This window comes from Lathamus discolor, chromosome 1, assembly GCF_037157495.1.
Source record: "Lathamus discolor isolate bLatDis1 chromosome 1, bLatDis1.hap1, whole genome shotgun sequence".
NCBI lineage: Eukaryota > Metazoa > Chordata > Aves > Psittaciformes > Psittacidae > Lathamus > Lathamus discolor.
Genome location: NC_088884.1, coordinates 73,982,734 through 74,052,349, shown reverse-complemented (window position 1 = coordinate 74,052,349; position 69,616 = coordinate 73,982,734). Strand labels below are relative to the sequence as shown.

Sequence of the window (69,616 nt, the reverse complement as noted above, 5' to 3'; positions counted from 1 at the left end):
TGCAAAGTGGAAGACAAGGTATCTTCCTCTTGGCCTAGACATACTCTCATACAGAAGCCAGATAGCATAGAATATGCTTCCTGAGAGATTCTCTGGATGTAAAATTGCTAGAACATGTGAGATTGAGAAAGAATCATAGAATGGTTTGAGTCAGAAAGGACCTTAAAGACCACCTAGTTCCAAACCCCCTGCCACGGGCAGGGACACCTTTCCAGCATACAAAAAATACTTGTGCACACACAAAACAATACTTGAAAAAGAAACAGAGAAAAAAGGTGCTCACAGTACTAGTGAACGCTCAAGATATGCCAGAAAGGATAGTTTTAGAACCATGTATGTAATAAAAAACATTTTCTGAAGTAATAATTTGTCAATACATGGGGTAAATACTTTCAGATGTAAATTTAAACACATATTTACAGAGTATTCTTATCTTGGATACATTGTGTTAGCTAAATGTGATTATATGGATGCATTCTAGGAAGCTAACCTTGATAATGGTGATTGTAGCTCCTTAATTAACACTGTTACTTGAAAAGCAAATATCCAGCTGCATAAAGAAGACCTGAGAGTCTGAGGAAATTAAGAATCTATTGTTAGGAGGCAGTGAAGAATCTTACTCTTCTCAAACATCAGCAAGAGAATGTGTTGGGTTTTGCATTAAATAAGTGAATAGAAAAAAGGAAGAAATAAAGGAAGAGAGAAAACAAGTAAACCAGCATATGTGAAAAGATTACTAACAGAACAAGATCAGATCAAGGAATTTGTACTCTGACAGGGGAAAGAATCAGTACCTCATGAAATATAGGAAGCCTGAAGTTTATACTTTGCAATTTATTTAAAAATCATGTAGTAATTTTAAATCCTTAAATAAAATAAGATTTAGATATACCTCTTACATATTATTAAAAAATATCAGTGAAGGAGATAAAAAGGGTATCAAGAGAAAGGAATTGAAAAAGACTAAAACTCATTGCATAGCTTTCTGTGAAGTAGCAAAAGGCATATCATGAGTTGATAAAGAAGTTTTTTTATAGTACATCTGTATTAATAAACTTACATGGAAAAATAATTATGGGCGTAGAATTATAACAATATTCAGATGAAGATCTGGAGAAAAGGCAATGAAACAAATTATTTTCAGAGAAGCAAGGATTTGAAGAATGAGAAATGAAGAAAACTATACCCCTTGCACAGTACGAATAGAGACTTTGATAAGGATTCTGCAGTCAAGTAATTTCAATAAAATACGTATGAATCCACATAATCTCTTTGAAAGAATTAAAGAAATTTATATCTGAAATACCTAATAATGAAACTGAACAAGAATTAGCAGCTTCTCTGTGACCTGTTAGCAGTGGAAATATTTTATTTTCCCTGCTCTATCTGCTTTTAAACCTGAAAGATCTTAAGGTGATTAAAATTCTATGGTTTAGTATGGCCAGAGCTGCTCCACTGTGCAGCAAGAATAGGTGATACATGGAACAGAAGGAAAAAGCAAACAAAAAGAGTCAAAATATTACTTAGTGTAGAGAGCACATGCTGAGCAGGGGAGTCCTGGAGGGCTTGGAGCCTGGTCCGAAGGTAGTGCATTTTAATTTAAGTGATTGTTGCATTAAAGGTTATGTCCAAGCACTCCTCAAACAAATAAAACCAACCCAGTGGTAATCTGGAAATCCTGCTTTAATCTTTATCTCAGCTTGACTAACACTTTTCTTCCTGTTCAATTTCTTCTCAATGTTTGGGTTGTCAAAATACAGAGATGACAAATTGCCTCTTTTTAGAAAGCCAGCAGAAAATCTGTGTACCACTGATGCATAGTGTAACATAAGCAAACTCTTATGAATGTTAATAGCTCTGTCATGCTCTCAGTTGGTAAAACATACTTCTCAGAGGCCAGCCCTTTTTGCAGAGATGCAAGGCTGGCTTAGAATCACCACTAATCTATCTGAAAAGTGTGCACAAGAGAGAATCAGTAAAAATATATGGTCGTAAACCACAAATAAGGCAATAATGTGTGAATAAAGTTTTTTTAGCCAAATATAAAGCAGTATGAAAATACAGGACAAAATCATATTTGGCTGAATGAAGTTGTCTCAATAAAAAAAAAGTCAGTTATTCAGTTTAGTTCTCCACACACAATGTAAACATTGTACTAATAAAATTTTTTTTCCATGACATTTTTAACGGTTGCTGTAGATAGTCTTAATTTTTCCTGCTTATGTTTTCTGCTTTTTAATCAGTGGTGTGTGGACATGAAGAACTTTCCACTCATTCTATGACTGTTTAGTGTTTTGGGGAACTTTGGATGAGGGACCTAATTTACAAGAATTTTGGGAATCTAAGGTTACCCTGATCTTCCTTGACTGCGTACTTGTCCTTTCTTCCTGAGAACTCCCAACAGATTTCTGAGGCTTGACTTCACAAGAACCACCTTCCTTTACCTACGTTGTACCATATTTATGATATAATATTTATTCATGTACTCACAGATTCTGTTCTTGAGAACAATGTAAGTGATAGAAATAGAAGGCATAGTGATGTAGCTCCTTAAATGACCCTTGGATTACTTTGGAAGAGTCAGTACGAATTAGCTACTACCTAGTTCTTTTGTAGCAAAGACCTATTGAGTGAGTTGCCCTGTGAGAGTGAGTTTAGGTATCTTCATCTGTAGGTGAATACAGTTTTTTCCTCATCATTACTATTAATTTTATCTATAGGTTCCATAACTTCTTCTGCTGACAACTTTATCAAAGTTCTTGAACCACTGGTTAGATTTCCATGTCAGTCCTATCTAAGGAGTGAAGCCTGCTCATCCTGTCAAGTATATGTATGTCCTGATTTTGGTGTATTCTGAGAATTTAAATGTGTATGTCACAAAAGAGAAAGGAAAAATGCAATTTACTGCAGAATCTATATGGATGAGGAATTTTCAACACATTTTTTATTAACCATAATCCTTTATTAGACCTCACAGAGGTGTAAACTATACATACAAATACATTAGAAAGATACCCTCTTAACAGTAATGCTTCACATTTTGGACCTGATACCAAGAGGGTTGCAAACATTTCAGTACATTCTACAAACCAAAGGGTGCATTAGCCTTTATGAATACAGAGTGACAAAGCCCTTTACTGAAATCAAAGTAGATAAAAGTGAAAATCAGTCAACTACCTCTTCCAACCTTTACCTACCATAAATGCATATAAAAGCCTTTAAAAGCATGAATACACTATTATTTATGGAGCAAAGTTTACTGTTTTAGACAGCTCATATAGAAAGGGGAAGAGAATGGTCAAGGTGGCATTACATGAACTGCAAACTAGCAAAAATTCTTGATTTTTTTTTTTTAATATTTGTACATATTCAGAGCTCCATTATTGATTTATTGGTTGTTACTAGAAAAGCCTATAAGTGCTAAATGGGGAGAATAGCGCAACAAAGACATTGTTGAGGTATTTGGGGGATTCTGCAACACAATGATGTTACATACACAGTATGAAATATTATTTGTCATCAAGTAGTGACATTGTATTATGAGTAAGCACAAGAAAATAAAAAGAAAGAATAAATCCAGTTAGAACTTTAATAGAGAGTTTAAATGCTTTTTAGTGAATGAACATTTAACACTTGTCACTGTTTGGTTATAACAACTTGAAATGTTAATAGTAGCATTATTCAGTAGTGAAATCAGAAATTCATGTATCCACATTCATGCTTGCATCACGGGAACCCCAGTTTTAGTCAAGATACTGATTGAAGTTGAACAGTGAAGAAAGGGAGGACAGTTAATATTGGAAAGGCCATCCTCCTGAAAGCCAAGTGCTATTGATCTCTTCAATGTAGCATTTTTGGGTAGCTTTGCAGATAATCTGGGAGGAGAGAAATCTCATATATGATTTGATTATCAGCAGCAGGTGGTGCTGCTTCTTCTATTTTGTTTACTAAAATCCCGAGTCTTGATAAACCTGTTCAATATTCAACCCAAAGACTCCAAGGATTAAGAAACTGTAAAACAAAACCATCACATTCTGATAAAAGCAACATGAAGTATCAGATTACAGGTGAAGCTGTTCAGGACATTATGAAGTACCAATATGCTTTCAGTGGCGCTTTTTATGACACATTTTGATGAGACTTAGTTTAATCAGCAACTATTATGATTATATGCTTTTTACAATTGTTTTTTTTCATCTTGCACAGGATTTCTATAGAATTCAGTTGAACTAATTCCTCAGAAATGATAAGAAGTGAAAAGGTACAATTTATATACTGTATCATGCAGTATAACTTGCATGTGCTTTATTACATTCAAACTTGTCGCTAAGTGGAAACAATGAAGAGTAGTATAGGTATTATGCAGTATTGATATAATTTTGATGTAAAATTCTAATCTAATCTAAAAAAAAAAAAAAAAACAAAAGTTAGAATTCATCTCTGTGCACAAAATAAGGACATTGTACCGCTTTCATTGGTAGCACTTCAGTCTATTAATCTTGGATCCTTTATTACTGACCATTGTTAATGTGGTTTTTTCTTTCATATCATAAGCCAGGTTAATGCTAGCAAAAAACTAAGAGTGGAACATTCATTTGATATTAAAATTAGAAAGTTAAATATTTCACTACAAATTATGAATTTCATTAAATCTGTTGTAAATACAGTTATCTGGTTAAACCTTTTTCTTTAACACTTGTAAGCGTCGCATGATCCTATTTATCGTTAGAGTCCTTTTTGTTCTGCAGGTATTTTATTGTTGCTTTAGGTGAATGAGATGGTACTAATGAACATAAAACACAGTAAGATGGAATGTCTTTAATTTAGTTAAAAAAAGGGTAAAGATGGTTCACACTTTTAAAATATGAAAAAAATCCCCAACAGTATTTGTGCTGTTCAGAACTTCAAACAAGTGTGAATAGGTAATATTGTAGATGGGTGTATGTATGTTAAATATTTATGGGAAAGAATGTTTAGCAGCAGAAGTATCATGTTTATGCTCTTTATGACTTTTGTGATCCAAGCTGGAAAAATAAAAAGTTACTGAAGAATACAGAGAGATCAAAAATTATTACAAATAATTTGGGATATAAGATTTTACAGTGGTGCATATTTTCCACTTCTTAATTAGTTCTGGGTATTGCAGAGGGGCATGAATTATTCTTACAGAAAACACCTAACTGACAAATGAGATTATATTATTAAATGATAGAAATTTTCATTCTTCTCTCTATTACCCATTACTCTTACCTTGAAGGGGTGCTTGCACTCAAAAAGTCTCACTTAGCAAAACTTATATGAAGAAGAATGAAATAAAAGACAAATTTTAAATCAATGTTTTCATACCAAGGCCCTCAGAGTTAGTATTTTACATCTGCACTTAAACAGATAAATAGATTTGTCAGGTGACAGCAAAGAAGTGTCTTAAAAATCAGGTAATTTCTTTTGCTGTGAGAAACAAAGTTAGGATCTAACTTGTGACACCCATATCATACAATGCTCTTCTAAAATTAGATTCCAATTGGATTATTGAATATAATCCAAGAGAAAAAATACGTAAAAAGCAAGAATTTCAAATTTTACTTGAGAAGAATAAGAAAAGCATAAAATACACGTGCACACATACATGCACATATACATGCACACATTAGAACATTATATATACACATATACATACATATGTCTCTATATATGTATATATCTATATATACATACACACACTCTTTCTGCAACTAGCATAAGATTTCCTAATGTAAGCATCAGGGAGGTCCTTCTTGTTTTGGTCTCTGTTAGACTGGTATCTCTATACTGCACTATATGAAATCAAGTTTCAGATATTCCCATAACACCCTTCACATAAAAAAAAAATCAAAGATGATTTATATATGTCAGATACTGTGTGCTTGGACAAGTACAGTTCAGTAGAATATTCCAATGCTGTGAGAAGAAAAATGTATAGTGTAGGATTAGAACAAGTTAAAACTTTGTGTTAATAACCCTTTTTCTTTCTTTCATGATATCTTTAATCTACTTGCTTTACTTAATGTTACTTCCACACACTAATTGGATAATTAGTAATCTCATCAAGGCAAATTCTTTACTTTTTGTGGATTGTACCGAGAGGAAAAAATCTTAATCACTTGAAAGCCTCATGTCCTCCTCCTTACCACTGCCTCCCAAGTCAAAACAAAGTGAATCAAACCAAAACACCCCCTAATCCAAACAAGGAGACAAACAATAAAATTATGTTGTAATAGTGTTTTAACTAGGTTTGCTGGGGGGAGCACGGGAGGAGGAATGAATGTTGGTTTTGAATAGAAGTTTAGTGTTCGGAAGAATTGTTTGCACTAAAAAGTATCCTGAAAAGAGGGACCAGAGTAGGTTGAGTCCCCAAATAAATTATTACTATACCTTTTCAGACTGAAAATAAAACATTTTAAATATATTGATTATACCATCATTGGAACATAAGTACTCTATCTAGCCTATAGTTTCCTAGAATCTCTATTTGGGCTTAACTTATCATCATTTCAAAACAAAACAATGAAATGTGTAACTTTGCACATTAGGATGTTTATAGAGACCACATAAAATAAAATAACAAAAAAAATTCACAGACTCTTAGCCATATATTTCAACTTTTTTTCACAATTTGAAACTGGTGAGAGCTAAAAACAGCATCAGTTTCATGCTAGGATTTTTTTATTATTCTTTCTTTATAAAATCAGGTGCATTTCTTTATGCCTTTTTTTTTTTTTTCCTTAAGAATTTGGACATTTTGGAGGCATGCCATGAGTGAAAAGGTAATCGCATAAAAATGAAAGAACTATGCTCAATGAAAATCTCGAGTGTATCATGCCAATGACTTTAAGCCTAACTCAACACTGATCTCAGGCTACAGTGTGGCTTAGAAATCTTTGTTATGACAGAGGACTAGCATTACTCTGAACAGGCTTTCAGTCATATCCATTCTTCTCTGACTTGAAATGCTTTTCTTCACCTGTATTTCTGACATAGAATAAAGATTCAGAATTGCATTTCAAGTCCGTGAATTTTTGTAGCATTTTGACTTTTTCTTGCCCACTTCCATCTATTTAGGATTTTTTTTCTGTTGCTGAGTGACAAAAAGTTGAAAAGTTATGGCTAGTTGTATTTCTATTTTAATAAGCATACCTATATAATTGACATTTCCATACATTAAAAAAATATTTATGCTTTCTTTTATATTTTAGTCAAGTACTTTCTTAAAGAAAACAATAGCACCACTTTGGCATTGTTGGCCAAATCAGTAACAGGTAAAGCAAATATGCATACACTTTTCTGAACTCGTCTTATCACGCACTTGTTAAAATGGAGGGCCAAGAATACACGGTGCTTGGCCTGCAGTCTTCATTAATCAACTTTAACCATTAATAATAAGTCAACAATCAGCTCATGGGGCAGCTGAATATAGGTCCTTATAGTATATGGTTTCTTCTGTAAAATACCCTACCCTTTAATCTTAAAAAAAACCCCAAACTGACACTGTAATCTGTCTTGGGCAAAAGGTGCCTGCTTTGATGTATCTACAAGGGCTGGATGCAATATCCCGTTATTTGATTTTCTTTTATCTCTTGACTGAATGGTATGAATATGGCTCATGTAAGTCTTTCATACAAATGTAAGTGTAGGCTTGTAAGCACGTTTTGAGTAGAATACAGAATTAATTATTTTTCCTTTTAAACTTTTAATGATTATGGTTACTATGGAGGTGACTATCAAATTCTGCTCCCTTGGTGAAAGAAATATATTAACTTCAGTGGGTTTAGATTTGTAATTATTTTTGAACTTACTGAAAATAATGAGACTTAATTCATATTTTTACTGCTGCACTTCAGTGATGTTCTTTGTAATAACTGGAATTTTATGTCTGTTCTAGAATGCAAAAATCTGTGACTTCTTTCATGTGATTTACATGATATGGAAGGCTGGGGAGTGGAATTTTCCTTACCACTTAAGTGATTTACGAGAATCAATGAAATCCAGTGGGAACCCGCTTCCTAAATATCTGGAGTGCTTTCGAAAATCCAGCTGAATCTTTCAATTTCTCTAATTAGAAGTTTTTTAAGTCAGACTACTTTGTACTTTTGGAAGGGAGATGTTTTGGCTCAGGCTTCAGCTTCTTTAAGTAGCGGATTTACTGAGATTATTGAGCTAATGCAGCCCTTTATCATTCACACTGACTGGTATATCATGTGCTCCCTGCCATATGACTGGAGGTTTCTTATACAGCTGCATATTTCCCATCCATGCATTTCCCGACTCTGTGGTGCTGAAGATACTCTCCATTTGTGATACCATTTGTTCTCTAGTAAAGCAAAGTGTTGCCTTTAAACCTTGTAACTATTCATTATTTATCGTAATTTCTTTCAAGGATTGTTTTAAATTGTTTAGACAGTTGTCAAGTTCTCATGTTAGATATTGCTGTCTGAGTGGCATTTTCTACTTATGATGTCTCAACAAGAGAAATATGGTGGCAGAAAGGTGAGCGCATGAATCCCAATATAAGACCAAAATCTGAGTATACAGGAATTAAGTAGCTCAATGATGTACGGCTATTTAGTTATATTCACAGTGCATCTGTAAAATGTTGTCTACAAAGAAGCTTGCCACCACAGAGATCTGTAAATTACTATTTGTCCTCACACCTTTCTTCCCTCTTGCCCTTGGAACTTCAGAGGAGATGGGCCAAAAAGAATCATGGGGGCATGAAATGGAAATATGTATTATGTATGTGACATCAAAATAATGGCATATTCTAGAATGTGTTTCAGAATTCTTAACAGCCACTGAAGTAAAATTACTTCCCTCTGCATCCTCTCCGCTAAAAAAAAGTCTGTAAGAGCTGTGACAGATATCAGAATTGCTACCTCTGTTTATTGAATTGGTGGTAAACAATTTCATTTCCCCATCTGTTTCTCTGTACTTTCTTCCATTTCAACATAACTATCTCAGTCAGTGACAGCTGTGATATATTCTTTTTATTCATTTAGTGTTCTGCTTTTACATTGCAATGGCAGCCTATTGTGGATATAAACGTATCTCACAGAAAACGAAGGGTATAAAGAATTGCACAGGAGTCATAGAATCATAAAATACATTGCACTTTCCTTGGAAAAAAATATCTAACTTTCTACAGGAACCAAAAGGGAACTGTAATTATTTGTTGGACCTACTTTTCCTGCCTGTTTTATGAGAAACTACTTGAGTAACTGTAAAATACTCAGCCTTCAGGGATTCTTCTCTTGTGTTTTAATTAAGTCATCTGCTCCCATGGATGTAGTAGAAAGGCAGATTTGAGCCTTTAAGAAGAGATACTTCCTTTACAGCTCTGATCCAACATCTCCCTAATTGCTCCATTTTCTCTGCCATCTTTGGCGCTGATCAAGGGATACTTTATCTCTTGTCTGAGCTTGCCATGTGCAGGGAACTTTTTTGGGGAAAAAAGTTGAGTAGAACCATGTTGCAGTTTTGGACGGGGTGGAACAGTGAATTCCCCCCTGCCTTCTCTTCCACTCTCTCACTGATAAATTTATTGCTCCCTTGGAACACTTGGCTACTTATCACTCCTTACTGCGTGGCTGATCCAGCACTCAGTTGACTTACGAAATGGAGCGTAGGACACAGTGCTATTCAAGGTAGAATCAGTGCAGTACCTATCAAGGTTACATGGCAGAGATTACCTAGAAATATGTCTCCCACAAGAGTGCATGAAAGGTGATTGTAACAGTTTGAAGGACATTCTGGTTCATCTCTTCTTGAGGACTCTTTCTACACTGTAATTTGGTGATTAGATTAGCTTTTGTGATTTACAGGGTGATGCAGCGACCTAATTGACAGTCAATTTATTCACATCTGATTGTGGGAAGAATTAAAATGACAGAGAACTTGAGTAACCCTCTGTTATGTTGTAATAAAATGCCTATGTTTCAGAAAGATTTAGGTCCTGATGGACTACCCTTTAAAGTCATTTGAGGGTTGTTTCTCAAATTGTCTTCTCTGGGCCTAGGAATCTATGAAATTGTGTTCCACATAACTGCAAATGAAAACACCACTATTCAAACATCTAACAGAAGAAAGGTATCTGACTTTCTTTTGAAGATGGGAAAGTTATTTCAGCGGTGGAATCATTTTAGTTCATTTAAGCTGAATATTGTTTAAACTGTTTTGTTATTTAATCTTTGGCTTGATCTTTCGATATTTGCTTTTGCTTATTACTATTTTGGCCAGACCCTTTCATGTAACAAACTATAAAATAGCACCGTTGTACTATAAAACAGAGATTTTTACATACTGTTTGATATATGTGTATTATTGATATGCTAAATTTTACATACTGCATTATATGGAGGAAGAAAGAAGTTACCTATACTGTTGCAAAATAATTACCTGGAAGAATCATTAATGGTTTGAGAGCCTATGTATGCTTTAACTGCTTTTAGAAATCTTTTGTCTCACAAATTGCAATAACTCGCATCTTTGCAAGAGAAGGAAAAATAAAACTGTCTTAAAACAAATGCATCTATAACCAATATTCTGTTAAAAAGCCGCAGATGGAATTAATGGATGTTTAAAACTGTGTATGTTACCTTACTGCTGCTGTTATTGGGAATGTCAAACTGTGCAAATATGAAGGGGTAGACAAACAATGTTATCAGACACTGTAAAACAAATAGCCTGTTGCTTATATAGAAGTGCAAATAAAATAAAAACACCACTTAGACAAGGCTGATGAATGACTTCAGCAGCCTGTGTTCATAGGTTAATTTAGTGCAATTGGATCCATCAAAGGCCCATAAATTTGTAGGCTTTTGAGGGGCACAGGACTTTAAGAGATTTTGTGCAGGACATTTAAAACAGATTAACAAACAGTAATATATCAACCACAGAATTTTTTAGCTCTGGGCTTGTTAAAATGTTCTGTTCTCTAAAGACTTAGTATTGGAATGTTTAGTTGCATTGTTCGCTGGGAGAATGCCCATTGGTTGAGATTGCATCAAGCTTATTAAACCATAGGGTTTTTTTAAGTCTTCCAATGTTTAACAAATAATTTATTTACAACAAAGTATCCTGCAGATGGCACATCCATTCTTCGTTCTTGTGGACGGCATGTTCTTACATTCTGTAGTTTCTGTTTCCTGTGTTCCCTCTACTTGTATTCTTCAAATGCACTTCCTGAAGGTGTAGAGAAAAAAAATTATTCCAGATAGGTTTTAATGCACTCTATGAAACTTTTATTAGTGGGAAGAATAGTAACAATGAATAAAGAAAACAGGTATTCCTTCACTCATCTGCATTGTTTTTTTCCTCGTGGCAACAACAGTTATCCCAAATGCTGGAATTGTTAGAGCCTTTTTGCCAGTTCACAGAAAACATAACTATACAAAACGTCTGTACACTAAATTCCTTGTTCTCCTAGACATAAACATTTTGATTGCTGTCATTGTTGATCTTGGCAGAAGAAACATCTACGTACTGGAACGTGGATGGGCTTAAGCATACAGAGGGTACCAAAGATTTTCTTTCCTTCAGAACAAGGACATTTGCAAGCAGGATGTGTAGGGGCCAGGGAAATTCAGAGTTATAACTGCAGGATTTATGGAGCCCCCTGGGCTTTTGTACCCTGTGGTCAGAGGCTTGCAAAATTGCTGAGTAGGACTCTGTTACCTACGTTTTGCCTAAATCACATACTAGATGTGTAAGGTTTTTGTTGGATAAGGCTTTTAGGAGGATAAAAGGTGTGGGTTCACTGCAGGAGCTGCAGCCAAATAATTTGTATTTTCAAAAAGAGATTGGGTGATGTGCCAGGCAAATCAAAAGGGCTTTGAAATGAATAAGGCACTGTACACTGTAGTTCCATGCATAGGCAGGTTTCCAGCAACAGTGCTGGGTGTGGCATGCATCTTTGAGTTTGATTTCATATTTGCCATGCTGGTAAATATTACATGTTCCCAAATCTTTGCACACTTTGTACCAGACTAGAGGCAGAATTGTTAAGTGACAATCTTCATCAGAAGCTAAATTCTTAGTTAACTGAAATAATTTCTGTTGTCCTCAGAAAAGCCAGAAATAAAAACATGTCCCTGAGAAAGATGAGGTACGTGTACGCAGCTTTACCACTGCATTATCTGCTATTTAAGCATGGGAAAAAAAGGGGGGGGGGGGGGGGGAATGTGATCTCTAAAATGTATAGAGTAATGAAATTTTTGCCTGATTTCCAATGGGCAAAAAGAAAATGGAAGCTGATTTGGTGCGTTACAATAGTTTTTTAAATGATTGCCTACATAAAATACTGTTCTGTATCTAAATTTTCCATTTTCCTCCAGTATCTATCAAACATAAATCAGAAACTGGCAAAGGAACACAAAGCTTGAGCTCGCATAGAGCTTATTAGTTTTCACTGGGTTGATTGGGTTCTGATGGCTATGAGTTGAATTATTCTTTTCAGAACACAAAAAAACTCAACAGGCATCACTACTAGTTCTTAACTATAACATCAGCAAGTAAGAACGTTGAGCCAAACTAAGATTTATCATCATTGACAAGACAAATTTGTTAATAGCAAAGTATTCATAATGAAAAAATGTCTTTGTTAGGAACCTGCCATTCTAGATGTTCTTACTCTAAATGCAATACTAAACGAAGATGAGATTAACCATCTAGTCACTACTCCTGTGTTCAGTAAGATACTGGCTTGTCTTTGTCAAGTTTTGCTAATATTACTATAGAACAGATTCTTTAACATGGATCAAATACAGAAACAAAAATGTCAACAGAATTCTGCTTATCCATACATTGAAATAGCTTTTGCTGTTTCATTCCTGTTTCTCTTCCAACTTTTTGAAAACTACCTTTTTTGTCTTTAATTTTCCCTAAGTTGTATGTAAGTTTTCACCTTGAAGTACATATTCTGAATGAAATCTCCAGTTTTCACTATAATCATCATTGTTGCACTTCACAGGAGTCTAAGGATCCTGCCTTGTGTTATAAAAGCTTACATGAGTAATAATGAACTAAAAAAAACAGGAATTCCTTGACTCATCTGCACTGTTTTTTCCTCATGGCAAGAAAACAATATATTCTCAATGCTGTCTCTAGGTTCTTCTCTTTGACAAGAGTTTACTGGCATGTAGGAAAAATTATATGCTATATTTTATTTGCAAAAAGTCATACGTATTTAAATGCTGCACACTCATGGCCTATAAAATGGACAGTGAGAGCCTTATCATGAAACAGCCATTTTTCTTTACAGTGGATTAAATTGAAAATTAGCTACGTTTCCCAAACAAAAATATAAATTCTCTCCACTACTGTTGTGGTCTGACTTTAAGATGGATTTATTATCCAAAGAAAGCAAATAGTAAGACGTAGCAGGATTTCAGTTATAGCTTTTAATACTGACATTTAGCTTTGAGATTGAGGGAGGATGGTAAGTTATTTTCAAACACATCCTCCTCTGGAATCAGCATTTTGATAAATAACTACAAAGAGGTGACACTGATGGTGGCAGTAGTAACATGCATGCCAAAAAATGCTTTGACTCTCTTAACAGATTTTTTCACGTATGCAGTTTTGAGACCATTGGGAAAAAAATCAAGAAATGTGAATGCCTGAGACAGGTTCTCAGACCTGCATTTGCACCGGTCTAGAAAAGCTTGCCTCATTTCTCAAGTCTTTGAAAAAATGGCAATTAGAAATTAAATTGTTATCTGTGATGCTTTTTTCATTATCAGATACTCTTAGCTGATACTCAGACCCATACAAAGACATAATCATTGTAAGATGACGTGCAAAATGTCGACTTTGCATTAGTTAGTTACTGAACAGAGAAACAAAGACCTTAACCTACCACCTTGAGGATGGTTCTTTGAGGACAACCCAGTCTTAAAGTAAGGATAACAACTACCTCAGGGATAGTAAAGGTCATTAACTGAGATGGAGGGGTATTGGGAAGCATGCAACATCATTCTTATCCTGTTAGGATGGACGTTCAAACCTCATATTGGTATTAAAAGATCTTTTGCTTTATTGGTAATAAGTGGAAAGCCCAATGTTTGTAGTAACAGGCATGACATTTTAGCTATGAATTCTCTGAGGTCTCTTTGAAAGCTTTTTGGTTCTGTGGGTAGTGTGATCAGTAACATAATAACAAGGCTGTAAAGTAAGCAATGGGAAGAAATAATTTTCTGAAGTGAAAACGCCAAGTTCTTCTATCTGTTATGCCTGAAGATTCTCTCATTGGCTTGGTAATGTGGCATGGCTGTAATAGAAATTGGGATTAATGCCACTGTGCATATTTTGGCCTGTAATTGTATCTGTGAGCTGATACTGAGCCAATTACAGAATAATCTGGAAATCAGAAAGATTAATGAGAAATAAGGCAACTCTTTTTCCTATTTCTTAGTGGCATTTTGTTAAACTAAAAGTATTAACATGTTTTCCCTCTCTCTCTTAGTCCCACGTAGTATTTATTTAGATTTTGAAGAGTAGATGAAATATGAAAAGGATTTTTGAGAAAATCCACTTACTTTATTCTGTTAATACTCTGTTGATATATATTTATGTGTATCCACATATTAGGCTTAAAGAAGAATAAGGACTAAAAATCAGGGGAAGAGAAAAAATTTATGAAGATGCAATACTAACTATTCTATGATTCTATGTATACCTTTCAGATTCTTTTCCTTGGAGTGCAAGTGAATGGCATGCACTATGGTTTTTTTTTTGCTTTTCCTCTTGTTTATTTACTGGACTTTAAATTCAGCCTTAACAGTGTTCACATTCATGTAATAATTTTCATGAGATCTTGTAGCCTAAAATTGGTAAGAACTTTGTGCCACTGCTTCTGTGAAACTGCTTCATTCAGAAAGGTCACAGTCTTCCCTCACAAACACAATTGTTGTTGAAATAGCTCAATTAATTCCTTGCTTGAACAGAGAACAATTGTTTTTCCAAGTTCTATTCACTAGTTTTTCAAATTGCTGTTAAAACTTCATTCACTTAAGGGTAAATAGACGAAACATTTTTTAGCATTTCTCAGAAGAGAAAAGAAGTGAATGAAAGAAAAGGTAGGTGGAACTGTGTACACTGAGGACAGAAGATTAATTCCTCTTCTTTCTCCAGTTTTGCAGTTTAAAACATTTCAAACTGCAATTGAGGTAGAATTTTATAATGGGTTTGTATTGTACAGTTGATTAGTTTCTGGTTTTTCTCAGTGCTGGCAAGATGAATACCTAAGTATCTCTCATATTTCAGTAAGAATTCCACTGAAAGCTTTCACCAGAGTCTTCAAATAACAAACAAGCAAACAAAACAGGCTTTGGATAAACATAATTGATGAATGATCAGTAAATGAGTGAACAACAGATCCTGCAAGTTGGCTGGATTTTTTTCTTGATTTCTTTTTTTTTTTCGTGGCCCTGTTAATACCTCTAAGTATAGAATAACAATGTATTTATTTTTTATTTTTAATATACTTTTATATGTATTTGTGAATATAGGTCTTGGAACAGGACAAATAATGGTCCTATAGAGAAAGAAATATTCAGGGTTTAGCTACAAACAAAACTCTACATATGCAGTCTCTGTAATGGGCCTTACAGCAGCAAATAAGCATTTTGTGGGTTCCCAGCCCACATCAATCATTCATTGTCTGGCCCTCATCATTCAAATTTGTGCATATAGTGTAGCAACATTTGTTTGTAATACAATTACTAAAGTTCAGCATTAATGTAACCTATAAAGAAAAGAACAGCCCTGCTCCATTGAGACAAATCATCCACTCAAGGAATTGGGAAAGTAGACCACTTACAAAAACACTTAAACCAAAACCCAAATCCTTGATTTGTTGATTAAAATGGTTATGAGAAAATGCCAAATAAAAACAACATTAGAAGTATGAAGGGTGTAAGCATCTGATTGTGCATGAAGTCTGAGAGTAACTGTACATATTATATATTCCACTTAATCCTGCTTTAATCTTGTACCTAAATAAGAAAATATTAGAGATATATATATTCACTTTAGATGTATAAGATAGATATCTCATACGTAACATAATATTGAGACAATATTCTAAAGCAGAAAAAAATTGCTTTACTGAAAAATACCTTTAGTATAATTATTTTTAAATCAAAATCAGTGACACGCTGTGAATTAGCTAAATGCATTCATATTGTGGGACCCTATCCAAAGAAGAAAGTATGATCATAGCATTGTCTGGTTTAATGGAGGCATGTACAGCTGACTGGAAAAAGAAAAAAAGGAGGAAAAAATAATTATATTTCATGTAGTTCTTTTCAACATGTATCGGAGCTTTTCCAGATACAGTTATGCTGAATGAATTCTGTTTCCCTTCTCATCCCTTCCCCGTATTTTCCTTCTATCTATTATAAAAATGAATAATAGTTTCTTCTACCCTTTCTATATTTTTGTTTCCTCAATCTAATTTTCTCCACGCACAGATATTGATGAAAATTTCAGTTTGCTTTTCCCATCAGATTTTTGATATTTTATTGCCAAATTCTCATCAAGAAACATTTGTGATTTTTCTGCTTCTGTTCACCTCTCTTCTCCTTTCCACATACATCTTCTTTGAAGGTGTTGGGATTTTTAAATTCTATGTTTTTTAATTTTATTTTTTCTCCCCTTTTCTCAAAATCCTGTCTTTTCTGTGTGATACACCATGGTTCATATTTCTTATTTTCTCAGGCTTTTCCATCCAATTCTCTCCCCTTTCTTTTCCTCTTCTCTTCATTGTCCTTTTACTGCCTTTTTCACCTCTTGATTTTTTCTCCTTTTAATTTCCTGGATGGTTTCTTCTGCAGCGAGATTCTCTCAATTACTACATGCTCTAATTTTTCTCTTCTTCCAGTATCCCCACTTGAGCGTTACCTCCCCTGCTGCTGCAGAAAGACGCAAAGCCTTTCTTCTGCTCCTTCCTGTTCGTAAGAAAAGAGTTTTCTTGACTATCTTCTGGGAAAAGGACAGCTGCCTGTAGAACAGTGACGTTATTCCTTGGCTCTCCAAGGAAATTGGTGTGGAGATCCATCAGAAAGCTGGCAGGTATCTTGTCTCCTTTCGCTTGAAGTTACAGAATGTTTTACCCATCACCTTAGCAACAAGTATGGGAAGGAGCACACATATTACAGGCCAAGCCTTTTTTTTTTATTTTCCTGCAAGCCTCAAATATATGTGTGCCCAGACAGAAATAAACCTTTCTCTTCTATAGTTAAGCTCTACCTGAAGAAGACTTCACTTGTTGTGTGTGCCTTTCGAGATGTTCGTGGCTAAGGTGACACTTCCAAGGAAGAATCATGTAGCCACTACCTTAAAAAGCTGCAAACTCTTGAGGAAGAGGTGGTAGGATTCCATTCTATGGCTTGACTTATGGAAAAGAAATGGATGCTGGAATGATTAAAATTGTTCTTTACGATTAGATGATATTAAGGAAATAAGTATATAGTGCTGATTTCTTGACTTTCTATAAGATCTTACAAATTCATGCAATTCTGTTTTGCATAATTTCAGGATTGGGGCCAATGTATATGTAGGACAGACAGGGTCAACAGCAACAGAATATATCCCTTGAGGCTTACAGCAGATGAATGATAACATGTAAAACAGATGTTCAGAACTCAAACAGGAGAGATAGTTGGATGTGAGCTTAATGGTAGCTTAGACTAAAATGGGTTTTCTGAGCAGTATATCTAGTGTATCTAGTATAGCAGTATATCTAGTATGATGAGAACAAAAATCTGAATACCCTGTACTCCACACCAATGAATATTTGAAGTGCTTGCAGAATATACATATAAAACATTAAACAGTTAAAATGAAGTGTGTAATGATTGCAGTGAGTATCCAGTTAATTTAGTTTTGATAAATAAATAAATAAAGCCAAAATAACAAGGAAAGAAAAAAAAAATAGAGTGTTTTCACTTACATGTAAAATTTATAGCAGAAAAGCTGTTTTTCCCTCTTGATCACTCACACTACCTCTTTCCTGACAAGGCAGATGAGTGAGGAGGTTTTGGATAGATCAGTTGTTAAACATTCAGTGTTTGGTTTCTCTTTTGAAAGAAATCTTAGGTGCTATTTACGACTGGATGATGTGAGTACTTGTCATTTACTACCCAGGACAAAGCCTCACAACTACTAGCTTAGCAATTCCATGTTTTATTCAGTGTTCTAAGAGATGAGATGAAACACATCATTTCCTACTTATTTCCTACTACAGAAAATATTTTCCAAAACTCCACTAAATCTCAGTGTCCCTAGTAGGCAAAACACATCAGTTCGCAATGTTGGCAGCCTAGAGACAATTTTACTTCCCTAAAATAAGTAGGTTTGTTGTCTTGTTGGTTTTTTTTTTGTGGTTTTGTTTGGTTTTGTTTTGTGGGGCTTTTTTCCCTTTTTTTCTCTCCTTTTTTTTCCCCACCCTGGCCTACCTTTTGTGCTTTTGGCATATCAGTGTGGCGCTGAGCACGTACAGAGCGTGCAGATTTAGGTGGCTTTATTGGAGCACAATACATCTCCAGCCTCCTCAGGTCACAACTCTGGAAGCAGCATTCGTCCACTATTCCCTTGTGGTGTAAGCGTCTACTGCTGGATCCATACCCTGTAGGCTTACCTATTCAAAACACAAATGGAAAATATTTATGTTAGAGTGAAAATGCAAAGATCTCAGAAGCAGTCATATAAATTGCATTATTTTAACAGAATCACGGATGACATTTGTAGAAGCTGCCTGCGTGTCTCAGTTCTAAAACTCTGTTCTCAGATACAGCTTTGAAAGGTATTCCCGGAAACGGCCACCTTTGATCTGTGTCTGGTTCCTATGTAAGCATTTGAGCAAAATTATATCTTCTTATAACAATATTATTAAAATATTTTCTTGAACTGTCTTGGCATTGAAAATGGAGCAGGAGGAAGTTGAAATCTGGCATTTAGAGGACTTGCAAAGGAAATTTGCTCTTTAGCTTTCGGATGAAAACTGATTGTTGAGCTGACTGAGACAGCTGGTGTTTAAAGATCATAGGTCATGCCTGTGCTGTAGGCAAGTATTTTCTAATGAAACATTTACACTGAGCCACTCTGTGAAGTCAGTGTATTCCAAAAGGGAAATAAATACCATATACCTCTGCACAGGCTGTAAGATCCGCAAGCACAAAAGCTAGTAGGAATAAGAACTGAAGTAACAAAGTAACCAATGAAACGCAGTAAAAGTAGGAAGATGCTTGATGGAAAAGGTTAAAGAAGAAGGTATTATATTCTATAGCTTTGCAGAAGATAGGAAATGGGAATGACATGTCTTTTCCTGCATTTTGAGTTTGCACTGGGCATCTGTAGAAACTACTAAATTGGCAGATATTTGGTATTTTTCACTGAGCTCTAGTAAAGGGTGACATTTTCATTCATAGAACTTCTACGCTTCTCTTTTTATTTTTCTTTCAGTGATTTATGATTTCTTTAGTAACCATTGAATCCTCTGCTGTATTATGCAAAGATTACAGACCCATTATTTCCTAGGCTTGTTTGTGTGTAACCCATGTGAATGTGCAGTTGCCCTGTTATGACCAACTAGAAATGAAGGAACAATAAACTCACAAAAATAAGTAGTTGCTTACTTACTACATCTATTTTAAAATGCTGGTAGAATTTGGTTTCAGGCAGTAAAATTCTGAAAAGATTAAATGTTTTGTTTTGACATTTTCAGCATTAAGCGTTTCCATTTAGAGGATGATCCACGTTGGTTAAGAACACAAAAATATGGAAAAAAGGAAAGAAAATTGCACCAAGAGCCAAAAATGAAGTAACTCAGATCAGTCATCCCTACCATTTCTTTTTTTTCCTTGCCTTTTTTTTTTCCCCCGCTTCAGTTTTATCACTGAGACCAAAAATCTGTTATTCACAGAGCTTGGCAGGAGTTTACGTTTTAAGAAATTACTCAAGCTAGGTAAAAGATAAGAGTATGAAAAAAAGATGAAAACTCAGTTTCTCTTTGGGAAATTATTGTCCTTAATGCTTATACAGCAAATTCTATGTTAATATTCATATACTTGTCCTACAGTTGTCAATTTGAAGACAACACTGCATTTTACAGTTCTCTGTGATTAAAACTTATGGCCAGTGGTGAAGAACCCTTGAGGCTTTAATACATCCGTAAATGAAAAGACCTCTAGTGGTAAAGTATGTCTAACATTTTAGCCAGCAATAGTCAGCTAGGAGCTAACGATCCCTACGAGGGTGGTAAACCCAGACAACAGGTTTTTAAATGTCCTTTTTTTCAGGGACTATAAATTAAACAAAAAGAAAAACGTGCTTACTTAGTATATTGCAATCCACCAAGGGCCTCTATACTGTACGTTGTCTGCTAAATTGTTTGTTTCATAAGACTAAACAGAACAGCAAGCCAGGAGTAGATTACAGTAATATTTTGATTTGTCTGTGTGTGTATGTTGTTTTCTGTGTTTCACTGGAAAGTGTTATAAATATTAAGACAGAGTTTTGGGGTTTTACTTCCAGACTATTTTCACTCACTAATTCACTCACTGAATTATCATATGAAGTACAAGATATTCCCTAGAGATTTTACTGGTCTGTTAATCAGGTTGTCTTAGCCTAATACTTTTAAAATATAGCAGTTATACGAAAACGTGGAGTGTTGTTACTGTGTAGGATTTCATGTTTTTTCTTACTCCTATGTAAGACATGAAAGGGCAAATTCTGTTCCTGGATATGCAGGTCTAACTCTTCCTAATAGATCCAGCTGAATGTTGAAATCAACAAATAGTTGATGAGTTAAGCTTTTCTTAGTCTGCCAATTTTTCATAAGAAAACATACTAAAAACTCCTGCTGAAGAATTTTCCTTTCAGTGGTATTTCATAGCAGCCTAACAGGCATAGACATTTATTTTATTCCTACTTTACTATTGGATACTGCTAATACTAAAAATAAGGATGTACTGTTCATTGGTTAATTTAAAGTGGCTGAGCATGACCTTTCTACCTAGAGAAGAAATTACCTATTAAAACAACAAAATATCTATCAATCCAATTGAAGATTTGCGGATTAGTAATATTTTGCACTTCTAAGAATCTTAACTATGTTAGCTCCTCATGAAATTCATACTGAGTAGATAATACTACCTCTAAGTGACAAAATTTAGAATCAGCAAGATAAAATGTGTTGTGCAGGAACTTCTATGAGTTAACAACAGAACTTGATAGATGAAATTTTCCTTCCATGAGCAGCAAGACTATAATTGTCTAATGACTGAAAGCTGCTGTTTTATAGGATCCATTGATACGGGTTGTAAAGAAATTAGTCAAATGAAGTGTAAAGCTTGTAAGGTCTCAAAATTTTCTTGCTTAATATGGTTAACATTTAGCTTTATTGTGATTAAAGCCAAAGATGAACTGGTTGATAGAGGTGATTTTTTTTTCTTCAATCTTTCATCTCCTAACAATCTCCAAACAATCAATAGTTCTGTTCAATTTGTGTTGAGCCTGTAGCTATACAGCATTGCTTGCATTTTGAATTTTTAATTTGGCTCAGTTATATAATCTGACGTTTTGTTTCCTTAATTCTTTTTTATTAAAGGCATAAGATAAAACAGTGGCAGGTAATGGGTTATGTAGCATTCTACCAGATTATCGTTATCATTTCTTTTACAAAATTTATGATTTATTGGTAAATACAGTCATTTCAACAGGAATATATTTGGGTTTTTTACATATCTAAAGTAGAGGAACTAGAGCCATCTAATCTAACTTTTAATAACATCACTCCTTTATTTGTATGTGATGTCTTCCCAATAAGTCACACAATTTTTCTGTTAGTTGGAATTTGAAAATTCTGATTTTTATTCTCATCTAGTTACTATCTTGTGTGATTATATGGAAGTTATTTTGCCTCTTAGTGTTTAAATTTAACCATTTATAAAGCTGACAAAGTACCCATGACAAAATACTCAGGACAAAATAACCCATGAAGCATTGCGTGCCTCAGTAGCAACTTTTCTCCTGCACTATCATATACATAAATAGTTAAAACAAATCCTGAATCCTAGAATCTTTCAGATGAAAATCTCAGTTTATTTAAAAATTATCTTTACAGTAGCCATATCAAAGATATCTAATGACTTGGTTTACTTTCTGACAGAATGACTTTATGAAGGAGGATATAATATCTTATAGCTCCTTAAAAAGCCTGTATGGTAAATTTAACAAGTTTGGAATAGAATCACATTCAGTGACGTTGTCAGCAATGAAACTTGCTGTTTATTTACAAACTTAAATATGTATTACATGGCACACTAAATGCTCGTCCTTCATAAAAGATAATATTAGTTTGGTGAAGTAAAATGTTTGATGTTTGGGCTGGTTTTGTTGTTTCGTTTCCCCAAGGTTTTTGATAGACTAAAGCTATCCCATATACTTAAAATATGGATGAAATAGAAAGTGAGAATACAGATAGAGCAAATAAATAGAAAAAAATAGGAAATATTATTTCTTTTCAGTAATCGTGATTCTGGACTCTATTTCTGAGAAGTATCTGATGTTTAAATTAATTTTAAGCTAGTAGATTTTAGATTGCTGCTGTCCCTGTAAGTCCTGCTGAATACAAAGAAAGGTGCTATCACAAAGATGAGAGAAACAATTACAAGGACATAGTGTCACTTCTACAGGATATTAACAGTATTTGGCCCATCACCTTCTGGAATGACTGCAGGGTCAGATGGTCCCAGTTCATCAAGTTAACAAAGTATGCACTTAGTTCTGGGCAAATGTTCAAGTTTCTACATGGTCTGTTGGACTAAGGCACACATTCAACAGTAAGCGCATGCCTGAGTGCTCTCCTACGTAGGGACTGACGTAACTAAACACTTAAGTTAATTTCTAGACCAAAACCCGTATTAGTAGATAAATGGCTGGTTGTTTTGCACATTTAATGCCAGTTTTCTGTTTCTTATTTTTTTCTTACGATATTACCTTAAAATACTGACTGATCCTGCTCTGTCAGTATACTGGGCATCCATATAGCTCTTTCTCATCTTTCTGACACAATTTAAGCACTGCCTTCCAGCTGTTATCAAAAAGTCCCTTGTATTTACTCAACCTTCAAAGTGCTGCCTGTGGACATGTAACAGCCCTAGGCATTCCTTTTTGCTGAGGTACACTGATCTCCTTGGAGGTTTCTTTCCTTTTTTGTCAGTTGCTAGCTCAAAAGAGGTTTCATATCATGTAGGTCAAAGTTCACTCAATAGAATTTTTGGCCCTCATTTAATCTACTGTACCAAACATGTAAATGTTTCTTTCCATGTGCTACAAGCAGATACAAAGTCTAGTCACACTGTTCTGAAGTCCCCTGAAAGCAGGCCAAGGTACAGAATTCCAATAGTTAAACAGCTGGCTTCCGTACTAACAGTGCTTCCCTCTAAATAATGCGAAGTCAGTGGAGTAATTCAGCAGGGCTTGTTTACACTTTGTTTATTTGTTCCCCCTGCTTCCCTCCAAAATATCCTGCTGGTGCTGCCATTGGTTCTGCTCTACTGATGGTTTCAATATGAGAATCACTGGTGTAGGTGGTTTATGGAAGTTTCAACTGTTGAACTACCTAGGCAATCTGTGGAGAATTATAATCTATTGTTGTAGCATTAATGTTAGAAATTACATGAGAAATAGCCCAGGATAAACACAAAGTTAATCTACTATTTAGAGGACTATAGGAAGAACTCAGGCAACATATACTGGAGCTTTTATATGGCTCTTTATATTTGTTGTAGATACTGTTTCTTAGCCCAGCAGTAGAACCCGAGAATGCCATTTAACTGAGAAAAACATCATAAACCTGAAAACCAGGTAACTTATCACTAACCTAGTATTGCAGTCAATCTTCATCTGTAACTGCAACTTTTAAATTTGGAAATGCTTTTGACCTATTACTGTACTATAATATTTTACAGAGAAACTCAAAATGTTTCCATCAAAACATTTACTGCTGTGTCCAGTTCATAGCTCACAGTATCTGGATGTATGTAAGAATATTATAAGGCAGTACGTTGGGCAAGCAGAATTTTTCTGTGGCCTGAGCATCAAGGTTGAGATTTTGTGGTGTTATAGTACAATGCAGTAACTTAACAAGCACATCCTGTACACTAGATCCAGACTGGGAGCTGGTTGGAGTGTTTTTGAGTTGCGTGTACTATCTATCTGGTGGCAGGGAAGACTAGGGATGCTGGGTTTGAGATTCGTCTTACACAGCTGCACTATCTGAAAATTAGGGATCTAGTTTAAGATAGTCAAGTCAACAAGCAGGTGCGTCTGGAGATGGGTTTATTCCTGTTTTGAGTGCTTTACTTAAAATGAGGCTCTGCAGGAGCCTGTGCTCTTTCATCAACTACAAATAAAGCTATTTGATCTAGCCTTAGCCTATATGCACAACTTCTAGGAAACTGAGCTCAAAGAAAATTAATTCCATTTAATGTGATTTGTCCTAAATCACAAAATGTATCACTGTTGTTGTACGGCATTCTCTTTTATTTCCATTTTAACAATTAAATATAACGACACATATTGTTCTAAAAAGCATTCCAGACAGGCTACTGTTTATTTATGCATCTCCATATCTCTTTGACTATATTCTGTATATCAGGCTAGTATTCTTTTCTATTTTTGCATTCTAAATGCATGTATATGCAAAATAAGAGATTGTTCATGTCACTTTTCATCTCCTTGTGATCTTAGACAAATGTTTTCATGTTATATTGGTAATACTTCTTGAGGGTTCTGGAGTTTCTAATCTGTATTTGGAAAATTATGAGTCAATGTTCAATCAGCAGGCAACGTCTGTATTTTGATACTTCTATAAACTGCTACCACAAACAAACAAACAAGCAAGCAAACAACAAATCTTGTGAATTGTCGTACAGAACTGTAACAGAAATACCTCAAGGTTTAAATGTTGCAAAGTAGGCAATCTGATTTTAATGTAAATAAGTTGCATGTGTTTTGAAGCCACAATATTTAATATTTAACTTTAATTTTCCTTCAATGTTTTGCTAGTGCCAAAAAATAATTATGCTTAGACTGATTTTTGTTTGTATTCATCAAAATGAGCATATATTAGCATTTATAAATGCTCAATGAATGGATGCTCTAGCTCTGAAGTCTAATTTAATATGCATGAGAATAGAGGATAAGCTTTATCAGTATGCACGAGTAAAATCTTTATGAAAGCGTATGCATTTGTTAATACTGAGATATTTCACTAGAGCTGCTGCTGTGTGGAATACTGGAGCACCTTAATTACCGAGTCTAAGGCAAAAGGATGTTTGCTTATTGCTCTGAAGTTCTAGGTAAGATTGGGAAAACAGGCACTCCATACTGATCTGTAAGAGAAATCTATCAAGACTCCACAGAGTTTTTTGCCTGAATAATTAAGATTTATAAGCTGCACCTTATAAAATAATGAAAACTCTTTTTTACATGTAGATAAAATAGGATAAAATAACTATTTTACTTCTTTAAAGTCAGCTGACAAATGTAGATTTATTACAAAAGTTGTTTTAATTTTTAATTTGTATGTCTATGTTTATTTAGTCTGCCACACAGTAGTATAAAGTAATGTTTTCCTCTAGAAATACGCTTTCAGAAGGACTTTTTTTCTTCATTGTGTATTTAATTGGGAGAAAAATCTCTTCTTCCCCTAAATTTATTTCCAAAGTACAGCACTTGTAACAATTTCCTCTCACATACAGTTGCACTGTATTTCCCCTTTTTATGGAATGGCTGCTTTGGAGGGCTTTAAGTATACTAAACATACGATAGAACCATTATGCTTCATGCAGTAGTTCCTGAGCCAGTTGCAACGTGTGAAGAGAAAGACCTGTATTTTTGTGAGTGTTGAGCTGGGAATGAGACAGAAATTTTGGAGTAAAAAATTTCAGAAAGAGTGAGAAACAATATAATATATTATTTTACACCAGTTCAGTGCTCTAAAGGGTGAAACTCATGCCAACCTAGCACAATTTACAAGCCTACGTCAGATTCCAGGGCTGGAAAGTGCCAGATGCTGCCAAAAAATATATATACTTTGGCAAGGTAAATGCTTTGCTGGAAAGAAACTCACTATTGCAAGAATAGCCAGGTTTATCAGGGTTTAGGACAAGATAATTAGAAACCAGAAGAACCAGTAGATCATTGTTACATTTGAATGTTGCCCCCTATAGTGCATCAAGGATGACCACAGTGATAGAGTCATCCATCCATAATGAGAATACATTCTCTCTTCTTCTTGTATATGTAAGTTAGTGCTTACCCTTGTTTGTGGTGTGGAAGGGTGATCAATCGTAAGACCTTCCATACCCTTCTTACACCATGGTAAATATAAGCCTGCCTTTTATTTGGATTACCAAATTTATAACAATGCCAAACTGTAAAAGGATGAAATCAAACCATCACTGACAACACCAAGAAATCTTTTAATGCAGTCAGGATCATGACCTGATGAATCAGGTGCCAAAAGTTACTTATTTATAACCTGATCCAAGGTCTATTAAAATCAATGAAAAGACTTCAATTGCCCTTGGTAGGCTTGTAAGCATCAGGCTGATAAGAAACAATCAGTTGCTTTTTCTTCCAACCTTACAGTTCAGTGAGTAAATACAATCTTAGTGGCATTTAGAGAGTTTTGCAGGGAATGGAAGTGGTATGATTCCTCGAAGGAGGTGAGAACAAAAGAATACTGATGTACAATGTGAAGCCAGAAAGACTGCTATGTGGTTAATGCCACTGACCACATAACTATCAGTACATTGCTTTTAACTGTGTAATAAAGATTCTTCTCTCTATAAATACTCTTTCTCAGCTGTATTCTGAAAAATTAAAGCAAGTAACAAATGGCAAACATTTACAAACAGGTACTTTTGCTCCTGCATTTTGGAACCATCGTCTGGTTAGAAGCAGAAAGCATGAATGGGTGAATGGCTGTTGAATGAAGTAATTCCTGTCTAATACCTTTCACACTATCCAGGAGGGCACTTATCGACACATTACAATTTTTATTTCTGTTTATACAGTAGTTGCACTTACAGGAGGGTAAGCAGTTGAGTGCAGGCCACTGTCATCTTGTCAGCTACAGAGGTAGAGAATTTTCATTCCCTTATGAGAAACAAGTGTGACAATAGGAAAGAAGGCAGGAAAGAGAAATAAGATAACAGTAAGGGCCCAGCTCACTTCTCACACTAGTTTTGCAGTTTTGCACTTGTCTAATGCAGTTAACTTCAGAGGATTTACTTGAATGTGCTTTAAGCTCTAGAGCTATAAGCTCCACTTAGTAAGATCTGATATCATTGTTGAGGGCTTTGTCAGCAAGAAGCATCTGACCTTGTACAATGGTGCAGCAACAGAGCATAAGGAATAAACAAGATTCAGCTTTGTATCTGTTCAAGTGTCTGAATCTTGTTTAGACTTACAGTTATTCAACCTCGCTGTACAAGTCAGGATGACATTACTTTAATTACTTCAAAAATTACTTTAAGCATGGTAAATGACTTAATGTTTTTGAAAGGAGTCCAGCATGTAGTTTTTCTTATGGCCAACATTTTAAATGTGAATTATTTTCCAGAAAACTTGTTTTGGATTGTCTGCTACTTTTGGCATATTGGGATACTTTTGCTTGTGAATATTGATTTACGAGATTCCTGATTAGCAAGGACAAATTAACCACTGCATGCAGAAAGCAAATTAAGACAGAAAGATTAAGAGACAGATTCTTTTGTCTTCACTGATGTTAAACAGTGCCTTATCCTAAGTTAAGAGAGCTCTTTGCAGAGAAAGATAGTTCTTAATTTGAGCAGTATTTCTGGAATCTACATATCAATTATTTGCACAGGAGAAGGCTGTGACAGTGCCAGGAACGGAACCTCTATCAACGTAAGTACCAGGCCAATGCTTTAACTGTATACCTGTCTTGCTTTAAACTTATTTTTGAATCAGTAGGACATATAAAAATTTAATCTTGAAATGAAACACTCCTTTAAGGTCATGATGCTCCTGTTAAACTTGTCTAATGAGATAAAAGAATTGAAGCTTTCCAGAAGAGTACATGGTTGTTAGGGAGTGAGGATGAAGTCACTGGGATGAGAAAGGGACAGTAAGATGTGTCTGGAAACGAAGTCAGAACTAAACCTAGATAAAATATACTGTTGTGCTTGATTTACTTTTCACTCACTCTGGTTTTCTACCAGTTGTAGCTCCACTCTTTAGTGATTTAATACTGCGATAGGAGCTAGGAGAATTGGTTCTAGTGACAGGAAGGTAAAGAAAAAGAAGCCACTGCTGAATAATAAGTTAAACTATTCTTGTTACCCTTGACCATCCAACTCACCTTTTCATTACTGAAGACATGCAGAGGGATTATAAAGAAACAATGGTACAGTGCAGGGAGAAGTGGGTTCCAGTATAACATTTAAAATACCAAATCTATAGTTTCTGTAGGATCCTTGAAAATGGAAGTGGTTATAGGCAGTAAAGTTGGTTTATGAAGCAAATAGGAAGTAATGATTTTTTTATAGGGCTGACAATGCCCTCTCCAGTCACAGTTTTTAAAAGGGAATGTGGTTCCTGAGCAGATTTTTTAAGTTCTCACTTGCTAAGTTTCAATGGCCTTTTCAGGGAAGTTCAAAGGTTTTTTAAAAAAAGTTTTTCTAAGCGCACAGAATTATTCCTTTCTTTTACTATTTCCTTTCCAATTTATTTAGACTTGATTAATAATTGAAATCTCTGCATCATTTGAAGGTGTTTTTCAGTGGCTTCTATTTTTTTTTTTTTTTCCAATCTTGCTGTCCTTTTGTTTCACTGAGTTTGTTTTGTGGATAATGCAGGAATACTGTAAACTATAAAAAGGCTGTGGCAAAGTTGAAGTTGATCTGGCTTTTAAATTCCATGTGATCACTGTCTTCTTTTGAGCCAGAACTTCGTACATGCACAATCATTTAAGTAAGGGAGTCCAGTTCAGAAGTAAGATGAATAAGTATGCTTACAATGGTGTAGACTTTTTCATTTATCTTATTGGTGTACTAATGTTAAAACTTAATGGTGACCCTGTAAGTGCTTTTAAATGTGCTTCGGTCTAGCAAATCATTCTCCCCAACACTGGTCCAGTGTTGTAGCACATCATGACATCCACTTCACCAGGCTGAGCCTATCCCTGTTCTGGAGCTATGGTCACTATTGTGGAAGAGTGAGAAAAATACTTGTCTTAAGCATATTTGGCCAGTGGAGGGCTTACATGGTATCACAAAACATGAGAAAGTAGAGCCAGGTAATTTTTACAAGGGCATTTCTACAGAATCTCTTTTATTCCTGTGTTGGTTATTAGAAATAGGAGACGTTTTTAATTCTCAAGCCTTAACACCTATCGTTCAATATTTATTCCTTTAAATGCTAATAAATCTCAAAGCCTGGAGGACTTCGAAGAAAGCTTTTGATCATCTGAAAGAATAGATTCTGAGTTGTGTCTGAAGATATTTCTCTGACATTGGCACCAGTATTAAGCCCTTTTCAAATATTTATGTTGTGAATCTTTAGATATTTATTTCTGTACTTACAAGTCACTTAGCTGTATTTGAAATTAATAATCCATTATTCAAATCTGACATTAAAAGTCAATCTGTACAAAGGAAAATTATATTCAAGCGTATTCTGTTACTACCCAAAGTTTGACTTAATAAGGTAATAAATATTTTCAAATAACTGTCCTTTACTAGTTAATTATAATTAATCCTACAATTAAATCTGATATTGATATAAAACAAATCAAATAGGGTAGAAAACAATGCTTCCAAACAACCTCCCACACCAAAACACCAAAATCCTTGTAATTTTTTTGTTCTTTGCTGCTTCTATCTAATCTAATACAACTAAAGAAATGTGCAAATGCCCAAGGGAGGTTACGTAATTTTCAGGTATTACAGTTGTTCAATTCCAAATTGTTACTTTGGGTTTGTTTTTGGTTTGGTTTGCTTTGGTTTTTTAACAAATTCAAATTACGTTTGTCATTAGCTACACAAATATCATTAAAATGTCAATAATCTATACAATTTCCTCTGATTTCTAAAAGTGCTATTACATATTTGTGATAGTATTTGCAACCTCCTGCACTTTTAGTATTTATACACTTTGAGTGTGGATGTAGATGCCAGGAGTATTTCTTTCTCTTAGCCTTTCTGCATCAAAACTTTTTAGAGTTCTTTCCATTGAGAGTGATATTTGGATAAAATATGACCATTGCTCTCACTGAATCTTTGGTCAAAATGTATACCAAATTAAAGTTTTCTGTGGTTTGGGAAAGTTGGATTAGTTTTTTTTCCCCTTGTTTTTCCTTTTACATTCCTCTGAACTCCCCTTTGCTAGCCAGAAAAGGAGGTGCCAAAATAACCCAAGAAGGCTCTGCAGGCTGTCCAGAAGTGAGAATTTCAGCAAGTTCAGTGAGAGTCATTGCTCATGCAAGATTTCCAGTGTGAGGACCTTAACCAGGACAACACTTTTATTTTGCAGAATTGTTTTCCCCATTAGTGAAAGTTTCAGGTCCACATCCAGTCTAAAATCCTAAGTGGAAGTGAAATAAATCAAGTCACCTTCACAATTCTGTTTGTATAAAATGGGTCTGAATTTTCTCTTCTTTGCTTCTAAATGATTACCTAAACTGCATCTCTTGTGATTTTGCTTGATTATTTGCAATCTCACCTCATCTGTCTGTTGCTTATTCCATTCATGCATCACTTCTTGTCTTCTTCTAATATCACTTCATAACTTTTCAGATGAATTTCCTAAACTCATTCCAGCATTCTAGGTATTTTTTGTTTATCCCTCTAGCAGTTAGACAGCAGGGTGTTCAATAAGTCGTTATCAATTTTAACTTTATAATTGTTTTGACTTTCCATCCAGCATTATAAAACTGCTATGCAATCAACTGTGATCACTCTAAAGATTAAAAACACAAGCATAAACAATTGCATATGGTTTTCTCTATACAACTTTAGAATGATATTGCTTTTAGACTGGATACATTTAACATATATCTCATTTAGAATTAGTGACATTAAAATACAATCAACATAAGCATCATCCTTGCTATTTATTTTAATCTTAGTGATACAAAGCACAAACTGAAAGTTTTGATGCAAGAAGTAGCTGCATATTATGGACCTGTTGGGGGCTGAATCTGTCTTTGACTCTTTACATGTCTGCCTTTCTCTACTAAAATGAATGTGATCTTTTGCCAACAACTACTACACAGTGTTTTCATAGAATACTACCTGTACCATGGAGGCAGGCATATGCTGCTCTCCAATGGCTTCTTGTGTCTTCAACTGTACACAGTATGTGAATATTACATGAATTACATGCTGTAGTGAAATATATAGATTTTTTTTCTCTGTCATATGAGACAGAGAGATGGAGGTTTTGCAATGAAGCCATATCACTAGCAAATAAATCTGAGTGTTAGAATTTCTTGAATATTATAGAGCAAACTGATTATGCCTCTGGAAAAGTTGAGTGATCAGCACATAATACATTAAATTTACCTTAGTATGTAAGGTTTACAAGAAAAGCTTTCTGTCATTTTAATGATTTTTATAAATTGTACTTTATGTCAAAGTCTACTGAAAAAAATGTAAAATATATTTATCTGACAGGACTGCAGTTTATTTCTGCATAATTCTCAAGTTTTTTGACTCCTTTTTCAATTAAGACTGGTTTTATGGCTGCTCACACATTAACCCTGAAATCACACTACCTGTAACACCCATTAAGACTTGCTGTAAATATTTATACTTATTTTCCTTCAGCTTTGTGATCCAGGTTTTATAATTGTTACATCTTCTCGCCAGTGTGTGCTGCTGGAATGCCTGGAGACTGACAGGGGCATTGTAGTCATTGTTTTGCTATGTTATTTGTGTGTAAAATATGGGTGGTAGGTTCATTTTCGTTTTTACACTAGAGGGCCCCTTCACACTTGGTTAGCAGTGTGGCAGCACCTACAAGTCAGAGCAGTGGAAACTTGCTGCGGAGTGTGTGCCAGAACTACAGGATGTAACAGGCTCACTGTGTCTTTGCTTCACAGAAATTGCTTCTGCACATTGTGAAACTGTCACCTCACCTTTGACAATTTTCCTTCATTCTTACCACATAAGGTGGGAAGAACAGAAACACTATGGAACTGTTTCTGAACAAAGAGAAGTTAAGATTCACTCACCCTTCAGTTTATGGATACACATGAGAATGATAAATGCCTTAAGTCAGGTGGCAAACTTAAAACCTCACCTTGAAGGTTTCCTAAAGTTGTGGTCACTAGGTAAGATTTTTAGGGGCTATTGAAAACCACTTTGACTTGTCTTTCTGCTGTTGGCATGCCTGAGTCAATTTAATTTCAGTAACGGGATCAGTATTTGTACGGGTTGAAGAAAATGCTTATGCTAGCTCTTCATGTTGCAGTAGTTTTTCCTCTCAGTATTTGGACCTTGGACTACAGTGGCTCAAATAACAGACAAGAGCTACAAAGTGAGAAGACAGCTTAACTGCTGGAGATAGGCAGCCCCATGCGATAATTCCTCTTGACCTTTTTTAGACCAGAATTTCAGATAATTTTGACCTGCAAATACAGTTCTGGGTTTTGAAAAATAAATTGGTAGAGAAGTTGTGCAAATCAGGAAGTAAAACATTTCTCAGATATCTGTCCCGCACTCTGTCCTTTGCCCTGTTTCTTGCATTTTTAATAGTTATTTTAATTGTCTACACAGAAGTTTCTTAGTATTAATCAGGATAGGCTTTCTAGTTTACATAAAGTGTTATGATAGAAAACCAGGAAATTTAGAGACAAAATAGTTGTATGCTCTACTTTAGTAACCTTTTAAATTTCTAAAATAATTGAAGTGTATTCAGTGCAGTTGTGTAGTAAATAGTGTTGTCCATTCAAGTAACAATATCAGAAATTTTTCCCAAAACACTGAGTTATGCTGATATTTTAAAGTATTGCTACTGACCTCCACAGCTTAATTTCTTAAGCCCTACCCTTCTCTTCGTTGGCTTCATGCTTGGGAAATGCCACTGGAGTGACAGCTGGTGGAGTGAAGGCAAAGAGGAGAGAGAAAGCAATGAAAAATGTTTGGAAAATTTTGCTGTACTGTAGGGAGGAAAGATACCTGATATATAAAACAACAATATGTAGCTTTAAAAATCCACAATATGTTCCATGCTATGTAAAAGACTGATTAATGTTGGTTGTAATTAAACTCATATGCATAATGAGCAGTATATTTACTAGAACTTCTTGTGATTCTTCAATAATGCAGCAACAAGGAAGATTATCCTTTCTCTTACTCAAGGACGACGTCACTGTACTGATAAGTAGGACTTAGGAAAGGTTTATGTTCTCAACACTAGAATTAAACACTGTAATACTGCTTTTAATATAGTAATTTCTAGCTCTACCAATTTTCGATGAGTATCGTGCAAGATCATTAGGAAAATCAGAAGTCATTTCTTTGGTTTGTGAGCAAAAGAGTGGGGTAATCTAAGGATAAACAAGCTCCCTACTGTAATGTTCCTGTACCACTGCATCACATCTGGCAAATATCTACAAGGTTTTTCAAAATGATATGCTGTAAAATTGCTAAGAAATGCAGTCTTCAAAAATTTAAACATATTGTTAACATTTTAGTGTTGAAGCTGGTAGTGATTATTGAGTACTTTATTTCTTTCCTAATAGAACAGACATTCTTAATTTATTATTTCACATTAGATTTTCACATTTGCAGGATAAAATATCAGTGATAGGACACTTGTTCTTTCTTTTTCTTCAGAAGAAACCAGACATTATCCCATGTCCTGTATCTTGCTCACATTCATTTTGACTCATTTCCTTCTAGAAATTGCTGAAACCTCTCCAGAGTTCTTCATGGACCATTCATTTGTTATTGTCTCAGTACTCTGGTGCAATTATATAAAGTTGTATTTACTGGATGTAGAAGAAGAAAGATTAAGAGTTAGCTCTTCTGGATGGGCTATATGGCATCTGGTATAGCTCAAGCTGGAATCTTTGAGGGGCAGCCCAATCCCTAAAGAATAATTCATCCTGCCCTATTGCACAAAGTGTTTGAAAATTAAATACTTCTGCATAAGCAAACTAAATATCCTGTAATAGTTTCATTAACTGGGCAGCAGAACACAATGTTTGGTAATCAAACATATAAATTATGATTGTTTGGTGCCATAATATTGCCATTGACACTAACAGTTGGAACAAACATCTACACCTAAACTATACTTTACCTGACACTTTCTGATAATAATCTCTGCCTCAACGTTATAGCTTAACCAAATCTTAACTGTCTGGGTATTAAGTTTTGTGCATTGTGCATCTTTGGTACATTTTTGAGGTTTTTTGTTTTCCTCTAGCGAAGGAATGGAACAGAGAAAGGTGCAGCTAAAACCATTGAGTCATTTCCAACAGTAAGATTAGAAGCCACATGGTTTGCCCTATTAAAACATAACCCCCTCTTATTTGAAGTGTATGGCTGTTTTATTGAATAACCCTTGTGCTTCTGCAATGTGCAGGTGGAATTCAGGGAGAAGGCAAAACAGAAATTTCTTTGGTTCAGGTGTGTGCACTTGTGTCCTGCATATGGAAATTCACCTAAAATTGCAAATTTCCAAGGTTCTGAGGTACTTCTCAGTAAAGGTAGGTACAGCTATTAGTCCAGCATAAGTTTTTACCAGTTTGATTCTCTGAAGAGTTGGGCTGCAACAACCGTGGTTTTTTTTATACACCCCTCATGATAATTTCAAGGAGTTGTCATCTGGCAACTCTCCTCTTTAGAATGGCTGCTATCATTTGTTACTGCTACCACAACTGAACCTGCTGTCTGATACTGACATTTTTCCAACTGAACATTGAGATGAGTGTTCTCTTAGTATTTTTTCTTGGACTCTACTGAGATTGAAGGTAAATGAGACACAGCTACTTTGTGGTTAGGTGATCTGATGTGAGTATGTCTACAGACATCTTTCACAGTTTCCTTCACAGTCTGCACTAAGCAGGACTGCAAGATTGATACTTACATAGTTATTCCCTGACATGCAATTGCTAGTACACAGTGTAGTCACTGCCCAACCCAAATCTGGTAGGAAAAATTGGACAAAGTTGCATGTGCAGTGGGTTCGTGAGAGGAGAACTGTCCTTGAAACCTGGTTCAAACATGATTCACCCTCAAAGGAATCAAAGTCCTAGTTCAGGTAAGGTAGCTGCCAAATACAGAACTTTATTAGCAACTTTTAAAGGCCCCTCTGTCTTAAATCGTGTTTTCTTCTGACTCATCATTTTTACGCCTTTCCAAATTAAATTTTTCTGCCTTGCTTGTGACACCTTTCTCTTACTGCTAATTCTCGTGTTCTTTTTTTTTTTGATGTAATTCTGATGTATAATGATTGTTTTAAAAGAAATATACTAGAATATTGACTCCTTAAAATTAATGATGGCTATCTCAAAGCTCAGACTAAGGGTTTGGGTTTTTTTTTTTCTATTGTTCCTGCCTTAAGAATAGTGGAAACTTTTGAACAGTTTCTATTAAATTTGAAAGAGCAAAACTTTTCTTAGTGGTTTTTTTCCCAAATCAAAGTTACTTAGCAATTCTGAAAAATAATATGTTTGCAGTTCATTAACACAGTATTGACCCAGAACTGACAGATATCCTACCTACAGGGAAGCCATTGACTTTAGGAAATTAACCTCATGGGAATATTGATAGGAACAGGGTTAGGAAAACAGCATGCAAGGCAAGTGCACTCTTCTCTGAGGCGACTTTTTTGATTTATTGCCTCATCTCTGTGTTAGCATTGGCAGAATGTTGTGGAGAATGAAAAGAAATTGCTTACTAGACTATCACTTTATTGAGAGGATGCAAGGAAAGTGGTGTGAAAAGTGGAATGTGTGGGGAATTAGAGTGAGAGCACAGTATTTTGTTGCTGGCAGATGTCTGCTAGGCTTCACCATTTTACTGGGGTGGTACAATTCAGTTGTTATGACACATCCAGGAAGAAAAACAGAAAACACGAGCTGGAGGCTTGGAGAAAATTAAATGATGATGACTCAGAACTTACATCCCAAAGTAAAATGAAGATTGAAACACTGCAGTGTTTAGCAGAGGAATCTGAAGCACACATGAAGAAATGAGCTTCCAATTTGCTGAAACTTTGCACCCATCTTCAGATGAAGAGGGTAATATTAGAAAGCTAGTGTCAAGGTGAAAAGCAAGGATGATTACAAATAAACTGAAATCTGAGCCTATGTTTTTGCTGCCATTCCCTTTCAAAATATTCTTTTTGTTCAGTGCGTAGTCAGTCCCACATCTGCTTCTGCTGAAATCCAAGGAAAAGTGTTTCAGCGCCTAGAAGTGTTATTGTTTGACTCGTTTGGCTGGGAGAATGAGTCTCAAGTAACCTATGAACTCTGTGCCATATACTTGCAGTAAGCAGAGGGCCTGCTGGGGTGATCTACTTAACTTGCCATTAAGTTTTATGTAACTGTTATAGTACTGTTTAAAAACTGTTTGAGGGATTCTCTGCAGTAATATGGCATGCATTAACTTCTAGTTTTAAAGTAGTAGCCAGTTTTTATCCCTTATGTAAATATATCTATTTTTATTGTATTTACTGAACTGTCATCCTAAGTCAGATAGACTATTACCTATAATTTATCATCCTTACTGCAGTGTGGCATTTTGCTTAAAACTTTAACCCTTCTAGTGGTTGCGTTATATACGAGTCACATATGAGCTTCTGAAAAATAATATTTCTCTGGACCTGAAAGGTTACCTGAATCAGGGGATTTCAAAAGCATTTAAGCGGTGAATAAATATCATTGCCTCATTTTCACACATGGTGAAAGTAAGACAAATACAGATAAAATTGGTTTGTTCAAGGTTATGTAAGCTGGTTAGTCCCAAAGCTAGAAATAGTCATAGCCCTCCCAGCTGCTTTATTCTTTATCCATTGCCTATCTATAGAAGTACTTGATCTGTCCTCTGAAATATGAAAGGTGAGAGAGAGTTTACACCAATTAGGCTTCTCCTATTAGGGAGTCTTATTTCTGGATTTGTCGTTTGCATAGAAAGGGAGTGTGTTGGCCATAATTGTGCACTGCTGGACTAATACATTTCACTAATACATTCATCTCCTTTTTTTTTTTTTTTTTTAATGAGTGCAAAATTTCTAAATATATTTTCTGTACATATGAGAAATTGTTTAGAAACATGACCATCTTATGCAGCGTATCGAGAAATCAAGTTACTATGGCTTTGATAATGGAAGTAATCTGTGTCCTGAATTCTTGTGCATTTTAAGTGGCAGTTAGAAGTGTGAAGTGTTGAAAGATGGTTTGATGGTCTTATTATTTATTACCAGAGAAATTTAGGTTCTTTTATCTTTGCCAAAGAAGCTGTAATTCAGTGTAACCCAGATTATGGTGTTGTATGAAACATATCATCCCTTATCTTGTGAAAGCGTAGCCTCAAACCTCATTGAGTAAGATGCATTCTATAGTAAGCCCTTATTTCATATTTTTATGTGTCCTTTTTATGTGTTAGTGGTCTCCTCAGTAGATGATTGAGAGGGCAAAGGCTGCATTACACCACTGCTAATGACTGTGATCACATAAAACGAAAATCAGTCCAACATAGTGTTTCTGGTCTACAGCTCCAACGTAGTGATATTCTCAAAGGACAGCTAAGAGATAAGAACAGATACTCCCTACTGCATGTCACTTGAGACTAAGGGTACATTTCATTTCCTTTAGCAGTACCTGGCATACTGAATTTTGTTTATCACCAGACACTTGGCAACAAAAAAATATTCCTGGTCAGTGCTTTGCTACTGCCTTGCACAGCAGCTGCTCTGGAATTTCTGCAGCTCTCAGGAACGAGGCAATTTCTGTCTTTCCAGTGAGAGCAGGAGACTAATGATTATTTGGAAGGGTGCTTACACTTGAAGAAAAGGAGAGCAGGATTACATTCACAGTTTCTGCTACATGTGGTTCTTCATTGCTCATAGTTGTCAGGCCTAAGAAGGACTAAGTTAACTTGGACTGATAAATAGACCATTTACTCACCAGTTTGTGAGTACCATGCTTTTGTATATTGACTGCATATGTTTAGGTGTGTTGTGGCCCATTTGTAAAGTAGAAGCTCAAGTTTATTGTCTTCTATTAAGGTGACGAGGACTAGCTATCTTAACAGACTATATCACTATGAGTTATGCTGATGATGAAACTTGCTCCTATTGTGTCTCTTTTCTGAATCCAAGCTTCCAGTGTTAACACTTGCTTAACAAGTTTTAGATTGTCTTTTCCCCTTGTAAAAAACAAAAACAAACCAAAAAAAAACCAAAACAAAACCCAACAACATAAAGGGATCATATTTCAAAATAAATCTCCTGAATTCTACCTGATTTAATATCTTGAGACCTTTTAATCTCAATTTATTTAACAGTTGAGATTTTAAGCTGCTGAATGCACATGTTATGCACTTTTAAAAGTGACATTGCTATGGTTATGAGTTACACAACAACATGATGTCAGCCCTCTGATTGGTGCCATGGTATTTAGCAATGCCACTTGGACAGGAAAGTTCACACACAGAAGTATGTCCAGCAGTTCTAAGAATTTTATATCTTTTGAAGTATTCAATATATTTCTTTATGTGTGGAAGCACTGGCCTTCCAAACTCTTGTTTTTATTTTCCAGCAATCTCAGTGAACTTAGGGTCATTGGATTGCTTGCTTTCTCACTAGCTGCACTGAAACCAAGCAGCCGTCAGCTAAATTACTATAGTTCAAATGTGTCTAAAAAGAATTCAAAGTAAAACTCTAAAACAAACATTATGACTCTGCTTTCCACATGGCATAAGGATATAATGGAAACTAAAGAGGTAGAGGTGATTCAAAGAAAAAGTGGATTTTCTGTACTGACTCAAGAAACAATGGAACTTTCGGATTTCGACTGCCTACTTCAGCCACAGGCTTTCTGTGATTATAGTTATTTCAATAAGAAAACAATCTGCTGCTGATACAAATTAGGTCATGAGGTCTTAGTTTCCCAAGACATCTTTCTGTCTCCTGAGACTATAGGGAAACAGCAAAATGAAAACTTTACCAAAATATTATCAATCTATACTGGTAATATGGCAATAATATACTATCAGTTCCTTTGTCTGAAAAGAGTCGAATGCAGGACAGTTAGGATGGACTCGACCAACAGAATCTTAATTTATCTGTTTAGGTCATTCAGAACAGTTTTCTAAGTGTTGCGTACAGTATGGTGATGCAGAGTGGGGAAAGCAGGAACAAAAGCAAACTGAAATATGAAATGTTTTTTTATTTTGTAGTTATTGTCCATTGCCAACAAAGCTTAGTATGTGAAAAACATTATGTTTTTATAGTGACTGTTGAGAAATGCACTGGTCATCTCTGCTAACACTCACACCATAAATTACTTGAATGAATTCTTGTCTAGTTGGTAGTTGCAACTGACTACCCATGAATTGATAAGCCTAATTTATGTTGTTATTGCCGAAGATAGGAATCTACTTATTCCAGCTGCAGGTTTAGCATGGCTCTCTGAGAAGTATCTACATAACCACAGTACTTCATGGACTTGTGAACAGATACAGGTTTTTCCGTACCACCTTTCATGAGCTCCTTCATTAGCTGATTAGCTGAAAAGGAAAAGAAATGGTTTATGTTCTTTCTTAATTGTTTTTAACTTTTTAATCTAAAATCAGGTCTCTTGATCAAGAGATTTCAATCATTCAAAATTCTAAATAATTATGCACTGAATTCCATTTATCACCAGCCTCTTGGCAACAAAACCAGTTCCTGGTCAGTGCTTTGCTGCTGCCCTGCACAGCACCTGCTCTAGAATTTCTGCAGCTCACAAGGATGAGGTAATTTCTGCCACTGCAATGAAAACAGAGGCTAATGACATTTTTGGAAAGGTGCTTAGATTTAAACAAAAAGAGGAAGATTACATGGCTGTTGTTTCCAGCTGTCCTGGCAAAAGTGCTTTGTTAGCTCAGGTAGGATAGGGTTTATGCTGAAGCTGCTTTTGAGGAAGCAGCACGCTTGCGGCTCCTTGGTTTAAAAGCTACTTTTGCCTTTTTGCTTCAGCTTCCCCTGTGTAAAGAGAAGGTACTACTTCACTGTATCTCTAGGTTAAATTAATTGTCATTTGTATTCTGTGTTGAACATACATACAAAGTACTAGCAGAAATGTTAAAATTTCTGTGCAAAAAAATCCTGGCTATCTCCAGTTGGACATGCAATTACTAAGGCAATAAAACCTTACAAACCCCCAGGGAAACAGGCTAATTCTTTCAAAATTGTAGGGTATAATGTATTTGTTTTAGTGTTGATATCAAATACTTTTATGGTGAACACTCTAGGGGAGTTTATGAATAAAATATTAATTCCTATTGTCTGCAATATTTGGATCTTAGAAATCAATAGGGCATGAGACCATCCATTACATAATGAAGACAAAATTAATATTTGAATGCCTTTTTCCTTCTCAGAAGTATGCATCCTGCATAACCACGGATACAATTTTCTTATTAAAAGATTGTAGTTGTTCAGTGATGGACAGTGTCATGATGTGAAACTAATTAGCCAGTGACCAAAATTAAGGCTAATATTCCCTGATTCTTAAGACCACAGCTTAAGTCACTAGTTGTTTCATTAAGCTTTTCTGTTGAGTTGCAGTACATGTCTTAAAAATGCCTATAATTCATAGATTCCTACATTATATTTTGTTACACAAACTAATACTTTTTAATAAAACCTGCAGACCTACATTTTATATTATAATGTATTTATTTGGAATTACTGCAGTAAATTCAAATGCTGGCAGATGGCCTCATTGCAGTGGAGAGTAGGTCTAAGTCACAAGTACATGAAACTCCAAAATAAGACACCCTAAAGAAGTTTGTGGAATTTTTAATTATATTTTTCTGGTTAGAAGACAAAAAAAACCCAATAAAATATTCATTGTCTCCAACTTCCTGCAATGGTTATAATTTTTCTCATGTTCAATCTGTATATCTGTATTTTGTATTCTTTGGGTCCACATTTGGACACTGTCATCTTGCAAATCAGGTTAGTAAAAGGGTAACACTCACAGTACTTACTAACCACTGTCTGTTTCAGGATGCCTCCTAGAATATTTATTCAAATTCAGCCTTCATTATTTTTAGCTCACTTGGGAAATTATTAGCTTTCATCTGATGCCTCACATATTTATGCTAGAAATAAGAAGATTTCATACTAAGCGTATTAGTATGTTTAACGTCAGAGAGGAAGCCAAGTCATTATGCCAATTCCTATTTTAAAGAGCTTTTAATAGTGATAGCTTTTTCACAAGCAGTCAATAAGGTCCATAAGCAAAATTTAGACAAGTAGCTAAGGACCCTGACTGATATTTCCAAAGATACTGACTCATATTTCCAAAGATACTGAAGCAACTAAAAACACAGACTTGGACAGGCCTCTGCCTAGGACTACCTCTCATTGATTTCGGTGGAAATTAGATACATGACAGTTTTTGAAAAATCTCTCGAGTGTCCATCTGCCTCTTCAGTGCCTAAAAATTGTTGAAAATCTGCCTCATATGCCTTTACAAGCCTCCAAGGTCTCACTGACTTCTCGTGACACTCGTTCTACATTTTGATAGTAGATTAACACTTCTAAACTTTTCGTGTTCAGTCTTTCAGATGTAGCCATCTACCTGCCACAAAATCAAGACCAATTTAGACATTTCAGCAAACACTAAAGTATGAAGAATTGATAATTTTTAATAGTTTGTACCATGAATAGTAGATAAACTTTAAAATTACACTACAAACCTTTCAGGCTGGTTTGAATGAATGTTAAAAATTGAGTTTTTTGGTGTGCATGTACCCTTTTCAAATCAGACATAAGTAGTATCTATTGATTGCTCAAAAGAGCTTCTATTTGCTGTATTTATAATACAGAAGGAAAAATATCAGAAGTTCAGCTGGTAGTTCTTAGGAAAAACAGATGACTAGTTAGAAACCAGTGGGAATCCAGTCAAGGGAAAATATTTGTGGTGCAATGACACTTATGGCCAAAAGACCTAGGAAAATCAATGATCAATGTTTTCTTTAGTAAGCATAGAGAATTCCTCAAATTAACTCACACTATCCTCAGTGCACTGAGCCTAAGCCAATTGAAGTTAACAGATAACTGTGAGTGAGTAACCCTGGACTCTTGATTGTGGATTATGAAGTGAAGAAACTCCTGGACAGGGCTAGCCTGGATTATTAATGTCACTAATGACCCCTTCTTTGCTATCATCTTTTCCCCTTCTTTTTATACTACATATCAGCTTTTCCTAGACAATGTCTCTTTTCTCTGCCATATGAAAATGTAGATACACACTTTTTTATTATATGACATCCTAAAAAAAAAAAAAAAAAGAAAAAAAAAAGCCAGCAAAAGCACTCCCCCTAATTTCATAATTCAAAGATAATTGTTTTGCATTCAAAATCTGTTGCAGGTTATTTGATTTTTGATGGGTGGGGGTTCAAGCCTGATTTATTAAAAATTTGCTCTTTTTCACAGATCTGAGCTTCGCCTCTTTCATATCAGGGTATAAATTTTTATTTTAAAAGAGCAGTGGACAATAAAAATATCACCACTTATGAATTCTGCTCATTTTGTTAGTCTTCATTTTAGTGATAACAGGAAATAATTGTGTTTTATTGCACCAAATCCTACTTCTTTCAAAAACTAATGTAAGATGACTATGTAGCAAAAATTATGGTAGTTGATTTAGCACTATTAGAGTTGAAGAATTTCATTCCATTGTGTGCAGAAAGAAAGCTAAGTGTTAAATTCTACAAAAAATATCTTCCTATTTTTTTGAATGGCCATATTATTTTGACTATTCCACTTCTTTAAATGATTGTATCTTGGGATAGATATATTTTATCCACTGTATCTAATTCCTGAAATAGAGGTGGAACTCTACAAGTGCATGAAAATCAAGCATGTATCTCATAAAGGATCACCCTTCATGACTTAAATGCAGAAGTCAATACATAACTGTGAATTGAGAGAATGCTGTGGCAACATTATCTTCATTTCTACCCTATTATCCTCAAGCCAGAGCAACTGGGAATGGTACAATGCGCAATATTAAGGGTAGGCTGAAATAAACTAAATTGAATATATGTTTTTTCATAGAGAATAAAAATAATCCTTTCTGGGTTTTAGTACTGTACTCTGCTTCAAAGCAATACTTACTGAAAAAGGTTTATCAAGATCTGAACAACCAAAAATACAGTTCCTACCCTCCATAGCTGGTTTGGAAATTTTAAATACTGCACTGCTGTTCCCTGCAAAAGGGTCACTTTAGAGAAGATTGTGGAGTATGGTTATCTTCGAAATGGCTCTGTACTGCTTCTATATCACCTTGGATGAAGGGTCGACTTTGTTCTCTTGATTCAACTTGTTGAACGGATAACAGTTCAGGCAGGTTTTGTCTTACTTCTGTCATATTATTGCTTTTATAGATGAGCTCATTAGATCATCAGCTATTTTCTAAATCTTCAAATTGCCTGAGTATCTCAAAACTGTATGCCATTTATATCAAAGAGTCTTTAACTGTACTTGAGCATCATTCTGTGTTCTTTCTCCATTTCTCATGCACAGTACTCTAACAGAGAAAATGTTTCTTTAATGTTGTATTATATTTAGAGGTCACTCTAGGTTTTAAATATTATTGTTGTCTCAATTTCTTAAAAAGATCCTTGCTGGACCACATATGTCCATAGGAATAGAAATGAGGCCATGGGAACAGCAGTGTGAAAAAATGCTTCATTATTTGCTCATGGATGAGGGTACCTTGTCTAATTAGGCAGTAATAAAACATGAAGGAGTGTTACTTAGTGTGGCATGTAAGAGTATATTCTATCTATTGTATCAAAAAAAGAAGATAGATGAATGTTTCCTCCTACTTTTACTGAGTGCTTTCTCCAACAGGATTCACACTTGGTCAGACTAAGGCCAGGGAGTTTGTAAAGGCCAAAGGAGCAGCTGTAACTGGTTTTACTACATAAGGCATGCTCTGTGTCTTTGCTTAACTGTATCATACCATGAGCTAAAAGAAGCTTGGATTTGCTTTGATCTGAAATGTACTGTGCATGTGCGCATGCTTATCTCCACACTGAAGTTCACTGTATGGTTTTAAATAGATTCATCCCATCAAAATTTAGGCTCTTAGTGAAGTGTCCTTTACTCAGTTGACTTAACTAACTTACGGGTACAATTACCGTAGCTTCCCTGCTTAGTTTAGTGGAGAAGAATATCCTATTAGATATTTAGTACTCTAATGAGAGCTGTGCAAGTTTCTTACTCCTCTCACTCACTGTAGTAAGCTTGAGTAGTCTCTTAACTCAAATACCTCATTTAAATTCACCAAAGTAAAAGGAATTACTCTGAACCAGAATCTCCTTGTGTATATTAGATCGTATGTGGGTAAATGAAAATGATGTTTGTTACAGACTGTCTGTCTAGAAAAAACTGAATTTAAAAGACTTCTGTCTGAAAAGAGGTGAAAGGAACCTTACAGTTAACAATATAAAACATAAATGAGAGCTTTTTAATACATCTATCCTTTTCTATATGACTTGTGAAGGGATAATATCACCTATTCTTTTCACACCTCTATACCTCTATCCTCCCTTGAAAAAAAAACAAAAAACATCAGTAAAGAGTACTTTGATATTACTGAATTCCGAAATATAAGTAGGGTCATAATGCAAATTATTACAGTAACACCTCTGTTTTTATTCAATGCCCACTGTTTTAGAGTAAAATGCCCGAAACAATTAGAAAAACAGAAGCGTTCTAAAGGCAAATATGTATAGTTTTGCGTTTAATGTTAGCTATATATTTCAGGAATAAACATGGCTTTTATTCAGGACATGTATTTGCCAATAATGCAACTGATTAAACTAGGAAAATTAGACATACTATCAGTAGCTTGCTCCCAAATTACACAAGAAGAAATTAGATACATTTTCAGTAGCTTGCTCTCAAATCTCTTCAGTCTATGAGTCACCAGATTCTTCCTGCCAAACTAAATATGTCTGTGAAAGGCTGGAAACTTTAATGGAAAGAAACATAAAACTTGAAATACGTAGGAAAAACTAAGTTTTTTCATGGAAGACCTGTTGACTAGTAATTCAGGAATTCAGGGGATGTAGAAACAAATTATTACATCTTACTTGTCTACAGAAGCTTCAAGGTAGGAAACGTATTCAGTTTAAACCTGCTGTGTTAACCTAAAATAGATGTCCTTACTAGCTTCGATGTAACCTAAAGTAACCAATAAAGACTTACAAAAAGAAGTTGTAAAAATTTCAGTATAACAGTAGAAGCTCTTATCCAGTCATTTTGACGGGGCTGAACTAAAAGAAACATTCAGTATTGTTAATGTAAGTCTGAAAAATAAAAAAATAAAAAAAAATTACAGAATCACTGAATCAACTAAGTTGGAAAAGACCTTTAAGATCATCAAGCTCAACCGTTCCCCCAGCACGGCCAAGCCCACCGCTAAACCATGTGATTAAGGACCTTGTCTGCATGGTTTTTGAGTACTTCCAGGAACAGTGATTCCACCACTTCCGTGAGCAGCCTGTTGCAACACCTGGTCACCCTCCCGGTGAAGAAATTTTTCCTAATATCCAGTCTAAACCTTCCCTGGTGCAGCTTGAGGCTGTTACCTTTTGTCCTATCACTTGTTGCTTGGGAGAATAGATTAGCCACCTTCTCGCACTATAAATTCAATAAATCCTTCTATTGTAAACTGAATTTGTTATGCATAGTTTTGATGGCTGTGTTGTACTAATTAGGAATGTACTGATCTTTTCAAATCCTCAATCATAACATGTTCTCTACCATTTTCTCCACAACACTTACACTTTCTCTATCTTTGCATAAGCAATACATTTGCAAATATTCTTTAGAACTTGTGAAATGCAGAGTGTGTGTGCATAATTTAAGCTTTTATCTGTTGCCTTAGTAGGATACGGCTGTTAATTAATATTATTTTGAAGTCAGAACAATTTTCAGTAGTGTTTACTTTCCTTAGAAGTTGCTGTTTACAGGAGCTGAGGGTGTTACGTAAGTGCTTTCTTGTTTGGAGATAGAAATACTTAATAAGTATTGCTAGAATATTTATTTTCAGAAAGAAAACAGTTTGTTCACTAAGCTGGTCTGAGCCAACCCCTTCCTTTTTCTGCATACTCAGCCTTGTGGAAATTTCTGCCTAACACACAAAGACAAAAACACTATAAACAAATAGTTCTGTATCAAAAATAACCATACAATTTCAGGTTTGGGTGTAAGCCATAATTTCCTAATAGAAGTGTTTCAACAAGACACTCTATTTCTTCTTCCACTCTGTTATGAACACATAGGGAAGCAGAAGGGTTTGATCTCTGAAGACATTCTCTTACTCTAGAACAGTCATATTACATAGATGGGAAAACTGCAATCACAGTTGAATTTCTAAAGTGAGATGAGAAATATATGAATATGCTGCAGACTTAGGAAAAAAAAACCCAAAAAAAACAAACAAACCATGAGCCCTAAATTGTTTCTTTGATAAAAGGAAGCTATTCCAGTTTTCACTAGCAAACAGTTTAACATTAGGTAAATAAACAACTTCCAGTCTTTCTTGTAAGATTAAGAACACTGAAAACATTAAACTTGACTGCACATGGGATTCAAACAGAAAATACAGCAAGTATTTCAGACTTGCTTTCCAAACCAATTTACAAGGAATTGACATTGGAAAGGCAATCAGGAATTTAACCTAAAAGTTTCATAGATAAAACTGACAAGAGAAGCACGCCTATGTAATTTGTCTAATACTTAAAGAAGTCTGAAAAGAACTTTGACTTTACTTGCTCTAATAAAGTAAGAAAAGCAATTTATTCCGTTATTCTGAAAGTTATGTGTTAAACAGTGCCTAAGGTACAGCCTTTTGGTTGAAATCGGCATTTAGTATTTAACAGGATTCAATTTTAAAACCTTTTTTTACAGTGACAATACAAAATTTTCTATAATTCAGAGTGACTATCTGGTCAGTATACACTATGCCTCTTCAAAGGCTATGGGTTTGTTAAAATTCTTGTTCTCACAACCTCATTCACTGATGCAAACATGAAATATGCCTGTCATTACTGACCCATTAGACCCAGTACTTGGATATATCTTGCATAGTGATTTTGCATTAAATGTACCACAAAGAAAGTATGAAGAAATGGCTTTTTCTTTGTTCTGACATGGAAGTTCCTGTGGTTATTACCAGAGATAAATTTAGCATAAATTCTTCAATAAGTATACATTTGTGGTATTTCTTTTGTCTTGATTTCTAGACTGAGAAATTACTTAACTGTTGGTTACCCCTTTCATCCATTGTCATATATTTTAAACAGTAAGCTTGTATCATAGGGAAATATTGACATTTGGGTATGGTCTAATAAACAAGCTCAGATCTATCCTTTTTTTTTTTTTTAGTGGAGTTCTGAAATGAAAAAAAGAAAATGGCTTTAAGTCTCTGATTTTCAGTAATGTGAGAGGGTTTGAAACATGCATAAGAGCTAAAGTGCTGAATAATCTCTAGAGAAATGGCTGTATGAACTTCCTTCTTTGAATGAGCACTTTGTATAGATTGCCCTAGATGCTCAAGTAGTTAAGGCAAAAGTTTTTAATTAAGAGACTGTGGGTTCTGCTAAACTGAGTCATTTGCTTTACAACTCTTGCTGCTGTTGATCAAATGCATTATTAATACCAGAACAAATGAAGAGGTCCATATGCAAAGGTTTTGGCCAGTTGCATGAAGCCTGTGCCAGAGTTGAAGTCAGGGTTTTTCTTGGTATTTAAGATTCAGTGGAAAAGTAAGAGGGGCAGCTATGCCAAGAATTAATGCTGATCTTGCCAAGTGCTTCTCTGAGTGACTTTATCCAACATGAGACTAAACAATGTATTAAATACACATACAGCAGTTAGGGAATCAAATGTCAAATAACAGCTTTCTGCTATTTGAGACCAAATTTGAAATTTGGTCTAGTGCATAAATAAAGGCAAACAACATTAAAGAGCATTTTCATCTCTAACATCTAACAGCTAATAGGGACACATTTAAATTAAACTTACAGAGAAACTGTACTTATTTGGTTTTGGTAGTAGCCACTTTTTGCAGAGATGTTTCTGCTGAAATTTTGATCAATGATTTATTTCCAATCGCCTTATTAAAATTACCATTACTACTACAGTCACTCTTAATGAAAAGGTTGAAAAATTATTACATCCTTGGTGACCTGAGAACTAGCTGTAGAGGAGTCCTGTTTGCAGAGTCTAAATTTAGTGTGTTTTAGAGGCTAAATCCTCCCAGACTCAGTGTGACCCATAGAGAAAGAAGGCAGAATATCTCCCTCTGTTATTACAGAGCTAACTTAAGAAGATTAAACTCACTAAACTAAGGTTAGTCTTTATGAAAATTCCCTAGCCTTACTTAATGAGGTAAAAATGGACAAAATTCTTTGAAAGACTGGCTTATTTTAAGAATTTCTTCAATGATTACCACCAATGGCAAAAAAAGCACACACCAAACTCAGGTATCGTTTATTTATCTATACAGTGATAGCATTCCAGAAGCCAGAGCTGTTCTTTTTCTTACAGAGGTATATCAATAACTGTGCTTATAGTTCTGGTTTCCTGAGCCCTGACCCTGCATACTTGGCTAAAGCACATTTTAGCTCATTTCTAGGTTAGCTTTCTTGTAAGAAGAATCTGGGGGTAAAGGAATACACTCAAATCTTCAGTGGATACAGGATTTGGACATGAATGGGGCATGTAGCCAGACCAAGGAACTTAAAAACACTGTTGGATCTTGCTGTGTGAACATAGCCAAGATGACCAGCATTTGTTTGCAGAGATTTGTAAGATTGTCACTGACACCACAGGCTGTGTGTGTCCATGGCAGTTTTTCAGCTTGCCTCTCCTGGGCTTGTAACGTTAACAATCCTTTCAATCAGGGACACAGAGAGCTAATGACTCATAGCTCCTACAGGTATGGAGCAGTTAAAGAACTGAGTGTCATGCCATCTCTTGTAATTACCTTGATAGGTTTGACAGGCATAGAAACTTTAATAGCATCTTAAAAGCAGACTTCCTGAAGTAAACAAGAAGCTATTAAAGATAAATGGAAGAAACAAGCAGTAATTTCCTAACACTATGCCGTTTATTTCCTGCTTTGAAAGGCATGAAATCCTCCATATATACCTTAGTTCTACAAAGCAATGAGATTCGATGACAGTTCTGAATACCAAAAACTATGTTCACTGTCTTATCCTAATTTTCTGATGATTATATATTTTCTGGCGATGTGTGTGTTTGGCTTTTTTTTGGGGTTGTTTGTAGATTACTCAAAAAGCCAACAAAAATATCAAAACAAACCAACCAAACAAACAAACTAAAATTCCTGTGATAAGACAAGACTATTTCAAAGAAAACTCCCTCCCTCCTGGGCTATTGCTTCTGTAAGTTTCCTGTAACATGCACTTTCAGTTTTTCTAACATCCTCTGCCCTCAGCATTGTTTTGTAATAGCAGTGGCATGGTAGAGCTTTCTAGGCATTCAAATGAACATAGCAGACATCTCACTATGCTCCATGGCTGTTGAATCCAGAGGTTTTGAGACCAGAGAAGCATTAATTGAGGAAAGTTGTGTAGCCACTTGTGTAGCTCTGGCCAGACTCTCTCTTGGCTTCTTCTGACAGAAGCTAACACACAGGAACTAGAGTGGCACAACTTTTGCTAGAAAGATGTTACTGGATAAAAGATGGCAACACCCTGCTCTTCAATGGTGAATCATGTGGGAGAAAAAGCTGTCCAACAAGTAGCCAGTGTTGGCTGTGGTTACATGTGACTAAAGGAAAAAGCAGATGGTCCATTTTGGGATTTCTACAATGTTCTCCCCTAAAAAACTTGGAGAAATGCTCCTTGCCAGTCTACCTCATGAAGAAAGCGAGTGGTAGAAACCACATTTGACTTCCTCTTGAAGTCAATACTTTTATTTCTGTGTGGTAAGCAGCTGGGACATCTCTCCAGAAGCTGTAAAGAATATCCTTTTATACCTAGGAACTTGGGCAGACTATAGAAAGGAAATTTTTTTCTTCCAGTCCTAGCCATAGATATAGCCTTGTGGTTGTGGAGTACAGAGTTTCAACAGAAAGTAACTCAATTATTTCTATATTCATTTCCACCCACAACTCCCAAGGAATAGTTCAGAAGCTTTGACCTTGAATCTGAACCAGGATTTCCACCTCAGCTGAAAGGTATTCTTTATATTTGTAGTCTCTAGTGAAATACAGACTGATGGAAGAAAAACCTTCCCTCAAAGCTATTTCCTGTGCAAGTTAAAGGCAAGTGTTACTGTTCATTACATTTTGTATAAAGGAACCAGACTATGAGAATACAAAGCTTAAGATACAATTTAAACTGACATCCTCTTCACAATGAAAGAAAAAATTTCAGTGGTTTTTTACTTCTGCAAATTATGTGGGATTCTTAAAGTCCCAAGAAAGGAGCAACATTTTTAACTTCCAATAATATGCTACATTCTGTAATGCATTTAATATGAGGATCTCAAGTTGTTTTACCAATGTTACTGGACTTACTTTTCTACAGTTCTGTATTTTAAATTAACACTATCAAATAAGAGGGAGAAGGCTAAGAAGATTAAATTGCTGCCTCATGAATCAGAAATAGGCATGTAGAGGACACACATTTCTTAACATCCAAGGGCCACATATCAACTTCATAAAATTGCTGTTGAATATTTCAGTTGTAATCTGTTGATTACAGTCAAGTAATCAACAGTGCAAGACTTTCCCAACACAGGGTGGTCATTCATTAGTAAAACCTTCCACAGTCTTCCATACAAAACAAGGTAGACCTTTATGGTGTCAACAGTTACATTATTTCATGTGAAAACTCTGAATGTAAGAAAACAATAAACTAGAGAGAAATTCTTTGCTGACAGCAGATAAAACTCAAGATTTCAGGGGTAAAGATCTTCAAAACTTTAGAAACCTATCCTGGTATTTTAAAGTAAGGGTGATTAGGCTTAGGGAATATAGAGATTTGAAACAGATCATGCAAACTTACAATAGCTGACATAGATTGAAAAAGGAGTTATTGCTGATTATTAGCACTTCACACGTCCTCTTACCTTGAGGACCACAAAGAGTACATGTAACAGTAGGTCTGATTGATTGCTTGGCAGTAAAAACCATTCTTGTAAGCAAGCGTGATAGTTTTCTGAACAAGCAGCAAACATTTTGCTAGGAGAGGCATGACTGGGAAAATGCCTTTGGATACATGCACAGTAAAAACCAATTGTTGTGCTGTTCTAAGGATGAAGTATATTGTCTCATTGTTTTCTGGTGCAGAAACAGGAGGGGGAGATGAAAGTCTTCCTTTGCATTTCTTCCAGCCACACAGAGAAAGTGTTTGTATGACTCAAATGGCCCTCAAGTGTAACTCAGCTACTGATAAATATAAAGGATTTGGGTGTTTAAATGAACACATAAAGAGTTGGTAGAAAAAAATAAATTCCTTTATGAGGGATTTAACTGTTTTTAACGTTATGTTTAGCACCAGAATGCTAAGTTAAACACAACCTAAACTAGATGCTCATGAATGATAGCTAAATTGTTAAATACAGAAGAGTTCTTCAGTGAATCACTTTGCATATATAAAAAGTAGGCTGCCAGTTTCAAAGTTAAACCTTAATAGAAAGTGCCAAGAAGACAGTGGAAATGTCTGCAGCTTGTATGTTGAGAAAATCAGTATTTTCTGTAAATGAAAGTTGTGAGAATCTGGATTTATATTTTTATCTCAAACAAGGAGGAAAATATCAAAAGCAAATATCCTATTAATAGAAATTAATAAGAATGGGGTGGGTAAGATCAGAAAAACAAACATGATACCTTAGAAGGCAGGAAGTATTAGGATAAAATGAGGATTACATAAAAAAAAAAGAAAATAAAATAAAATAGCTAGACCTTAGAAAGACTATAGGAATAAACAAACCCCCCCCCCAAAAAAAAAACAAACCCAGAAATCACCAAACAAAAAACCTTTAGTCAATTTCTTGTCTTTATAGCCTAACCACCCCATATTTCCTTTTCTTAGTTATATTCTTGTTTAGAACAGTAACTGAGGCCCAGAAGGAGAAGTAACTTCAGACAAGAACTTCATACAAGCACATAATATAATTAGGAGTAAACACTAGCTTCAGAGGCTCTAAAAGCACAAATTTTTGCATGTTTTGAATAAACATATTAAGGACTGAATTAAGAATTAATACATTCCTAGCTAAAAGTTTCATTAATTTTATGTTATTTGAATGGCAAATAGCTGAAAATTAGAAATAGATTTCTGTTGTTTAGAAGGTGTGTAGTTCTCAATCTTGACAGCACTTGCAAGATGCTAAGATAAAAGAGTTACTTTTCTAAATACTCCAGCATTGCACACTCTAAAACACAGCAAAGGACAATTATTGTGCTGTTCAAAGTGTAGGTCTTCCGCCACAAAATAATTTGAGTAGTAATATATACACACTGTTGAAGACTTAATTTTGTCTATTGACTGTGCTGGTGTTAGTTTTTATTGTCTCACCATGCATGGGTTTCCCTTCACCTGGACTTAACCGGTCACTGAAGATTTTGGCATCTCCAAGACAGAGGATACTAGTCAAACTTGGAGCTTGGTCTGATCATTTCTAAACTTGTAGAGTAGCTGCACACTCCAATGTATTACATGGCAAAGGTAGCAGTTGAATGAAAGAAAGGGTTGACTTACTGAAGTAAAACCCTCTGTCTCCACACACAAACTGAAGAGCATCAACTAGCTCAGCACCACAGAGTGTTTCTGGGCCAGCAGCAGCAGAACTGGTTAAGGTAAGCAAACACAGGCCAAGGTAGAAGAAATGGATGTAGGACACAGTGTGCATCTTCACCTGCCAAGGAAGCAAAAGCAGTGTCAGAATTTCCCAACAGAGCCTTAAAGAGAATGCTTGCTGCAGCCTTGTGAGTTCAGAATGCATATGTACTATAATTTGTTAGACAATAAACACAGTATCAGGAAATGCCTCACCCTACTTTTGCAACTGTCCACATATTCTAGTCCGTGTAGTTTGTAAGCAGATTATTTCCTCTGGTGAATATTCTTGGTTCACATTCACACACAGTTAGAACACCTTGTAATAACTATGATTTATGGTTGCTTCTGCAAAAGGATGGGATGGAAGAGTGCAATAGACAGACAAAGGGAAGCCCAGAATTATGAGTAAGGAAGACTAAGCAACATTGAATTATTTTGTCTCAGACCAGATAGGCTAAGAGAGAATATGACAGTTGCTTGCCAAGGTACTGTGGAAGATGGAGGTGGCATATGACAGAGAAAAGCTATTTAAACTAAAGAGCGAGCACTGGCACAAGAATAAATGGTTATAAACAGGGTGGAAGGAAATTTGGCCCAGTATGAAGGGGGTTCGTAATTAGTTCTCCGTGGTTCTCCAGCCACCTTAAAAATGGGAATATCAGGAAAAAAGCAAAAGTTTCAAGGTAGCCTCTGCCAGAGTTACAGAAGAGTTGATGTGGGATCTTCCATAATAGGGGACCACATTCCACAATTCTCAGAATCCTCTGTTACTAGCAAATTAACATTTGGAAGCATTCAGGAAATTAAGAGAAGCACTAGTTGGAATGTTTGTATTTTAACTTGATGGAAGCAGCTATACTTTCACTGACCTCCATTATATCCTCTTAGGTTTGGGGTGTGAGGTATACACAGATGTGATAATTCTTTCCTCATTTACATTTGGTTACAAACTATCTTTTTCCTGGTCTTTTGATTAAAGAAGTGCCAGTCCTCAATGGGTGTAAATTTGCACCGTTCTTCTTACATCAGTTTATATCCACCAAAGGTCATACCTAACACGTGAAAGAGAACATTATTTATTTTAAAGACCAGGAAAAGCTAATTATATTTAGTAGCAGGACAGTGAAGATTTGCTTAATGCATGTTCTAAACTGATTTAGATGACTTGCCAAAAATGCTAGCTTTGAAAGGTGTAAATTCTATTTTCTTTCTAGGTTAACACTAGTAGTGCAGTCAGGTAAGAAGTTACAAACCTTTCATGCATGCACAGTTAACCTTGACTTAAAAGTGCTTTGTGTTACAAGACTAGTGTAAAGTAATTGGAGTAAAATGATTAATCTTCCCTAAAGTTTCTTTCAGGGTTTAAGGGACCATTTAATATTATTATTTTCACTGAACTCTTGAAAAACCGATGAAATAATCTGTAGTCTGCTCATATGGGATCTGACCTAGTGGGTTATTGAGCCTTCTCTAGTTAACAATTTTTAAGAGTTCTTATTTTCTTGGCAAAGGATCTTAGTACTTTGCTGGATGAGTCCCCTATTTCAACCTAAGTCAAAGCTGAATAAGAGACAAATCTGTAAGTAAGAGAATTTATCCCACTTTTTTTCCTGATATTTCCACTGTGACAATAATGAACAAATCTAAATCCCATGATATAGCATAAAAAGAAAGAATAATCATTTTCCCATTCACAAGAGTCTATAGCCAACTTTACCGTGTACAAACCAACAAGGTTTAATGCATGGGCATGACTTCAATGAGAGATGGAGGAAGATCGGGTTACAAATGAATGACAATGACTCAAGGCATTATTTCCTGTAATGATTCCATACCTCAGCAGCATCAATCTCTTTTTACCCTTGCCGTATTTTTGAATTTCTAAGATAAATGTAATGCACCTGCACTTTAAGATGGTTCCCTGTTCTGAGGAGGTAGAGCAGAAAGCTGTTCAGCACATGCCTCAGAAGGCTGGAAGACATTACAAATACAAGAACATTATGTATTTAACACTTTGTTCTTGTAGAACATTTGGGCCAGAAATAAACATAAATCTTAGATATTTAACAATTTTGTATTTTTCAAGACTTTTCAGCTGGCTTGCATTTTCAGATAAATATCAGCACTGAACTACAACAAAACATATTATCTACTGTTTTTCCTTTAGTGGAAGCCAAGAAGGCTGCACAGTATAAACCACAGAGAATTTCTAACTTTATCTCCAAATTTAACAACAGTCAAGAACTTTCAAGCAAGTAAAAGCTCTGGGGAAAAGAAAAAAGACTCACATGTTTCTAGGGTTCAATCAATTATTTGTTAAATTGAGTGCTGTTTCATCAAAACTAAATCCAGAACATAGTTTAAAACTTTAACTTTACTTCAGCATTTTAATTAAACATAACATTAGTCGATTCAATATGTTTGTGATAAAATCAAAGTTCCCATTTATGTCTGAGGGGAATATTCTTAAGAAAATACAAAGTTGTAATCCAATTTTGCTTCAGGTTCTTTACAAACAGGCAGGGTGCTTGCAATGTCCCAGATTTGACTAGAAAGTTGAGAGCTTAAAAGAAAACGCTTTGGCATGTGGGTGGGGTTTATAGAAGCATCTAATTACATTTGGAAATTGAATACAGGTTCAGGATGAGCCTAGTTAAGCACTTCTTTCAGTTGCATAGAATGACTGACCATATTTTCACAGCTGGAATTTCCTCTTTTTTTTTAGTAAAATAACCAGCTTTTGCTGCATTCCACTTTTAATAGTCCAGAAGAGTGGCACCAGAGAGGAATGTCATATACGAATACTCCACATCTCTTTTATTTCTTATTTGTCCTATATAAGTCCTCTTTGGCTAACAAACTATCAGTTGGCACAAGTTGTGCACAAGAATTCTTCACATCCTTGGTCATTTTAATAACATATAAGAACATCCACAATAATTATAAATATCTCAAAGGGGGAACATTCTTATGGATAGTATATGCTATAGGTAAAAAATCAGGAGTTATATTCAAAATTACATTTTGCTATATAGAGGTGGGACCTGTTAACCAAACCATAGTAGAAGTGTGTAATTAGTATGTAGTAACAGTATTCATTAGTAATTGTTATACAAATAAAGCATAGATATACTTTAGAATGGATCAAGATCTAAATACTGCTAAATGATTAAACTATCTGGGCTACTTCCTAAGCTAAATCAATATGTTCTATTGATTCCAAGGAAGCTTGGCAGGATGTGCCAGCTGAGGAGCTAGCACATTACTTTTATGCCTCTTAGTGCCTTGCACAGCACTTACTTAAAAAAACCCCATCTTTCAAGTATATTGGAAGGGGTGCCCATTTGTACATTAAGAGAATGGCTTCATCCATAGCAATTACAAACCTGGTGTTTTGAATCACATTAAGGAATGAGCTGTGTTTTAAATATAAGACACTAAAAATAAATAAAAAAAAAAAAATAAATTAGGCCCTAAACAATTAAAACAGGAGAATTCTGTCAGCTGCATAAGTGTCCTTGCAAAATATTAAAGAAAAAAGTTCTTGAAAGGTATAAATTTGCTGATAATGGAAAGTTGAAATAGGGCCAATTGACAGAAACAGAGGTCAGTGCACCTACTGAAGCCAAATTCACTTAAAGACAGCTTATATTAATGTGTAGAAATTACAGGGTCATAACATGAAACTTCACATGCAAACTTTCCTGAAACAGCCCTCCCTAGAAGGGAAAACTTGGAGATGAACATGTAGGGCAATTTCCATTTTCTTTATGTACAATTGCTTAAGCTATACAAATATGCAAGGTCAGCAAGAGTCGCAGCTGGTTTCTAATGTAGAAAACAAACTGAACTTCACATTTACTTTTTATTTATGAAAGCAAAAAGCAAGTAAATGCTACAGTGCTGCCAGAAAATTGCTGCAGTGACAACATCCCTTAAAAGTTTCCCTGTGAAAGCCTGAACATTTCATCTATCATTATGTATAATAAAACTGCAGAAACTTAACATGTGAATAATACCTTTTTCCTATAAAACCCTGCACCTGCAGAAAATAGCTAAAAGTTCTTGTTTTCAGAAGCATTAATTAACAGTATAGACAATGATGTAATTGACCTCTTAATAATGACATAACTGAAATATTGCAAAGTTGTCTCAATAGAGGTGAAAATCAAGACATGTATCTGCAATAGTTTACCCTTACAGTTATCTATGTAATTGCAACTATTACATACAGCCATTTTCCAGATCACATAAAATTGCATGTTCAGCAATTTATAAATAATTCTCAGTTCTAAAATTATGTTATTGAAAAGTGCACAATCCTCTTCAAACCAGAAGCAGACAATACACAGTAATATAAAACTAAAAAATTATTTGAAATAGTAATAAAGATTTACCTTCAAGAAATCACACAAGCAGCACTTAACTAATTGTGTTGAAAGACTGTTGATTTTTTCCATTGCTTCTTAAAAGTGCAAAGTCTGGAAATGAATTTGTTAGCAGTAATGATGAGAAAAAAGAAATCCAGAGAGATGTGAGATGTTGAGAGCAATGTCACATTTCAATATTGAGGACTTTATTCCATTGCGCAGGCTCTATCTGCTCTGATTTTAGCAGTGACAGTGAGATTTAGCAAACAGAAGAGGGATTTAGAGAAAATCCTCACATTTATCTACATTACACAGACACTGTAGACAGGAAACAGCTGGGGGAGCATTTGCCTTCTCTCTCTCTCCCTCTTCTGGCAAAGTTACCGAGTAAGGACTTTTTTGGGCATGGTGACAAATAACATCATACCTTTGCATTTTAAAACTAGAGCACAGAAGCATATTTTTTTCCCTTTAAAAGAATGTGAATTAGTGACTGAGGGGTTAGCAGACAGAAAAAAAGCTTGTGCTGCCATGAAAAATAAGTAAATGTATTCCGGTGAAGTATCAGATAGCTATGTTTGCATTTGTAGTTATGTGTGTGTGTCTGCATTTTAAATAAGTAAAAGCTTATATATGTAAGGGCATTGTTTTTATATATGCATACCTTTATATCATGTACTCATTTTCTTTATGCACAGAGGCACAGGTATTTTATTTGTATAGTATAGAAAGGCAGTCCGTTGTATACTTTCTTCTTAATACATCTTTACATTATTAAACTTGGCAAGCTTATATGCTGAGTAACAATTAAAACCTCCAACTCTCAGTGCTATTAACCCTAAAATAACAGTTTGCAATTTGCTAAAAATAACAGAATTGTTGAGCACTACTTGTAAATAGGGAAAAATAGCTCTGTGATCTTTTCACAACCACACAGAAGACATATTATTTCCTAGAATTTACAGTGCTATGAATACAGTAGCACAAGTAGCCCAGTCTGGGGGGCTTCCACGACATTTATGGTAAATGTGCTGTTGTAATTATAAAGTGATTTTCTCCCCTTTTAGTAGTAATCTGCATAATTACTCTTGATAACAATTTAAATTACACTGGGAAGGAGAGAATTCAACTTTCTTACTTCTGCAATACCTAACTTTTGCCTTTTTATTTTTTCCTCAATTATGAGTATATTATAAATAACACCAGCTGGCCAGCAACATGCTCTCACGGGTTATGATGTCATTCAAATCCCTCAACTGTGTTAGTGGCTTGCAATGTGCTCCAAGCCAGCTGTTTTTCTATTTATAATGTATGCTTGCATTTCAATAGTTGGCTATTAAGAATAAAGTTGCGATGCTGTTTTATAGATATAATTTGTACTTGTTATCCTTTGGTTTTGGAAGATGGCATTTGAAAGTTGAGGAATAAACAAGACTGTAGCTCCAGAGACCAAATACCTGTCACAAACAGTGCATGCTTTCTGTAAGAGCTGTTTCAGAACATTGCATTTTGTCCCTGTCCCCTACCACATGAGCGTTGCATGCTGAGGCGCTAGCTCTACTTTATTATTGAAAATAACAATTGAGATCATTTTGGCCCAGGTCCCTTCCCAGTTTTCAGATCCACCTTGAACTGTATGGTGCTTGCCAGGCAGAAAGGACGCATTTAGTTTTTTGTATCCTCTATGAATGGCTAATACTCTGCTCTGTGTAGTTTTAAATGCTGTACATTTAGATAAGCTGATTAATCTTTGGAAAGGATTTCTTCTAATGTAGCATAATAGCAGAATCACTGGGGCTTTGAGGCAGGTTGGTTTAGTTCAGATAATACCAATATTTCAAGTACTCTAATACACCTTTCTACTGTAGGTACTGTATTTTAATATTCTGGTCAGTTTTATTCTTCCCTCTGTATTTCAGAGGTCATTGAATAGTGGAACCATTCTATACATAGCTTGACATAGCCTGCTGCAACTTGTCGCACATGTATCCCTGATTTCACCAGCCTAATAGAAGAATGTGGGAAGACAAATTATCAAAGATCTGATATTCTTTATTTTTTACTTTCACAGTACTACAGATGGGTGCACATACTTTCTCTTCCTAAATAACAGAAGGAATCCACTCATTCATCGCTTCCCCTCTGCCTGAGCTTCAAACCCTCATTTCACTCCTCACTGCTTGATTTCTCCCAGGTTTCCCCAGGCCTGTCTTGATCATGACAGCAGCATGCAGTAGAAGATGCAAACTTTAGTGTTCAGGCTAGCTAGCCAGTGAATCATGGTGTCTCTACACAACTGCTAATAATTTTTCTTTCCATGGATTATTTCCATTCTGAACACCTACCCTCATTCCACCCGACCAGCCGAAGTCTCTGATGCCTAAGTCTCTGATGCATTTCACTTCCTTCTTTTAGTTCTTGTTTTAAAGGGGTATTGTGAAAAGGCAAGAAAACAAAAGAGATTCAATAAAGGTTTTTTGTAGTAATTTATAGACTGTTAGTGCAGTGCTTTTCCTCGCTAACAAGTAATTCCACTTTTTTCTAGAGTTCCTCAGGACATATTGACCTCGGAATCACTACTTTCCTAAAATACAGCTTCTATTCTGGTGATAATATTCTAGTCAGTATAGCAGTCTGTTAAATAATGGAGATTTGTTCATTTCTCCTTTGTTAAATGTAATAGCTCTTACTTTATAAAACATTTAGAATAAAGTACTGTATGATAACTACTTTATGATTGAGTGCTTATGCCGTTACATACATTCTCTTGAACAAAATGCACCTGTAAACTACAGAGTGTGTGGTAGCCACCAAAATAGTCACAAAAGATGTCCAGGTCAGAAAAAAATATTTAATTAGAATGTGTGTAATAGTTCAATATTAAACGGCAATAGCCTATATATCTTTGTTTGGCTTCTTAAGTATAACCTGCAGTGATACAATAGCCACAAAGATATATGAAATGTGTGAGATAGATAATAAGATATTTAGGAATTTATGTGTTCTGATACTCATCTTTTGCACTGTAATACTCCTATGAGATCACTAACACCATAATGATGTGCAGCTCATGCATCAGTTTTTCTGGGGAGTACTCCACTTTATAGAAGACAGTAGCAAAACTGCAAGTAATCAATTATCCTAATTAATATATTATCTCTCCTTAAACCCTTTCTTAAATGGTAGGAATGTTGCCACAATGGCTGACAACTGTTATGCCATCCTCTTGCATTCTTCTGGATTAGATCACTTCAGCTACATGCAGTTATTTGTTATCTGTACCTGTTGGGTTTTTCTCTTACATTGGGATTATAAATTTTCTGGAACCAAAATAGAACCACTATAATATATATCACCTGAGAGGGTTATAGGGCTGAGAGCAAGGTGGCAGGCAGGATGGAAGAAGACAATAATCACAGTGGCTGCTAAACAGCTGTTCTTCATTATATGAAAGCAGCAGAAGCAAGATTTTCTTTTACTATGGTTTTTTTTTTTTAAGAACATTCATCCTGCACAGGACATACACAGATGCAGTAAGATCCATGCAGTGTGAAGAGATGATTTATATTGAATGCATAAATAATGTGTACCCTGTCCTCTCCACCCTCCATCAAAAAGCAGAAGAGCCTTTCGAAGGTTTGATGTCTTACCAGTTTTCCTTTAGCTTACTGCCTCGTTACTTAATTCAGTTCACTGGGCAAATGGGAAGTGTATTTTTTGTGTCCTTTTTTTTTTTTTCTTTTGAGATCTCAGTTATAAGACATTTAAGACATTATTAATTTGCCTAAATCTAGGCAACCAGTGTCACTTTTAGTGCTGCAGGATATCCTTCATGCCCCCAGCTTCCACTACAGAGTGATACTTATTTCCCATAAGTCTCTGTGTCCTAGCTGCTGACCTCATATAGATATCTGGCATAGTTTAGGGCATCTCAAATGGCCTTCAGCACCTGCAGGTAACTGAACCCCACCATAAGGCCTTCTTTTGGCATGGTGATCTGGAATTCTTGTAAGTGCAGCCTTTGGCCTGAGAATTACCTTTGGCTTCTTCATAAATAGAGATACTCTGTCTTCTGCCATTTACTATTTTTGTGATCCATTTGTGAAGAGGTTTTAAAGTGAAGAACGTGACAATTTCCATTGAATTTCGGCATGGTCTGAGTGTATATTTTCCTTATTCTCTTTTGCTTAGCCTCCAGCTTAAGGACTTTTGGTTTGGAGCTGTCTCTTTTTATTTGCTTCATAAATCATCTTGCTTACTTTTGGATAAGGCAAAATGTTATTTACAATGTTAGTATTATTTCCTGAAACACACAAATGATTGTTTAGCTCTTATGGTCTCTAGTGAATTATTTGTTAAATATTATGTGTTTACTATTGGAGAAGTTTGGCTTCCTTTTCTAGGAAGCAACTTTGGAGAAAGGGGTGAAAGTGCGTATTTTCTGAATATGGAATGTTGTGCTGAAGGTAGTGATAAGTCAAGTGTATGGTGGAAAATTCCTTTCATCAAGTTAAAACTTAGGAAATCAAGAAATAAATAATTTTACTAATTTATTTGAGTTAATGAACTGTTTAAAAACAAAACCAAAAAACAAACATCTTTTCTTATGATGGCCTAAGTAGCATGAAAAACAAGTAACAAATTTGATGGGTTGGGTGGGTGCATGCAATTTGAGCTGTCATTATGCTGCCAATATTGAAGAGACACCAAGGAGAGCACAGAGCCCTGAAAAGCAGTTTCTTACTGCAGCAAAAAGGGGAAAGTGCAAGTTTCCTGATTAAATGAGGATCAAGTAAATCAAAACCTGTCATATTTGCTGATCAAGAAAAATGAGTTTTTAAACAACAGGATGGATGTATGAGAACCTCAGTGCTAAACTATTGCTTATAGGTGGTAGTGCTAGAAACAATCGGTGTTAATAACAGGTCAGAATTAATCCATGGACTTGTAAACTGAATGTACTCAATACTTTCATTGTCTGGAGTGGGAATAGTAGCTTTGCTCACGAAAAGGCAAGGACCTTATTGCTTGCAACTCAGATACAAAGAAAGTTTGTGGTTAGAATGCTGTGATGAATGTAATGAAGTACTATATAATTTTAATTTATGATATAAGTTTAAGTAGCCGCCAGCTTGAATATCCTTGTGTTAGTATGCTTTTTTCCACTTTTAGAAGGTTTTAGAAATAATTGTTGCTAAAAATAATATAAAGCCAAATAACGATCATATTTTCCTACTCTAACAAAATATACATCAATTGTTGGATGTATTTTTTTATTATTTAAATACTTACAATTTTAATTATATTATGCAGATGATTTAATTACTAGTAAGTGGCGTGAGACGTCGTGTAATTCTGACTTTAAAATATAAAATATGAAAAGTAGTATTAAAAAAGACCTAAAAAGCTCAAACGCAATGTGTCAACATTTTTGAAAGCATTTCTTTTTTTTTTTTTTTTTTATTTCAGTTTTGTGGAAAATGTTGAAATAGTTTGTTCTGATTCAGAATAATCAGAATACCAGGATTTTCTATTAAACTGGAAATTCCAGGTTTCAGCTGTCTGTAGTCTTGCTCTTCCTTTCCCAATGTTAAGAACTGAATAGATCATCTTTGTTCCCAAAAGTTGCTTTCTTCCTCACTCCTAAAAGAAGCAAAAAGCCAGAATTAACAAAGAAAGAAAATTAGGAAATATAACAGCGTAAGCCCTATGTTTGCATGCACAGAAAAAGGGCAAAACAAGTGGGAATTGTGGAAAGCTGGGGTTTACATATATGTGCATAGCTTCCTGGTAGATGAAGGGTGATGATTTCCATGAGTCACTTAAATGTCTGTATCACAGGAAGAAAAATGCATGGCGCTAGATATTCCCTTTTATTTCTTAAAATATTACCTCCTCGTTTAGACGAAATGTAGAGACATATTCATTTTTTCCTGAGTCGTCTCTGGGTTTTACTAGATATGTTTAATGGTATTGTGCTTTTACTGTAAATTAGACAAATCATTGCTAATGCTTATGTTTGACTCTTTGTTTGTTTGTTTATTTGCTGACTCAGAAAGAACCTTAAATAGGACAAACTGAATACTGTCAATTTTATCACAAACAGGTTGCATATTTCCATACAAAGCAAAGAGTGTGAGCTCATGGCAAAAATGCCTATTTATTTTGTCTTGGCCTAAAGAGTTTTTGCATGAGTTACAATAAGGAATACTTTCTGAAGTCTGTACTTATAAACAAACACTATTTGGAGATGACATAAGATGTCTCCAAACAAAAAGAACATCTGCTTAGTCCATTTTAAATTTCTTTAATTTACAATTAATCTGGCTCCTATTGCACTGCTAGAAATCTTTCTTCTGGGTTAATTTTTCTTCACTCCAATGTTTTACTACACTGAAGGGGCTTATCTCAAAATTTATATAGTGTTTTGTGGACTGAAGCCAATACATTCTCCAATTTCAAAGGCTAAGGGCCCTCATTGATATCTTTATTTCTATTTTCTTCAAATAGAAGTTACAAATACATTGCTCACCTCTAGTTTGGCCTAGTGGTAATGATTGGTTTATTTTGATCAAAACTTTTGATGTTAATGAAAAAAATAACCAAACCCATAAAGTACCTTAACTAATTATAATTTTTTGATTTTGGTCAACTGTGCTGTCATTAAGAAACTACTGAATAACTCATTTAACTACTGAACTGCTAAAAAGTACTCACAGAATGACAAAGTTGCCCCAAATAAAAGCTATATTCTGATTCTCTCTAATCAAGACTTAACCCCTGTCATTTAAAGCTCATTCCTCAATCTATACTGTAGCCCTAGGATATAGCAAATGTCTCTTCAACTGTCATATTAAACCATATTGTCTGATCAAATGATGAAATAGGATTTCCTTTCCCTATTTTGATCTTAAAATATATGTTGGACTATAGCAGAATGAGGCTCTGCATTTAGCGAAATGGGAGTGAATCTATCTTAACTCATTAATAGATTCTGTGGTTCTGAACAATATCTGCTTATAAGGGGTATTCCAGGTTCTTTTTTGTTGTTTTGTTGGTTTTTTTTCCAAGCTTTATTTTCATCCACGTTGATTTCGATCATGTTATTTTGTCATTGGATATGTTTTTGTTTTCTGAAAGGGGATGGCAGCTTAGGCCATTGAGACTGAATTTTCAAATCTGTGGTTTTGGATTTCAGGGCATACAGTCTGTGAAAGCATTAAAACAAACAAAAATGCATCTTTGATCTCTTACAGATCTTAACTACAACTGCCTTGATCTTGGTTCTTATCATTTCTGCGTCTGTATTACCTCAAGCTGCTTGAGCCATTTCTCCAATCAGATCTATATTTTCCTATCTGTGAAACAGAAATAATAGTTCTGAAATATTTTGTGATGTACTTTGAGACTCATAGAGGGAAAGCAGAGCAAGCCATGTTATGTATTTTCTGGAAAATAGCATCATGGCCAAAAACCACCTCTGTATGTTTATAGGAAGTGACAAGCTACTGTGTTATACCTGCGTGTATTATGTCTCTGTCATAGAATCATAGAATCACAGAATAGTTAGGGTTGGAAAGGACCTCAAGATCATCTAGTTCCAACCCCCCTGCCATGGACGGGGACACCTCACACTAAACCATCCCACACAAAGCTTCATCCAACCTGGCCTTGAACACTGCCAGGGGTGGAGCACTCACAACCTCCCTGGGCAACCGATCCCAGTGTCTCACCACCCTAACAGGAAAGAATTTCCTCCTTATATCCAATTTAAACTTCCCCTGTTTAAGTTTTAACCCGTTACCCCTTGTCCGTCATCTTCCAAAAGTGTTAAGCATAGGTGGAAGAATTCACAACAGATGCTTCCTTTTACTTATTTTACTTTTTCTTTTACACCATTCACAAGTGTTTTTGTCAAAGACCTTCTTTGCAAAACTGTTTCTGGAATGATTGCTCTTTTTATACAATACTAGTATTAAAGTATGATAAAAGTTTGTGCTTCATTGCCCTGCTGTTTGAGAAAGTAATGCTGTTGTTTAAATTTATGTAAATGAGGATACTGTACCTGAAAACAATGAAATTGGAACAGTGAGAAAGAGAAGCGCATCCCGTGAGGTGGCAGGCACCAATGGCTAGCTATGTATTACTTGAGATATATAGCAAAGAATATAATACATAATCCTTAGTCTAAATATGTACACACGGCTATATGTTCTTTATAGAATAGGGTCCTGATTCTACAAGCAGACTTATTAGCATGAAACTTTTTTTTCAGTCTTGGAAGCTGCCAATGGGTTAAACCGTGCCCCTGTGCAGAAAAAGAACTGCTGTCAAAGAGCCTACTTTCTGGGCTGCTTTTCAGAGGTACGAGCACCTGTAGCACTGACTTGACTTCTTTTGGTGCTAATGGGTGTGGTTACTAGTGAAAATTTGCAAGATTGATTTGAACCTGTAATGGTTCAACCTCTTTTCCTTCAGCACTATGTAGGATAACAGATATTTTTAAAAAATTAAATATCATGAATATGAAAAGTTTTATCACTTGAAAAAACAAAGAAGTAAGAAGACATGCTTTATCCTTATTAGAGAGGCAAGTTCTGTGGGAATTATTATAGGTTATAGGTTTAGATGATGAAGAGAAATAAAAATCTTAACCAAATAATTTGTTCAGAATTTCAGCTTTTCTCACAATAGATCAAGAACACATTTACTTCAGATTCTGTTATCTATTTAAACAGGAGTTTCCTCTTTCTCTGCCTACTTTTAAAGCTATCACATCCTTAGTTTGCTAAATCTTCATTTTATTTGCAGGATTTTTGGGGTTATGTTCAGTAGGATATTTTCTAGATCAAAAATTATTATTGCTTCTTTAGAAAAATGTTACTGTTTAAAATCTTTCTTTTTATGGGCAACAGCATCATCATGGTGGTAAAGACTTGAATGTCAGTGCAGTTTTGAGATGCTTCCAAACATCATCAGTTTTTCAAAACACTCCTTCAAGGTTTGAAAAATGTAGAGGCCGTGTAGCAGATTTTATCAGTGGAACAAAAACCTTTGCTTGCGGTTTGATTTAAAATGTTTCTATATAGATCTATTTCCATTCTTTTGTCTTTTGACAGAAAAGAATGCATATGGACAGGCATGATATCTACCTATACTTTGCAGTGTTTGTGGGTTCTTTTGGTTTTTTTATACCAATCTGTCTTTTGGTGAATGATTTATATTTTTAATAGATTTTTAAAATATTTCTATAATAACTAATACTGGATCAACATGCTACTGGGTCATTCAGAAGCACAAGTCTGAGCCATGTCAGCTGGGAACACAAGATGACATTTCAGATGAGCAAGGTACAGCAGAATTCAGCACTGATGTAGTTTTATGCCGGTTGCAGAAGAAGACAAGGTATTTATTCTTTGTAATATTAGAGAGGTACAGGCAATTGTTATGTGAGCTGGCATAAAAACCGCAGATGCAAAATTAACCTGTCAAAACTTGAGCAAATTTTAACAGGCACAGTGAGTTTTTTTTGAAGCTTTGTGTCATGCATGCTTGGAATATTTTTATATAGTATTAGAAGCCCTATAACTGAGTGTACTCATCATTGAACCATGGACTCTAGCAAGATTGGAACATACTGGCTTAGAATAAGTTACATTTTTTGTAGAAGATTTGTGCTCTGATAAGCATGTTAGGTTTCTGTTTCTTTTATTCTAATCTTTACTGATAACTTCTTATCATTATCTTCCATCAGAAGGATCTATAACTTTTCTACAATATAAAAGTAACAGTCCCTCTCAGTTAAAAAAAGGGGATTTTATGGTTGAAAGATAAAGCACGATACAAAGGAAAAAAAAAAAAGATTTACAATTTCACATGAACCCTTTCATCAGCATCCACTGTGAATTCAGTTTCTTCCCTGAATGAAAAGGAATTCTTTGGGAGAAATACTCTGTGGTCATGTAATTACAGGTTAATAAAAGGATGGACATTAGGCTACATGATTGGTCACATGTTTGGCATTTCTGAGACCACTTCCCAGTCTTGCAAGACATATGTCAGAATAGCAAATGTCATTTCTCGGGCTTTGTGCATGAGGCTCACTCCTTTTGCTTGTGCTTTAGTCCTCTCACCAGAAAAGTGGTGTCTCATTATCATTTAGCAAAATTATTATTGCTTCTCTGTGGCTGAACTTTACATGGAGTGCTCAAAGATAGGAAAACCAGCCTGTATTATTGTGTTCAGTGCTATTATTTAGCAGCAACATTGGTTTTGGAGGCAGTGTCTAGGCTATCACAGGGTGGGCAACCTAGGCACTAACTTTCTTTGGAAAGTATAGCAAAGAAGGGTGCATGCTCAGGTCTTGACTCAGTTCTCAGGATGTGGACAGGATGTGCACTTTGACTGGGGAACTTTGAAGTGTTTCTCAGTTTCATTCTCCGTATGTTGACACAGGAGCCTCTTTGGCTATATTTTGCCTGGTAAACAGCCTCCTAGAATTTTAATGTAGCTCAGTCTTCCTGGAGGCAACTATCACATGATCTTAGATGTAAAAGGTCTGACACAATCCAGATGCATTGTATACTAATTACTTGTACTTGCTAACTACTACTGCATTTTCATGGCTGTCAGGTGAGTTGAGAAGTCTAAAGCAATATTCATTCCAAACACATGAAATCCCTTTTCTATCTCAGCAGGCACATGGCCTTTGGCTACCACACTACCATATATGACAAACTAACAAAGGTGTTCTGATGATTTAGTTAGGAAGCTCTGCCAAGAACGTCTGTCTGCTAAAAGTAATGGCTTAGCTGATACTATTATTCTCCATAAAGGTGTGAAGGCATACACTGATGCTGAAAGAGAAGGTTTTAGCAGATGATAATGATAGGTTTTATCCTTGGAGTCACAGATGGTTGTGTTTTATTTTCCTTCCTGTCTTGCACTACATGCTGTGCATAGTAGGGGGAAAAAAAAAGGCCTGTCATGTTCCACTGGGGCTCTATACAGGGAAACATTTTTGACAATCTAATAGACCCTTCAAGACGCATACAGATTACAAATGTTTATTAATTTATCTCAAAACTTCTGAAGTCTGTATTAGATTTTGATCATGTGTGACTCTGGTTTAAAGGCAGTGTTTGAATAACAGGTGAGACAGAATTGTTTGATTAAATATATATATATATATATATGCTGCTGTCTCTTCCATTCGAACTGATTGGTGGGTTACTAGCTACAGAACTGTAAACATGTTTACTTTTATGATGAAATACTCCTCAGTGTGATATGTGTAGTGAAATCTATTCTCAAAATAACTGCTGGAACTGGTAAGTAATCCTACTACTAATGTTCTCAAAACCATGTCTTACAATACAGTATTTTAAATATGTATTATGTGAACACTTCTGGTTTGAGTTGATTCATGAGTTATAAGAACCAGCTGAAGTTCATGATGTAACCATGTTAACACTTTTTAATAGCTTTTTGAGAACGCAGCACAATTGTGTTAATGATAATCAGTTAAAGGCTTTATTTGTTCCAGATGTTACTTTCCTAGGGAAAAAAAAAAAAAGAAAAAAGATTACGAAAAGCATTTCTTCTATGTCCCTGCTTAATATCAGTTATTCAGAAAAGTGCTAATGTAAACCTAATCTCTTTCTTTAGATAACATACTAACAAGCCATAGTTTGAATTGGATATGTGAATACAATTGTGAAAGAAACAGAGATGCCTAGAAAAGCATTTTTTTTTTCTGGCATGGGCCTTTAGTTCCCAGTGGCCTAAAGTCCCACACCACAAAATCACTATAATTGGCATGGCTGGCAACTTCTTTTCTCATTGTCAAACAGATCTTTTACAGTAAATTTGTAGGAACTCTGAAATTGAGCTAATACCAAAAGTATCAAAAGGAAAAAAGAAAGCAAACCACACACAGATTCAAGCATACCATGACATGACTGACTTCTGATAAACTGCAAGATTAAGTAACCTATAGTGACAATAAGAAAAATAAAAATATAAATTATTTATTAGTTTTTTATATTCCTCCAAGAGAAACTTGACATTTAATGCCTCATTGGCAACATGGGATATATTTTATTAGACTTA

The 69,616-nt window shown here is 35.2% G+C and overlaps 1 protein-coding gene across 1 annotated transcript; it reads right to left on the bottom strand.

Moving 5' to 3' along the window:
• Positions 1–9,032: 9,032 nt before the first annotated feature.
• IGF1 (insulin like growth factor 1) lies at positions 9,033–57,757 on the bottom strand. Its single transcript, XM_065665131.1, has 4 exons — positions 57,533–57,757; positions 53,055–53,211; positions 18,489–18,670; positions 9,033–11,214 (listed from the first exon to the last, which is right to left on the bottom strand). The coding sequence occupies exons 1-4, from the start codon at positions 57,593–57,595 to the stop codon at positions 11,155–11,157; spliced, it is 462 nt and encodes a 153-aa protein (XP_065521203.1). The 5' UTR covers positions 57,596–57,757; the 3' UTR covers positions 9,033–11,154.
• Between the last annotated feature and the right edge of the window lie 11,859 nt (positions 57,758–69,616).

Excerpts from the sequence above, each read along its gene's own strand:
- IGF1 (XM_065665131.1), bottom strand. The coding sequence starts at position 57,595 with ATGGAAAAAATCAACAGTCTTTCAACACAATTAGTTAAGTGCTGCTTG. Across the intron at positions 53,212-57,532 it reads GCTTGTGTGATTTCTTGAAG|GTGAAGATGCACACTGTGTC; the intron begins GTAAATCTTTAT and ends CTTCCTTGGCAG. Across the intron at positions 18,671-53,054 it reads AGACAGAGGGTTTTACTTCA|GTAAGCCTACAGGGTATGGA; the intron begins GTAAGTCAACCC and ends TGTTTTGAATAG.